The sequence below is a fragment of the Dendrobates tinctorius genome, unplaced genomic scaffold, assembly GCF_039654945.1.
Source record: "Dendrobates tinctorius isolate UK_male_01 unplaced genomic scaffold, ASM3965494v1 ptg000014l, whole genome shotgun sequence".
Taxonomy (NCBI): Eukaryota; Metazoa; Chordata; class Amphibia; order Anura; family Dendrobatidae; genus Dendrobates; species Dendrobates tinctorius.
The window spans coordinates 13,698,976-13,771,064 of NW_027361682.1; the positions used below are offsets into that span (position 1 = coordinate 13,698,976).

The 72,089-nt window shown below is 44.9% G+C and overlaps 1 protein-coding gene across 1 annotated transcript; it reads right to left on the bottom strand.

Moving 5' to 3' along the window:
* Positions 1-24,912: 24,912 nt before the first annotated feature.
* Positions 24,913-58,292, bottom strand: PMP22 (peripheral myelin protein 22). Its single transcript, XM_073559626.1, has 5 exons — positions 58,169-58,292; positions 55,390-55,489; positions 53,446-53,542; positions 32,510-32,650; positions 24,913-26,558 (listed from the first exon to the last, which is right to left on the bottom strand). Exons 2-5 carry the CDS (start codon positions 55,465-55,467, stop codon positions 26,398-26,400), a joined length of 477 nt encoding a protein of 158 aa, XP_073415727.1. The 5' UTR covers positions 55,468-55,489; positions 58,169-58,292; the 3' UTR covers positions 24,913-26,397.
* Between the last annotated feature and the right edge of the window lie 13,797 nt (positions 58,293-72,089).

The window sequence follows — 72,089 nt, forward strand, 5'->3', positions numbered from 1 at the left end:
CTCTCAGCCTCCTATATATCATACAGACCGCACTCTCAGTCTCCTATATATCGTTCAGACCGCACTCTCAGCCTCCTATATATCGTACAGACCGCACTCTCTGCCTGCTATATATCATACAGACCGCACTCTCAGCCTCCTATATATCATACAGACTGCACTCTCAGCCTCCAATATATCGTACAGATTGCACTCTCAGCCTCCTATATATCATACAGACCAGACTCTCAGCCTCCTATATATCGTACAGACTGCACTCTCAGCCTCCTATAAATCGTAGAGACCACACTCTCAGCCTCCTATATATCGTACAGACTGAACTCTCAGCCTCCTATATATCGTACAGACTGCACTCTCAGCTTACTATATATCATACAGACCACACTCTCAGCCTCCTATATATTGTCCAGACTGCACTCTCAGACTCCTATATATCGTACAGACCACACTCTCAGCCTCCTATATATCATACAGACCGCACTCTCAGCCTCCTATATATCATACGGACTGTACTCTCAGCCTCCTATATATCATACAGACCGTACTCTCAGCCTCCTATATATCGTATAGACCACACTCTCAGCCTCCTATATATCGTACAGACCACACTCTCAGCCTCCTATATATCGTACAGATGGCACTCTCAGCCTCCTATATATCATATAAACTGTACTCTCAGCCTCCTATATATCATACAGACTGTACTCTCAGCCTCCTATATATCATACAGACCACACTCTCAGCTTCCTATATATCGTACAGATGGCACTCTCAGCCTCCTATATATCATACAGACCGCACTCTCAGTCTCCTATATATCGTTCAGACCGCACTCTCTGCCTGCTATATATCATACAGACCGCACTCTCAGCCTCCTATATATCATACAGACGGCACTCTCAGCCTCCTATATATATCGTACAGACTGTACTCTCAGCCTCCTATATATCATACAAACTGTACTCTCAGCCTCCTATATATTGTACAGACTGCACTCTCAGCCTCCTATATATCGTACAGACCGCACTCTCAGCCTCCTATATATCATACAGACGGCACTCTCAGCCTCCTATATATATCGTACAGACTGTACTCTCAGCCTCCTATATATCATACAGACCACACTCTCAGCCTCCTATATATCATACAGACCACACTCTCAGCCTCCTATATATCGTACAGACCACACTCTCAGCCTCCTATATATCGTACAGACCGCACGCTCAGCCTCTTATATATCATACAGATCGCACTCTCAGCCTCCTATATATCATACAGACTGTACTCTCAGCCTCCTATATATCATACAGACCACACTCTCAGCCTCCTATATATCGTACAGACTGCACCCTCAGCCTCCTATATATCATACAGACCACACTCTCAGCCTCCTATATATCATACAGACCAGACTCTCAGCCTCCTATATATCGTACAGACCACACTCTCAGCCTCCTATATATCGTACAGACCACACTCTCAGCCTCCTATATATCGTACAGACTGCACTCTCAGCCTCCAATATATCATACAGACTGCACTCTCAGCCTCCTATATATCGTACAGACTGCACTCTCAGCCTCCAATATATCATACAGACTGCACTCTCAGCCTCCAATATATCATACAGACTGTACTCTCAGCCTCCTATATATCGTACAGACCGCACTCAGCCTCCTATATATCGTACAGACTGCACTCTCAGCCTCCTACAAATCGTACAGACCACACTCTCAGCCTCCTATATATCGTACAGACCGCACTCTCAGACTCCTATATATCGTACAGACTGCACTCTCAGACTCCTATATATCGTACAGACTGCACTCTCAGCTTCCTATATATCATACAGACCACACTCTCAGCCTCCTATATATTGTACAGACTGCACTCAGCCTCCTATATATTGTACAGACTGCACTCTCAGACTCCTATATATCGTACAGACTGCACTCTCAGCCTCCTATATATTGTACAGACTGCACTCTCAGCCTCCTATATATCGTACAGACTGCACTCTCAGACTCCTATATATCGTACAGACTGCACTCTCAGCCTCCTATATATCGTACAGACTGCACTCTCAGCTTCCTATATATCATACAGACCACACTCTCAGCCTCCTATATATTGTACAGACTGCACTCAGCCTCCTATATATTGTACAGACTGCACTCTCAGACTCCTATATATCGTACAGACTGCACTCTCAGCCTCCTATATATTGTACAGACTGCACTCTCAGCCTCCTATATATCGTACAGACCACACTCTCAGCCTCCTATATATTGTACAGACCGCACTCTCAGCCTCCTATATATCGTACAGACCGCACTCTCAGCCTCCTATATATCGTACAGATCGCACTCTCAGCCTCCTATATATCGTATAGACCGCACTCTCAGCCTCCTATATATTGTACAGACTGCACTCTCAGACTCCTATATATCGTACAGACTGCACTCTCAGCCTCCTATATATCGTACAGACCGTACTCTCAGCCTCCTATATATCGTATAGACCACACTCTCAGCCTCCTATATATTGTACAGACTGCACTCTCAGACTCCTATATATCGTACAGACTGCACTCTCAGCCTCCTATATATCATACAGACTGCACTCTCAGCCTCCTATATATCATATTGACCGCACTCTCAGCCTCCTATATATCATACAGACCGCACTCTCAGCCTCCTATATATCGTACAGACCGCACTCTCAGCCTCCTATATATCATACAGACTGCACTCTCAGCCTCCTATATATCATATTGACCGCACTCTCAGCCTCCTATATATCATACAGACCGCACTCTCAGCCTCCTATATATCGTACAGACCGCACTCTGAGTCTCCTATATATCATACAGACCGCACTCTCAGCCTCCTATATATCATACAGACTGCACTCTCACCCTCCTATATATCGTAGACTGTACTCTCAGCCTCCTATATATCGTACAGACCGCACTCTCAGCCTCCTATATATCATACAGACTGCACTCTCAGCCTCCTATATATCATGCAGACTGCACTCTCAGCTTCCTATATATCGTACACACCGCACTCTCAGCCTCCTATATATCGTACAGACCGCACTCTCAGCCTCCTATATATCATACAGACTGCACTCTCAGCCTCCTATATATCATATTGACCGCACTCTCAGCCTCCTATATATCATACAGACCGCACTCTCAGCCTCCTATATATCGTACAGACCGCACTCTGAGTCTCCTATATATCATACAGACCACACTCTCAGCCTCCTATATATCATACAGACTGCACTCTCACCCTCCTATATATCGTAGACTGTACTCTCAGCCTCCTATATATCGTACAGACCGCACTCTCAGCCTCCTATATATCATACAGACTGCACTCTCAGCCTCCTATATATCATGCAGACTGCACTCTCAGCTTCCTATATATCGTACACACCGCACTCTCAGCCTCCTATATATCGTACAGACCGCACTCTCAGCCTCCTATATATCATGCAGACTGCACTCTCAGCTTCCTATATATCGTACACACCGCACTCTCAGCCTCCTATATATCGTACACACCGCACTCTCAGCCTCCTATATATCGTACACACCACACTCTCAGCCTCCTATATATCATACAGACTGCACTCTCAACCTCCTATATATCGTACAGACCGCACTCTCAACCTCCTATATATCGTACAGACCGCACTCTCAGCCTCCTATATATCGTACAGACCGCACTCTCAGCCTCCTATATATCGTACACACCGCACTCTCAGCCTCCTATATATCGTACACACCACACTCTCAGCCTCCTATATATCATACAGACCGCACTCTCAACCTCCTATATATCGTACAGACTGCACTCTCAACCTCCTATATATCGTACAGACCGCACTCTCAGCCTCCTATATATCGTACAGACCACACTCTCAGCCTCCTATATATCGTACACACCACACTCTCAGCCTCCTATATATCATACAGACTGCACTCTCAACCTCCTATATATCGTACAGACCGCACTCTCAGCTTCCTATATATCGTACAGATGGCACTCTCAGCCTCCTATCAGTGGCGGATTATAATGAGGTCAATTTGGGCAGTTGTCCCGGGCCCAGTGGGGTTAAGGGGCCCACAGCCCAGGCCAGTAAATTGCCCCATTATAATCCGCCACCGCGCAGGGCCGGATTATAGGCAGGGCAGGTGGGGCTTCAGCCCCGGGGCTCCCACCACAAGAGCTTCTAAGGGGGCCCCCACCACATTCCTTCTGGCTGCTGCAATGGCACTCCATCTTCTCCCCACCTAAAAGTGAGTGACCGTGGGGGCGGCATTATGTGCTCTGCTACCAGCAGCATCTACAAGTAGCGTGAACGCTGATGCTGCTGGTAGCGTGCAAAGGCTTGTGATGAGATCACAGGAGGTAAGGTGTCAGGGTCCCCGATCATGTGACCCCTGTCTCCTCCCCTCCTGTGACCTCATCACAGGTCCTGTGCGCACAGCACAGAGCACTGAGAGCAGCCATGTATGTGGAGGTCGGTGCTGGAGGCTCCATTATTCTCTATGTGGAGTGCGGCTCTGCGGGTGGAGGTCGGTGCTGGAGGCTCCATTATTCTCTATGTGGAGTGCGGCTCTGCGGGTGGAGGTCGGTGCTGGAGGCTCCATTATTCTCTATGTGGAGTGCGGCTCTGCGGGTGGAGGTCGGTGCTGGAGGCTCCATTATTCTATATGTCGAGTGCAGCTCTGCGGGTGGAGGTCGGTGCTGGAGGCTCCATTATTCTCTATGTGGAGTGGGGCTCTGCAGGTGGAGGTCGGTGCTGGAGGCTCCATTATTCTCTATGTGGAGTGCGGCTCTGCGGGTGGAGGTCGGTGCTGGAGGCTCCATTATTCTATATGTGGAGTGCGGCTCTGCGGGTGGAGGTCGGTGCTGGAGGCCCCATTATTCTCTATGTGGAGTGCGGCTCTGCGGGTGGAGGTCGGTGCTGGAGGCTCCATTATTCTCTATGTGGAGTGCGGCTCTGCGGGTGGAGGTCGGTGCTGGAGGCTCCATTATTCTCTATGTGGAGTGCGGCTCTGCGGGTGGAGGTCGGTGCTGGAGGCTCCATTATTCTCTATGTGGAGTGCGGCTCTGCGGGTGGAGGTCGGATCTGGAGGCTCCATTATTCTCTATGTGGAGTGTGGCTCTGCGGGTGGAGGTCGGTGCTGGAGGCCCCATTATTCTCTATGTGGAGTGGGGCTCTGCGGGTGGAGGTCGGTGCTGGAGGCTCCATTATTCTCTATGTGGAGTGGGGCTCTGCGGGTGGAGGTCGGTGCTGGAGGCTCCATTATTCTCTATGTGGAGTGCGGCTCTGCGGGTGGAGGTCGGATCTGGAGGCTCCATTATTCTCTATGTGGAGTGTGGCTCTGCGGGTGGAGGTCGGTGCTGGAGGCCCCATTATTCTCTATGTGGAGTGCGGCTCTGCGGGTGGAGGTAGGTGCTGGAGGCTCCATTATTCTCTATGTGGAGTGTGGCTCTGCGGGTGGAGGTAGGTGCTGGAGGCTCCATTATTCTCTATGTGGAGTGCGGCTCTGCGGGTGGAGGTCGGTGCTGGAGGCTCCATTATTCTCTATGTGGAGTGCGGGTGGAGGTCGGTGCTGGAGGCTCCATTATTCTCTATGTGGAGTGCGGGTGGAGGTCGGTGCTGGAGGCTCCATTATTCTCTATGTGGAGTGCGGCTCTGCGGGTGGAGGTCGGTGCTGGAGGCTCCATTATTCTCTATGTGGAGTGCGGCTCTGCGGGTGGAGGTCGGTGCTGGAGGCCCCATTATTCTCTATGTGGAGTGTGGCTCTGCGGGTGGAGGTCGGTGCTGGAGGCTCCATTATTCTCTATGTGGAGTATGGCTCTGCGGGTGGAGGTCGGTGCTGGAGGCCCCATTATTCTCTATGTGGAGTGCGGCTCTGCGGGTGGAGGTCGGTGCTGGAGGCTCCATTATTCTCTATGTGGAGTGTGGCTCTGCGGGTGGAGGTCAGTGCTGGAGGCTCCATTATTCTCTATGTGGAGTGTGGGTGGAGGTTGGTGATGGAGGCTCCATTATTCTCTATGTGGAGTGTGGCTCTACGGGTGGAGGTCGGTGCTGGAGGCTCCATTATTCTCTATGTGGAGTGCGGGTGGAGGTTGGTGATGGAGGCTCCATTATTCTCTATGTGGAGTGCGGCTCTGCGGGTGGAGGTCGGTGCTGGAGGCTCCATTATTCTCTATGTGGAGTGAGGCTCTGCGGGTGGAGGTCGGTGCTGGAGTCTCCATTATTCTCTATGTGGAGCGTGGCTCTGCGGGTGGAGGTCGGTGCTGGAGGCTCCATTATTCTCTATGTGGAGTGGGGCTCTGCGGGTGGAGGTCGGTGCTGGAGGCTCCATTATTCTCTATGTGGAGTGTGGCTCTGCGGGTGGAGGTCGGTGCTGGAGGCCCCATTATTCTCTATGTGGAGTGCGGCTCTGCGGGTGGAGGTCGGTGCTGGAGGCCCCATTATTCTCTATGTGGAGTGCGGCTCTGCGGGTGGAGGTCGGTGCTGGAGGCTCCATTATTCTCTATGTGGAGTGGGGCTCTGCGGGTGGAGGTCAGTGCTGGAGGCTCCATTATTCTCTATGTGGAGTGCGGGTGGAGGTCAGTGCTGGAGGCTCCATTATTCTCTATGTGGAGTGCGGCTCTGCGGGTGGAGGTCAGTGCTGGAGGCTCCATTATTCTCTATGTGGAGTGCGGCTCTGCGGGTGGAGGTCGGTGCTGGAGGCTCCATTATTCTCTATGTGGAGTGCGGCTCTGCGGGTGGAGGTCGGTGCTGGAGGCCCCATTATTCTCTATGTGGAGTGCGGCTCTGCGGGTGGAGGTCGGTGCTGGAGGCCCCATTATTCTCTATGTGGAGTGCGGCTCTGCGGGTGGAGGTCGGTGCTGGAGGCCCCATTATTCTCTATGTGGAGTGCGGCTCTGCGGGTGGAGGTCGGTGCTGGAGGCTCCATTATTCTCTATGTGGAGTGCGGCTCTGCGGGTGGAGGTCGGTGCTGGAGGCTCCATTATTCTCTATGTGGAGTGCGGCTCTGCGGGTGGAGGTCGGTGCTGGAGGCTCCATTATTCTCTATGTGGAGTGCGGCTCTGCGGGTGGAGGTAGGTGCCGGAGGCTCCATTATTCTCTATGTGGAGTGTGGCTCTGCGGGTGGAGGTCGGTGCCGGAGGCTCCATTATTCTCTATGTGGAGTGCGGCTCTGCGGGTGGAGGTAGGTGCCGGAGGCCCCATTATTCTCTATGTGGAGTGCGGCTCTGCGGGTGAAGGTCGGTGCCGGAGGCTCCATTATTCTCTATGTGGAGTGCGGCTCTGCGGGTGGAGGTGGGTGCTGGAGGCTCCATTATTCTCTATGTGGAGTGCGGCTCTGCGGGTGGAGGTCGGTGCTGGAGGCTCCATTATTCTCTATGTGGAGTGCGGCTCTGCGGGTGGAGGTCGGTGCTGGAGGCTCCATTATTCTCTATGTGGAGTGCGGCTCTGCGGGTGGAGGTCGTTGCTGGAGGCTCCATTATTCTCGATGTGGAGTGCGGCTCTGCGGGTGGAGGTAGGTGCCGGAGGCTCCATTATTCTCTATGTGGAGTGTGGCTCTGCGGGTGGAGGTCGGTGCCGGAGGCTCCATTATTCTCTATGTGGAGTGCGGCTCTGCGGGTGGAGGTCGGTGCTGGAGGCTCCATTATCCTCTATGTGGAGTGCGGCTCTGCGGGTGGAGGTAGGAGCTGGAGGCTCCATTATTCTCTATGTGGAGTGCGGCTCTGCGGGGGGAGGTCAGTGCTGGAGGCTCCATTATCCTCTATGTGGAGTGCGGCTCTGCGGGTGGAGGTAGGAGCTGGAGGCTCCATTATTCTCTATGTGGAGTGCGGCTCTGCGGGGGGAGGTCAGTGCTGGAGGCTCCATTATTCTCTATGTAGAGTGTGGCTCTGCGGGTGGAGGTCGGTGCTGGATGCCCCATTATTCTCTATGTAGAGTGTGGCTCTACGATTCGTGACCCCCGTCACGTGACGAGGGGGGCCCACAGAGTCTGAACTGCCCCGGGCCCTGGCTACCCTTAATCCACCCCTGCCTCCTATATATCATACAGACCGCACTCTCAGCCTCCTATATATCGTACAGACCGCACTCTCAGCCTCCTATATATCATACAGACCGCACTCTCAGCTTCCTATATATCATACAGACCACACTCTCAGCCTCCTATATATCGTATAGACCGCACTCTCAGCCTGCTATATATCATACAGACCACACTCTCAGCCTCCTATATATCATACAGACCACACTCTCAGCCTCCTATATATCATACAGACCGCACTCTCAGCCTCCTATATATCGTACAGATCGCACTCTCAACCTCCTATATATCGTACAGACCGCACTCTCAACCTCCTATATATCGTACAGACCGCACTCTCAGCCTCCTATATATCATACAGACCGCACTCTCAGCCTCCTATATATCATACAGACCACACTCTCAGCCTCATATATATCGTACAGACCGCACTCTCAGCCTCCTATATATCGTACAGATCGCACTCTCAGCCTCCTATATATCGTACAGACTGTACTCTCAGCCTCCTATATATCGTACAGACTGTACTCTCAGCCTCCTATATATCGTACAGACTGTACTCTCAGCCTCCTATATATCGTACAGACTGTACTCTCAGCCTCCTATATATCGTACAGACTGTACTCTCAGCCTCCTATATATCGTACAGACTGTACTCTCAGCCTCCTATATATCGTACAGACTGTACTCTCAGCCTCCTATATATCGTACAGACCGCACTCTCAGCCTCCTATATATCGTACAGATCGCGCTCTCAGCCTCCTATATATCGTACAGATCGCGCTCTCAGCCTCCTATATATCATGCAGACCGCGCTCTCAGCCTCCTATATATCATACAGATGGCACTCTCAGCCTCCTATATATCGTACAGACCGCACTCTCAGCCTCCTATATATCGTACAGACCGGACTCTCAGCCTCCTATATATCGTACAGATCGCGCTCTCAGCCTCCTATATATCGTACAGATCGCGCTCTCAGCCTCCTATATATCATGCAGACCGCGCTCTCAGCCTCCTATATATCATACAGATGGCACTCTCAGCCTCCTATATATCGTACAGACCGCACTCTCAGCTGTTGTGAGTTCATTTTTCCCTTCACCATTGAGGTCTGATGAACTCCCTCCTCTGGTGAAGGAAGGTAGTGAGGCTGATTACCAAACACATGGGCAGCTAGATTATGACTGGGTGGCTGGAATTTTTAGACTGGATATAAGGCTGCTGACGCCCTTCTTCCTGGCTGGTGATTTTCCTGCTGGATTCTTGGAGACCAGTCTGATTCCTGCATCTCAAAGCTAAGTTTTTCTGCTCTGCTTTGTACACTTCAGTTTTGTTTTTGTTTTGCCTTGTTTTTTGGGAGTTCTGCCATCCCCGGCCGGGGGTGAGCTGAATTCCGTTTTTGTCTCTGATCTGTTGATCTTTTGCTCTGTCTTCAGAATATGACTGAGTGCTGATATAGTCTTTTGAAGCCTAGCGTCTTCAGGGCCTGTTTTTCCTATCAGTCGGTTGGCTCATTTTGATAGGGGTTTTGCGGATGGCAGACAGCAGCTTTCCTATCCTGTCCTATGTAGTTAGCTTGGGCCCCATCATTTGCTCAACCTATCTTTCTATCTGTGTTAGTGTTTTCATCTTGCTTCACCGTCATTATATGTTGGGGGCTGCCTATTGCTTTGGGGTCTGGTCTGGGGCAGCTTAGTTTTCCCCTTTCTGTCTTTAGGCTATGTAGTTCTCCGGCTTGATCGAGGGGTCTAGGGCACCGTAGGAACCCCCCACGGCTACTGCTAGTTGTTGTGGATAGGTTCAGGGGTCTGCAATCCGATAGCTGCCAACCTCTCTGGTTTTTCTGGACTTAGCTGGTATTTTGTTTTTTCCTCCTTCGGTGACTCATCATAACACTCAGCCTCCTATATATCATACAGATCGCACTCTCAGCCTCATATATATCGTACAGATGGCACTCTCAGCCTCCTATACATCGTACAGACCACACTCAGCCTCCTATATATCGTACAGATCGCACTCTCAGCCTCCTATATATCGTAGAGACTGTACTCTCAGCCTCCTATATATCGTAAAGACCGCACTCTCAGCCTCCTATATATCATACAGACTGTAGTCTCAGCCTCCTATATATCATACAGATGGCACTCTCAGCCTCCTATATATCGTACAGACCGCACTCTCAGCCTCCTATATATCGTACAGATCGCACTCTCAGCCTCCTATATATTGTACAGACCGCACTCTCAGCCTCCTATATATTGTACAGACCGCACTCTCAGCCTCCTATATATCATACAAACCACACTGTCAGCCTCCTATATATCATACAGACCACACTCTCAGCCTCCTATATATCATACAGACCACACTGTCAGCCTCCTATATATCGTATAGACTGCACTCTCAGCCTCCTATATATCATACAGATCGCACTCTCAGCCTCCTATATATCGTACAGACCGTACTCTCAGCCTCCTATATATCGTACAGACCGCACTCAGCCTCCTATATATCGTACAGACCGCACTCAGCCTCCTATATATCGTACAGACCGCACTCAGCCTCCTATATATCGTACAGACCGCACTCAGCCTCCTATATATCGTACAGACCGCACTCAGCCTCCTATATATCGTACAGACCGCACTCTCAGCCTCCTATATATCGTACAGATCGCACTCTCAGCCTCCTATATATCGTATAGACTGCACTCTCAGCCTCCTATATATCATACAGATCGCACTCTCAGCCTCCTATATATTGTACAGACCTCACTCTCAGCCTCCGATATATCATACAGATCACACTCTCAGCCTCCTATATATAGTACAGACCGCACTCAGCCTCCTATATATCATACAGACCCCACTCTCAGCCTCCTATATATCGTACACACCACACTCTCAGCCTCCTATATATCGTACATACTGCAATCTCAGCCTCCTATATATCGTACAGACGGCACTCTCAGCCTCCTATATATCATACAGACCACACTGTCAGCCTCCTATATATCGTACAGACTGCACTCTCAGCCTCCTATATATCGTACAGATCGCGCTCTCAGCCTCCTATATATCGTACAGATGGCACTTTCAGCCTCCTATATATCATACAGACCGCACTCTCAGCCTCCTATATATCATACAGATGGCACTCTCAGCCTCCTATATATCGTACAGACCGCACTCTCAGCTGTTGTGAGTTCATTTTTCCCTTCACCATTGAGGTCTGATGAACTCCCTCCTCTGGTGAAGGAAGGTAGTGAGGCTGATTACCAAACACATGGGCAGCTAGATTATGACTGGGTGGCTGGAATTTTTAGACTGGATATAAGGCTGCTGACGCCCTTCTTCCTGGCTGGTGATTTTCCTGCTGGATTCTTGGAGACCAGTCTGATTCCTGCATCTCAAAGCTAAGTTTTTCTGCTCTGCTTTGTACACTTCAGTTTTGTTTTTGTTTTGCCTTGTTTTTTGGGAGTTCTGCCATCCCCGGCCGGGGGTGAGCTGAATTCCGTTTTTGTCTCTGATCGGTTGATCTTTTGCTCTGTCTTCAGAATATGACTGAGTGCTGATATAGTCTTTTGAAGCCTAGCGTCTTCAGGGCCTGTTTTTCCTATCAGTCGGTTGGCTCATTTTGATAGGGGTTTTGCGGATGGCAGACAGCAGCTTTCCTATCCTTTCCTATGTAGTTAGCTTGGGCCCCATCATTTGCTCAACCTATCTTTCTATCTGTGTTAGTGTTTTCATCTTGCTTCACCGTCATTATATGTTGGGGGCTGCCTATTGCTTTGGGGTCTGGTCTGGGGCAGTTTAGTTTTTCCCTTTTCTGTCTTTAGGCTATGTAGTTCTCCGGCTTGATCGAGGGGTCTAGGGCACCGTAGGAACCCCCCACGGCTACTGCTAGTTGTTGTGGATAGGTTCAGGGGTCTGCAATCCGATAGCTGCCAACCTCTCTGGTTTTTCTGGACTTAGCTGGTATTTTGTTTTTTCCTCCTTCGGTGACTCATCATAACACTCAGCCTCCTATATATCATACAGATCGCACTCTCAGCCTCATATATATCGTACAGATGGCACTCTCAGCCTCCTATACATCGTACAGACCACACTCAGCCTCCTATATATCGTACAGATCGCACTCTCAGCCTCCTATATATCGTAGAGACTGTACTCTCAGCCTCCTATATATCGTAAAGACCGCACTCTCAGCCTCCTCTATATCATACAGACTGTACTCTCAGCCTCCTATATATCATACAGACCGCACTCTCAGCCTCCTGTATATCGTAGAGACTGTACTCTCAGCCTCCTATATATCGTACAGATCGCAATCTCAGCCTCCTGTATATCGTAGAGACTGTACTCTCAGCCTCCTATATATCATACAGACCGCACTCTCAGCCTCCTATATATCATACAGATGGCACTCTCAGCCTCCTCTATATCATACAGACCACACTCTCAGCCTCCTATATATCGTACAGACTGCACTCTCAGCCTCCTATATATCATACAGACCGCACTCTCAGCCTCCTATATATCGTACAGACCGCACTCTCAGCCTCCTATATATCGTACAGACCGCACTCTCAGCCTCCTATATATCGTACAGACCGCACTCTCAGCCTCCTATATATCGTACAGACCGCACTCTCAGCCTCCTATATATCGTACAGACCGCATTCTCAGCCTCCTATATATCGTACAGACCGCACTCTCAGCCTCCTATATATCGTACAGACCGCACTCTCAGCCTCCTATATATCGTACAGACCGCACTCTCAGCCTCCTATATATCGTACAGACCGCACTCTCAGCCTCCTATATATCGTACAGACCGCACTCTCAGCCTCCTATATATCGTACAGACCGCACTCTCAGCCTCCTATATATCGTACAGACCGCACTCTCAGCCTCCTATATATCGTACAGACCGCACTCTCAGCCTCCTATATATCGTACAGACCGCACTCTCAGCCTCCTATATATCGTACAGACCGCACTCTCAGCCTCCTATATATCGTACAGACCGCACTCTCAGCCTCCTATATATCGTACAGACCGCACTCTCAGCCTCCTATATATCGTACAGACCGCACTCTCAGCCTCCTATATATCGTACAGACCGCACTCTCAGCCTCCTATATATCGTACAGACCGCGCTCTCAGCCTCCTATATATCGTACAGACCGCGCTCTCAGCCTCCTATATATCATACAGATGGCACTCTCAGCCTCCTATATAACGTACAGACCGCACTCTCAGCCTCCTATATATCGTACAGACGGCACTCTCAGCCTCCTATATATCATACAGATGGCACTCTCAGCCTCCTATATATCGTACAGACCGCACTCTCAGCCTCCTATATATCATACAGATCGCACTCTCAGCCTCCTATATATCATACAGACCGCACTCTCAGCCTCCTATATATCGTACAGACCGCACTCTCAGCCTCCTATATATCGTACAGACCGCACTCTCAGCCTCCTATATATCATACAGATCGCACTCTCAGCCTCCTATATATCATACAGACCGCACTCTCAGCCTCCTATATATCATACAGATCGCACTCTCAGCCTCCTATATATCATACAGACTGCACTCTCAGCCTCCTATATATCGTACAGACTGCACTCTCAGCCTCCTATATATCGTACAGACCGCACTCTCAGCCTCCTATATATTGTACAGACTGTACTCTTGGCATCCTATATATCGTACAGATCACACTCTCAGCCTCCTATATATCATGCAGACTGTACTCTTGACATCCTATATCACATACAGACCGCACTCTCTGTCTCCTATAATAGATACTTTCTATAAGAGGCTGAGAATGTGGTATGTACAGTATATAGGATGCCGATATTGCAGTATGTACGGCATATTGGCCTGGTATATGACATACAGCCTGTCTGCCTCCTATTAGGCCTCCTATGAGACATACAGACTGTCAGCCTCCTATTAGGCCCCCTATAAGACATACAGACTGTCGCCCTCTTAGATACTGTACAGACCGTACTCTCTGCCTATGTACGGCATACAGGAGGATGATAGTGCTGTCTGTACGGTCGGTATACAGGCCTCATATGACATATTAGGCCATATAAGAGTGTGGTGTGTGTGTATCTTATGTTGGAGGCACTGGCAGAGATTGTGATCTGTGATGCTGCATCATGTCATGTGTATGAGCAGGGCCGGTTTTAGGCAAAGTGGGGCCCTAGGCAAAGTTTAAAATGGGGCCCCAAATGCTAACATATTGCACATCAAACAGAAGCATTTCAATTGTATTTACATGCGCTGAGTTAAGGCTGCTAAATGAGTGTGATCGACAATATTGAAGTCGTTCAACACTTGTTTCCCGGCCTCTTTCCACTGTGTGAGAAAGAATGATGGGGACAGAACAATCACTAATGGATCAATCTGTCCCCATACAGTATCATGCTATCAGCAGCACATCTACAGTTTACACCCCATAGTCCTCCATATAATATAATGTGCCCCATAGTCCTCCATATAATATAATCTGCCCCATAGTCCTCCATATAGTGAAATACACTCCCATAGTCCTCCATATAATATAATGTGCCCCATAGTCCTTCATATAGTATAATACACTCCCCATAGTCCTCCATACAGTATAATACACCGCCAGACATCCATGTAGTATAATTCACTTCCCATAGTATAAAGCACCCCATAGTTCTTCATATAGTATAATGTATTCCCCATAGTCCTTGATACAGTATAATGCAGCCCACATATAGTATAATGCAGCCACCCCATAGAGCATAATTCAGCCACCCCACAGAGTATAATGCAGCTCCGCCATACAATATAATGTAACCCCCATAGAATATAATGCAGCCCCACTCTTACAGTATAATGCAGCCACCCCTTAGAGCATAATGTAGCCACCCCACATAATATAATATAACCCCCATAGAATATAATGCAGCCCCTCCATAGAATATATGGCAGCCCCTTATATAGTATAATGTAGCCCCTCCATAGAATACAATGTAGCCCTCCTCATATAGTGTAATGCAGCCCCAATAGAATATAATGTAGCCCCCTCATAAAGTATAATAGAGCCCCCATACAATATAATCTAGCCCCCACATAGAATATAATGCAGCCCCCCATAGAATACAATGTAGCCTCCTCATATAGTATAATGTAGCCCCCTCATAGAGTATGATGCGATCACCCCCCATAGAAAAAAATAAATATAATACAGCCATAGAATATAATGTAGCCCCGAATAGAATAGAATACAGCCCACCTCCCCATAGAATATAATGTAGCCCCCCCATATATAAATCAGCATCCCCCATAGAATATAATGTATAATGTACCCCCCATGGTATATAACACAGCCACATAGTATATAGCACAGCCACAAAGTATATAACACAGCCCCATATGGTATATAGCACAGCACCATGGTATACAGCACAGCCCCACATGGTATACAGCACAGCCCCACATGGTATACAGCACAGCCCCACATGGTATACAGCACAGCCCCACATGGTATACAGCACAGCCCCACATGGTATACAGCACAGCCCCACATGGTATACAGCACAGCCCCACATGGTATACAGCACAGCCCCACATGGTATACAGCACAGCCCCACATGGTATACAGCACAGCCCCACATGGTATACAGCACAGCCCCATGGTATACAGCACTGCCCCATGGTATACAGCACTGCCCCCCATGTTACACAGCATTGCCCCCCATGGTATACAGCACTGCAAACCTCCTAGATATACTATCACACTGCGTAGATGACCACCGTGGGGCCCCAGAAACATATTTTTCCTCTCATTGTGGCCCCATCAGGTAGCTGGCACAGCTTCCAGGGAGGGTGGTGAGATATACTATTACACACTGCATAGGCAACCACTGTGGGGCCCCAGAAACCTATTTTTCCTCTCATTGTGGCCCCATCAGGTAGCCGACACTTCCAGGGAGAATGGTGAGATACTATTACACAGCATAGGCGACCACCGTGGTGTGGGGCCCCAGAAACCAATTTTTTCTCTCATTGTTGCCCCATCTGGTAGCCGGCACAGCTTCCAGGGAGGGTGGTGAGATATACTATTACACACTGCGTAGGCGACCACCGTGGGGCCCCAGAAACCTATTTTTCCTCTCATTGTGGCCCCATCAGGTAGCCAGCACAGCTTCCAGGGAGGGTGGTGAGATATAATATTACACACGGCATAGGCGACCACCGTGGGGCCCCAGAAACCTATTTTTCCTTTCATTGTGGCCCAATCAGGTATCTGGCACAGCTTCCAGGGAGGGTGGTGAGATATACTATTACACACTGCGTAGGCGACCTCCGTAGGGCCCCAGAAACCTATTTTTTCTCTCATTGTGGCCCCATCAGGTAGCCGACACAGCTTCCAGGAAGGATGGTGAGATATACTAATACACACTGTATAGGTGACCACCGTGGGGCCCCCCAGTTTGGGGGCCCCCACTGTAGTCGCCTGCGCAGTGTGCAATAGTATATGTAATCTCACCATCCTCCTTGGAAATGCCGGCTACCTGATGGGGCCCCAATGAGAGGAAAAATAGGTTTCTGGGGCCCCAAAGGAAACCTATTTTTCCTCTCATTGGGGCCCCATCAGCGAGGGTGCAGAGATAGCAGAGCAGCTCACCACCCCAGGCTATCCAGCTCTACACAGGGCTGGCCGCAGGGCAGGAGGAGTCCAACAGAGGGAGCCCGGCGGAGAGCATGCACACCACCACACAGCAGAGACTGCAGGAGTCGGGAGCCGGCAGAGCTGCCTGACTCTTAGGACTGGAGTCAGGAGTCCGGATCACGGAGTCGGACTGACAGGAAGAGGACGTGTGACACACAGACCCACTCTACTCACCAGACTGGAGGGCAGTACAGAGAAAGACTAGCAGAGTAGGAGCGGGAGCAGCAGGGAGAGCAGAGCTCGGCGGCGTCCTCTTGTCTGTGTCTCACACACTGGCTGCTACGCTATTAGCCAACCAGCAGCCAGCTACAGAGCCGGAAAGAAGAGCGCGGGGCGTGTCGCCACCCATCAAGAACAGCGACGTCATGCGGCAAGGTCCTGGGGCTGGGTGAGTCATCAGTCAGTGGAGCCGGAGCTAAAGCCAGCCAGGGAGTTGCCCGACGCTGCTCAGAGCCTCAGAGCGCTATGGTATGTGCACGCGCATCCCTGAAAATCATGGGACGCGCTTTTAAAGGGCCAACGCATTTAAAGGGGCAGCATTTTTAAAGGGCCCCAGCGAACCTCGGGCCCACCAGGCATTTACCCGGTACCCCGCCAGGCCAGACCGAGCCTGTATGTACACCTCCTTTCAGGGCTGATATACAGCATTCTATAATGCTGTATAAATGCCCTCAACCCGACCTGCAAGATAACAAAAATAACTTGTATTATACTCACCTGTGAGGCAGTCCGGCCCGAGGGGTGTCACTATCCTCACAAATGCCCCAGAATCAAGCTACTGCGCAGGCACTTCACTTCCCTGTCCTGATGAGGGCAGAGCAAAGTACTGCAGTGAGCAGGCGCAGCAAGACCAGTGATGCCCCTCACACTGGAACGCCCCGCAGGTGAGTATAATGAAAGCTCATTAAACTGCAACGATGGGCTGGACAAAATTGTTGGCGCTTTCCAAAAATAGTGGGTAAACAACTTTGATTCAAGCATGTAATGCTCGCTCAAACTCAACTGTGGCAAGTGACAGGTGTGGGCAATATGAAAATCACTTGAAACCAGATAAAAAGGGGATAATTTGACTCAATCTTTGCATTGTGTCTCTCAAGGTTACAAGTCCATTTCCAGAGATCTGGATGTTCCTTTGTTCATGGTACACAACACAATCAAGAAGTTTACAACCCATGGTACTGTAGCTAATCTCCCAGGATGTGGAGAGAAAAATTGATGAAAGGTTGCAACGCAGGATAGTCTGGATGATGGATAAGCTGCCCCAATCAAGTTCCAAAGAAATTCAAGCTGTCCTTCAGGCTCAGGGTGCATCAGTGTTAGCGCAAACTATCCATCGACATTTGAATGAAATGAAACGCAATGGAAGGAAATTAACGAGGTGCCCCCTGCTGACACAGAGAAAAAAAAAAAGCTAGACTGCAGTTTGCCAAATGTGTATGATTAAGGGACGTAAGGGAAAATCCTTCTGGGAAAGTGTCTTAAGGACAGATGAGACCAAGATAGAGCTTTTTGGTAAAGCACATCATTCTACTCTTTACCGAAAATGGAATAAGGCCTACAAAGAAAAGAACACACTATCTACAGTCAAATATTGTGGCGGTTCAAAGATGTTTTGAGGTTGTTTTGCTGCCACTGGGTGACTTGACTGTGTGTAAGACATCATGAAATCTGTAAAATTACCAAAGGATTTTGGGTCACAACCTACTGCCCACTGTCAGAACGCTGGGTTTGCGTCCTAGGCCATAGGTCTTCAAGCAGCACAATGATCCCAAACATAATTCGAGAAGCACCCAGAAATGGATGGAAACAAGGCGCTGGAGAGTTCTGAAGTGGCCAGCAATGAGTCCAGATCTAAATCCCATTGAACACCTGTAGAGAGATCTTAAAATTGCTGGTGGGAGAAGGCGCCTTCAAATATGAGCGACCTGGAACAGTTTGCAATAAAAGAGCGCTCCAAAATTCCAGTTGAGAGGTATGGGAAGCGATTGATTGCAGTTATTTATTCCAAAGGGTGTGCAACCAAATACATAAGGTGAGGGTGCCAACAATTTGTCCTGCCCATTTTTGGGGTTTAGTGTGAAATGATGTCCAATTTGCCTTTTTTCTCTATTTTTTGTGTTGTTCCAATACACGCAAAGGAAATAACCATGTATATAACAAAACATGTGTAACTGCAATAATTTAATGGGAGAAATGCTTCATTATCTGGAAACATTTCAAGGGTGCCAACACTTTTCGCTATGACTGTATTTCATATTTGCATGCTATAGCGTTACAGAGTGCAACTTTATTTGTTAGATATAAATGTAGATGGCTACACTTAATATGAACCTTCACACCTGTTCTCTGTTTGGAAGTGACACTCAGTCTTTGATATTTGTAACACTGAATAAATAATAAAAATTACCGTATATATTCGTGTATAAGCCAAGTTTTTCAGCACATTTTTTTGTGCTGAAATCGCCCCCCTCGGCTTATACACAAGTCAATTGTCCGGAAAGCCGGCAGGGGAGGGGGAGCGACGGAGCGGCGGATCACAGAGGCAGGAGCCGGCGGTTGTAATAAAGAGAAATGAATATTAATTTCTCTTATAGCAGCGCACAGTGACAGTTGCCGGCTTCCAGAAGACATCCTACTCACCCAGCAGCGTCTCGGTGGTCCCGGTGTCTTCGCAGTATCTCCATGCTTCCGGCTTCCAGCAGTTCTTCCGGCGCGATCACGTGGCGCCGCTCATTAAGGTAATGAATATGCACGCATTTCCACTGCCTTAGGCGTGGAGCACATATTCATTACCTTAATGAGCGGCGCCACGTGAATGCGCCGGAAGAGCTGCTGGAGGGCAAAACCATGGAGATGCTGTCTCGGCTTATACTCGGGTCGGCTTATACCCGAGTATATACGGTAAGTTGCTAAATAGAACAGAATATAAATGGCATACTAAGGTGAGAGATAGTAAGTAAAGTTCAGCGTGTGTCCATATCATAAACGATCAATAGTAATTGTCCTGTGGATATAGCCAACAGATTAATTTAGTCTTTGGTTTGTGTCATGGCCTGTTTCGCACTTGTCCTTGGTGCATGGCATTGCCTTTAAGCAGTTGTCTTTGGTGTATGGCATTGCCTTTAAGCAATTCTCTTAGGTGTATGGCATTGCCTTTAAGCAGTTGTCTTCATTATACTAATACCGCAACATTTTTTGTATACTTTATATCTGGTCATTGTAATACTATTTCGAGGTGCGCAGAACTGTAATTTATCTCCAGCAGCATTGCATCCTGAGTTCTATGATTGGGGAAGCTGGTGTACTCACTATGTATATTAGTAAGAGATCCGAATATTTTCACATTATACAGATAATACAGCAGGGTATATACAGTATACTGTACATTACACAGGGTATATAGCAGTGTGTGTACATGCATATACATTCAGATAGGAGAGAGACGGGTCTGCAGGGAGAGCTGGCAGCATTCACAGATACTGAGTGAGCTCTGTTGAGTGCAACCCCGCCCAACTATGTGCTAAGCCCTGCCCACCCATGCACTAAGCCCCACCCACTTGCTCCCAGGAAAATGCCCAGCAGTGGTCTAATGGATTAATGACATTTATCAGCTATTTGTGAGACCACAGATTGTTGTTTGCGTCAGACTAGAGGAAATGTGCTGGAGTCAGACACTCCTGATTCGTAAAGAGTAGTGATGAGAGAACATGCTCAAATAAGGTGTTATCTGAGCATGCCCGGGTGCTAACCGAGTGTCTTCAGAGTAGTCGAAAAATATGTTCAAGTCCCGGCAGCTGCATGTCTCGCGGCTGCAGGCTTATCATGAAAAGACTGTGTTCAGCAAAGAGCAAATGGCACTGTGTAAACCATCAGTCTGTTTGGCTTGTACTGTATAAACTCTCAGCAGGGGCAGAATGATTGCGGCTGCGGAGGGTGCGAGCGCAACAGGACCCAGGCGGGAGGAGGGCCTACCGACCCCAGTGTCTAATTCAGCAGGATATGCGTCCAAGGACATTAAACTGAAATGTATTGCGATGCAGAGATTCACTGGCTCTGTGCATTGCAGTACACGGCACTGGCCAATCAGAGGCTGGCAGCTAACATCAGTATGCCTTTCACAGGCGGCACATGGAAGTGACCTGGATGGGAGGCATTATTCCAGAAAGGGACAAGGATGGGGGACATTATTATTGGAGGGAGCCCAGGATGGGGGACATTGTTATATGAAGGGGTCAAGATGGGAACATTACAGTATACCAGGAAGGGGTTCAGGATGAGAGGCATTAATACTGGAAGGCCCGAAATGGGGGACATTAGTGTAGGAAAGCACCAGCATTGGGGACATCATTATATGGAAGGGGCAACACATATGTCTTTATAGCATCTACAATGCTACACGGGCCCATACATTTGACCAATATGATGCAGGGAGGAGGCCCAGGTCCAGATTTTGCATCGGGGCCCATCAGACTCTAGTTACACCACTGTCTCTAAGTTTTCTTTATCACTTCTTCCCTGAATCTTCTATGTTGCTGATGATAAAGATAATAGTTGTTGTTTGTACCAAGTAAAACAGATCTTTCTCCCTTAATGTGTAAATGTTAATGATTCTGCTGAAAGATTAAATTTGCAACGTTAACTTAGGGTACCATTACACATAGCGATGCATCAGCGATCCCGACAACGATATGGATCGCTGGTGCATCGCTAAGTGGTCGTTAGTGAGCTGCCACACAGGCAGATCTCAACAGCAACATCGCTGGGGTCGGGGGTCGCCAGACGCGGCGATCCTGACGTCCTCCCGCCCGCGTCCACGCGTCTCTTGTCGGCGCAACAGGAAGCCCAGCAGGAAGTGCCCGACGAGAAACGATCCAGGACCTTCTCGCGCGATCAGCGATAATCAGCGGGGGAGCCGGTCGGAGGTAAGTATCAGACATAGCGATATCGCTAGCGACATCGCTGCTGCGTCACAAAATTGGTGACTTTACAGCGATATTGCTAGCGATATCACAGTGTGTAACGGGGGCTTTAGAAGGGTTGATTTAGGGACTTTATTAGTTCAGGCAATATGGATTGGGGTGTGTATTAGGAAGTCTCTCCTGTGGTCTGTATTTGTTTAGGGAATTCAGTCTGGGTTATGTATTTATGCAAGGGATCTGGTCTGGGGTCTGTATGGGGTAAGGTGCTATGGTTTGAGGTCTGCATTGGTTAAGGCGGTATGGTCTGGGGGTCTATATTGGTTAAGGGCTGGGTGTCTGTATGAATTAAGATGGTATGCTCTGTGGTCTGCATTTGTTAAGGTGGTATGGTCTGGAAAAAGCATTGGTTAAGGTGCTATGGCCAGGGGTATGCATTGTTTAAGGTCTGGGGTCTGTATGGGTTAACCTCTTCGCGACCGCCCACAGTAGATAAACGTTGGCGCTTGCTGGGCTTTGTGCAGCGCCGACGTTTATCTACTGTCGGCGGTTTTGTGCCCCCCGGGACCCTCTCATGCCTTATAACGCGGGGATCCCGGTGCACAATGCATGCTGGGACCCCCGACGTCATCGAGACCTGATTGGTTCAGGTCCTGATGACGTCGCGTCACAGCAGCCAATGAGAGAGCTCGCTGGGAAAGCTGCTTGTTTCCCGGCGATCTCCCTCATTATAACGCAACTTCTCCTCTGAGCTCATGCTGACAGATGAGCAGAGGTGAAGCAGCGTTACAGTGTGACTAGATCGCTGCCTGGCACAGCTGATCGCTGCCTGGCACAGCTGTGTCAGGCAGCGATCTTGTCACACAGTAACGCTGCTTCTCCTCTGATCATCTGTCAGTGTGAGATCAGAGGAGAAGTGGCGTTACTATGTGCCGGGCAGCGATCTTGTCACATAGTAACGCTGCTTCTCCTCTGATCATCTGCCAGTGTGAGATCAGAGGAGAAGTGGCGTTACTATGAGTCAAAAGTACAAAAAATAAAAAACACAAAATTAAAAAAAAAAGTAAAGAAAAAAAAAGCAGGTAGGGCTAGGGCTAGGGTTAGGGCTAGGGTTAGGGCTAGAGTTAGGGGTGTGTTGGGGTTAGGGTTGGAATTCGAATTGGGTGTTTCCACTGTCTAGGTACATCAGGGGCTCTGTAAATGCAATATGACGCCCGCAGACCATTCCATCAAAGTCTGCATTCCAGAACGTCACTACTTCCCTTCCGAGCCCCACCGTGTGCCCAAACAGTGGTCCCCCCCCACATGTGGGGTACCAGCGTACTCAGGACAAATTGGACAACAACTCTTAGGGTCCAATTTCTCCTGTTACCCTTGTGAAAATAAAAATTGGGAGCTAAAAGATCATTTTTGTGGAAAAAAAATGATTTTTTTATTTTCACGGCTCTACATTATAAACTTTAGTGAAACACTTGGGGGTTCAAAGTGCTCACCACACATCTAGATAAGTTCCTTGGGGGGGTCTAGTTTCCAAAAAGGGGTCACTTGTGGAGGATTTCCACTGTTTAGGCACATCAGGGGCTCTGCAAACGCGACATGACACCCGCAGACCATTCCATCAAAGTCTGCATTCCAAAACGTCACTACTTCCCTTCCGATCCCCACCGCGTGCCCAAACAGTAGTTTTCTTCCACATATGGGGTACCAGTGTACTCAGGACAAATTGGACAACAACTTTTGGGGTCCAATTTCTCATGCTACCCTTGTGAAAATAAAAAATTGGGGGCTAAAAGATCATGTTTGTGGAACAAAAATGATTTTTTATTTTCATGGCTCTACGTTATAAACTTCTGTGAAGCACTTGGGGGTTCAAAGTGCTCACGACACATCTAGATAAGTTCTTTAAGGGGTCTAGTTTCCAAAATAGGGTCACTTGTGGGGGGTTTCCACTGTTTAGGCACATTAGGGGCTCTCCAAATGCGACATGGCGTCCTATCTCAATTCCAGCCAATTCTGCATTGAAAAAGTCAAACGGCACTCCTTCCTTTCTGAGCTCTGCCGTGTGCTCAAACAGTGGTTTAGCCCCACATACGGGGTATCGGCGTATTTGGGTGAAATTGCACAAAAAATTTTGTGGTTCATTTTCTGTTTTTACACTTGTGAAAATAAAAAAAATGGTTCTGAAGTAAAATGTTTGTGAAAAAAAGTTAAATGTTTATTTTTTCCTTCCACATTCCATTCATTCATGTGAAGCACCTGAAGGGTTAATAAACTTCTTGAATGTGGTTTTGAGTACATTGAGAGGTGCAGTTTTTAGAATGGTGTCACTTTTGGGTATTTTCTGTCATATTGAGCCCCCAAACTCACTTCAAATGTGAGGTGGTCCCTAAAAAAAATGGTGTTGTAAATTTTGTTGTAAAAATGAGAAATCGCTGGTCAACTTTTAACCCTTATAACTTCCAAAAAAAAAAAATTATGTTTCCAAAATTGTGCAGATGTAAAGTAGACATGTGGGAAATGTTATTTATTAACTATTTTGTGCGATATCACTCTCTGATTTAAGGGCATAAAAATTAAAAGTTTGAAAATTGCAAAATTTTCAAAATTTTTGCCAAATTTCGATTTTTTTAACATATAAGCGCAGTTCATATCTATGAAATTTTACCACTATCCTGAAGTATAATATGTCATGAGAAAACAATGTCAGTATCAGCAGGATCCGTTGAAGCGTTCTAGAGTTATGGCCTCATAAAGTGACACTGGTCAGAATTGAAAAAATTGGCCTGGTCACGAAGGCAAAAACAGGCTCAGGTGCGAAAGGGTTAAGATGGTGTGGTCTAGGGTCTTAATTCAAATTGAAGCGTGTTCTGGGCTCTTTCTTAGTTTCATAGGTCTGGTCTGGGATTGTTATTTAGAAGGTCTGGTGTGAGGTCTGTGTTTGTTTAAGGGGTCAAGTCTGAGGTCTTCATACATTTAACAGGTCTGGTCCAGATCTGTTTTTAGAGGATCCATATTTTTTTAAGCGTTTGTTCTAGGGTATGTAGTTTGTATTTGTTAGGGTCTGGTTGGGGGTCTGCATTTATTTTGGAGGGAGGGTATTACATGCACTAATTCTGTAAAATATAAATGACAGAAGACACAGTGAACACTTCAGAAGATGTCTAAGCAGCCATTTTTTATTAAATATTCACATAGACCTGAAATTTAGAGAACTAGACAGAGTTTCAATGATTTTATTCTAAAAATAACAAAATTGAAAAGGAAAATGAAAACAACTAGGAACGTTACTGGGTCAGCAGTTACAAAGGTTAAAGTAGTAGGAATGGTCAAAAATAAAATTATCATAGCACCACTTTTTTTTCCACGTTAAAAAGACAAGGTGTAAATCTAACCTAATTTCAGTCAGGAGTCTATTATCTAAAATTCTCTATTATTTTTTTTATTTTATTTATTTTAGAAGCAAAAATATTTGGTAAAGTTCGGTAAAATTTTTGGCTACCTTGTTTTATAGCTATATTTCTATACGTATAATACATGCACATTGGTTAAAATAAAATATACATAGACTGTCCTTTTTCCACGTCCTAAATTTCTTTGAGACAGGTACATATACATACAAACACACGCTCGGATGGTAAAGTCCCTCCCACTTTCTGGCGCTGCAAAGACTCGCAGGCTCCGCTGGCAGTGTAGGGTCGATTCAAGCTCGGCCGCAATGCAAAAATAAAAAAAAATGCCATAGAAAACAATAACGCAGTCAAGGTAAAATGTAAAAAAAAGAGAAATTTTTTTACCCCTCAAAATTTTTCATTTCATTGCGTTTTGTCTTCAAAATGCCCCCAAAAATTTGAAAAATTCAAAAATTTTGATTGTTCTTGACAGTTTCCACAGTACTTTGGTATCAGTGCAGTAGTAACATGGCATTTTGAAAATGTGACCCTGTCGCTGGCCCAGCCTCATAGCCCATTCCGCTAGGGCTTACTGACCTCTGGGCTACGGCTTTCACCCCTTCGATAAGTTCCAAGTCAGGTCCTCATCCTCTCTCTATGTACGGACCCGATGGACACCTAACAGCTCTGGGGAATAAACATCAGAAAGGCCGTTAGCGCTACGAATGCCTCTCTCGAGAGTTCTAGCGTCGGCCATTTTGAACCTGGCATGGAAGCTATGTGGGGTTTTTTACAACAAAATTGGCAAATTTATTTTATTTATTTTTTTACAAGCAAGGGGTAGTCACTAATAGGGATTAAGACTATTGGCATGGTTTTTTTTTCATAAGGCACACAAATTGAAATGTTTTTGGATTGTTGCTGTCCATTTCCCAAAAAAATTGAAATGTTTTTGTAGTAGACATTAGCAATTTTTCTTTTTTTTTTTTTTTAGCCTACAGGTCAAAATTAGCAAACAATACTATGTACATATATGTAAAACGTGTTATAAATAGGTTTTTAAACCATAGATACTATTTACATCTTCAATTAACACAGGAGCCCACCCTCACCGCACTCTCTCTTTTTCGGTGAGGGAGGGTTTCATTTTTGAAATTTTTGGTTTCAATTTAAATTTTTTGTTGTTGTTTTCAGGATCCCCATTAGACTTTATATTGAGTTTTTCCTAGTCAAGATGGTGTATAAATCATTATTCCCGTTTTCTCAAGATGACGTAGATGATGCCACTGATGATGGCAAGTGGGAAGGCTACCCATGCAAGGATGTAGGCATATCCAAAGCTGGCAATATCGCCATGCCATTCCATATGTCGAACGGTAAAGATGGATGCTCCAGCCACCACACATAGACCTAAGGGGAGACAAAGGGGACATTTTAAGAAAAAATATTACAAACATCTAACATTCTGTGGATGTCTCTTGTGCAGATCCCTCTGTCTCTTCATGTAATCCCAGACAGAATGGAAGATGTGAGATCAGCGCTCCCTGGGGCCGGATCATCACTTCCAGGACACCATGTTCATCTTTACCCTGAAAAAGAATCCTTACTTTATGTTTGGAATCATTATCCTGATGTTATTACATGATGGATAAGTATCTGCAAGTTTTTCCAGTATGGAGGACACCAAGAAATGGGCAACATTGACCGTAGACGCAGTGGTCAGCAAAGGATACTTAGTGCAGCAGATGAAAGACACATCATGATAACATCTTTATGAAAGCAGATGCCCAGTAGTGGCAACAGATCAGAACTGTCAGCAACCAGAAGATCCCAGGTACACCCCATCTACTGTTAGTAGGAGTCTGGGCAGAAGTGGTCTTCATGGAAGAAGTGCAGTTAAAAACTCATAGCTTCCACAAGGAAACAATGACAAGTGACTCAATTATGCACGAAAACAGAGAACTAGGTGCAGAAGAGTGGAGGCAGCTGGTCTGTACTGAGGAGTCACAACATTAAATATTAATTGTAATGGCAATTTTTTTCTCAGCAGGGCTGGAGAGTGGCACATTGAGCGTCTGCAGGCAGTAGAGAAGCTTGGTGGAGGATCCTGCAAGTTTGGTGCTGCATTTCAGGAAATGGGAGTTATTATTATTATAGCACCATATATTCCATGGTGCTTTGCATGTGAAAAGGGGTATACATAACGAAAAACAAGTACAATAATCTAGAACAAAACGAGCAGTGTCAGACTGAAGAACATTGGGCCCACCAGAAGATTTGATTCTGAGGGCCCACCTTTCTCCTCCACTGAAAAGCCCCATAGCAACTGCAAGGTTTGCACTATGAACTCTTCTGAAGGAGAAGCCAGGGCCCACCGGAGGATTCTCTGGTGGGCCAGTCCAACCCTGAAAACGAGTCACCGACTGGTATGGGATGAAAGAAGACCCTGCCCGCGAGGGCTCACGATCTGCAAGGGATGGGTGAGGATACAGTAAGTGAGGGTAGAGCTGGTCGTGCAGCAGTTTGGTGGAGCGAGGGTTACTTTAGGTTGTAGGCTTGTCTGAAAAGTTGGTTCTTCAGGTTTCTTTTAAAGGTTTCCATGGTAGGTGAGAGTCTTGATATGTTGAGGTAGAGCATTCCAGAGTAATGGGGATACACAGAAAAATCTTGTATGCAATTGTTAAAAGAGGAGAGTAGAGAAAGAGATCTTCTGAGGATCGGAGGTTGCGTGCAGGTAAATACCAGGAGGACTAGATCACAGGTATATGGAGGACACAGGTTGTGGATGGCATTGTATGTCATGATTACGGTTTTGAGTCTCTGGGCAATGCGGAGCCAGTGAAGGGATTGACAGAGGCCGTGGAATAGGGGAGGGATAAGTGGATTAGTCGGGCAGCAGAGTTTCGAATAGATTGGAGGGGTGCGAGAGTGTTAGAGGGGAGGCCACAGAGCAGGAGGTTGCAGTAGTCGAGGTGGGAGGACACAATGAGTGCATGCACTAGTGGTTTTGCAGATTCTTGGTTGAGGAATGTGCGGATGTGGGAGATATTTTTAAGTTGTAGTTGGCAGGAAGTGGAAAGGACTTGGATATGTGGTTTAAAGAAGAGAACAGAGTCAAGGACTACCCCGAGGCAGCAAGCTTGTGGGACTGGGGAGAGTGAGCAGCAATTGACTTTGATGGATAGGTCTGTTGGGGGGGGAGTTGAGTTGGACGGTGGAAATATGATGAATTCTGTTTTATCCATGTTAAGTTTTAGGTGAAATAGCGCACAGACATTGTGGGATTTTAGTTAGTAAGGAGGTGATATCAGGTCCAGAGAGGTAGAGGTAGAGTTCGGGATTTGGTTTAGGGTATTACTGGTGAACTAAATGCTGAGAAATACAGGCAGATACTTATCCATCATATAATACCATCAGGGAGGCGACTTATTGGCCCCAAATTTTTTCTGCAGCAGAACAATGACCCCAAACATCCAGCCAATGTCCTTAAGAGCGAGGAGACCTGGAAGTGAGGACCCGGCCCCACAGAGCCCCGATCTCACATCATCCAGTATGGGTCATATGAAGAGACAGAAGGATCTGCACAAGTGACATCCACAGAAGATCTGGGGTCAGTTCTCCAAGATGTTTGCATCAGCCTACTGCCGAGCTCCTTCATAACCTGTGTACAAATGAGTGACAAGTGCCGAGAAGAAATTATGGAGGCAAAGGACAATCATCAAATATTGACTTGATTTAAATTTCTCTTTTGCTCAGTCACTTTCTATTTTATTAATTAATAAAAAATAAATTGCTAACACTTCTATTATTTAAACTATTTTTATTTTGCTGCATTTTTTCCACATTTGAATAAAACCTTCGCAAAGGGCTGTATATTTTAACTTATTTTTCATGGAGGACCTGCCACTTAGATGAGCTCATACATGCAAAGCGCAATTTTGGTGATTTAGATGTATGAGTTCACAATATTAATATTAACACAATATTAATAGCAATAAAATGATATGAATGGAGTCGCTGTTGCATGTGTTCCTATGTAACATATTTATTGTTGGAAATGTGGTGAAGAACGCACTGCAAGTTACAAATCAAACTGACTTTGCAGGACAATAACTTTTGATCACATCCTTTATTCCCTAAAGATAGAACACACCTCAATTTAATCAGCAAGAAAATATGTACAACATATGTTATAACATTACCATTTAATAAGATGTAATACTCCCCCTTTAAGGAGCACAAGACCTATACAAAAAAAATCTACAAAATATTTCTGAGGCATTGTCTGGCCTTGCATATTCCACAACATTCATCATTTTATCTAATTATCCAAAGGACACCTACAGCTCCTACCAAGGGTGGCGAGTCTCAATGGGTGCATTGTTTATGAAAAGGCAAAAAGTGGGCATTTCATGGGCCAGGACACTGGATTCTACAGTGGCCAGACCGCCCACCCACATATAAAGAAAGGAGAAACTGTGAGCGGAGGACAAAAATATGTCATGTCGCAGCCAGACGCTGCTAAATATCACTAAGAGGGTGGCGAGGTGGCGACTAAATAATCTCAGAAATGCCACAAAAATCACAATATACTGTAATAACAGTATTAATGTTGATGTTATCATGGATGGTTGAACATAAATCTCTTTTCTTCCTTTCCGATCACAGAACGACCCTGTGAGATCCCACACCACAGCAGCTGCAGAACCTCTTTAAGATGAAAATGCCCCTTTTTAGAGGTTTAATAGCAATTGGAGAGGATGAGCTAGTTTCTACCTTTCTCCCTAATCACAATGTACCCCTGTTCTATGCCCATGTACTCATCGATGCCCAGGAGCATTGCCAGGGTCTATGCTGCTAAAGGTAAGGAGCTTGTACTGCTAAAGGGGCATAGGGGTTGCACAGCTGTGCAGAAATTAAAACGACATGTGGTTGCCACTGTTTTGGAGCACAGCGATTGGGACAGAGACACCCACTCTAGCTAGGCTTATGTTGCTTGGCACTTTAAAGAGTTTTTCGGTGAAGGGATCGACTGGCAAGAGTGTGTACATCCCACTGTATGAACCTGGACCCCCCCCATTGACAACTTTGTGCAGTCACGACTACATCATGAATCTTTGCTGTCTGTACAAGTGCAAGATATTTGCCACCAAGTGCTCTCAGTCGAGTTTGGCCAAGATGTGCACTCAGTTGAATTTGCCAAAAGGTGCGCATAGTTGAGTTTTACCAACAGATGTGGATAGTCAAGTTTTGCCATCAAGTACGCAGTGTCGAGTTTTGCCAACAAGTACACACAGTCTAGTTTTTCCAACAAGTGCGTAGTGCCGAGTTTTGCCAACAAGTACGCACAGTCGAGTTTTTCCAACAAGTACGCACAGTCGAGTTTTTCCAACAAGTGTGCATAGTCGAGTTTTGCCAGCAACCAAAAGAAAAGCCAACAATAGCTTGAGTTCCTCTAGGATACGGCTCGTCGCTGTGCCCCGTTATTACGTTACCCTCTGTGATTATTAGGAATGAGTCATAGACCAGGCATGCAGCGCCATAGAAAGTGGATAATCTGAGGGTTTAAAGGCCCAGCCCTGCTGAATGAAATGATGAATGGATTCCAGTACCCAGCATTTCTATAAATAAGCTGTAAAACATTTTGTCCATTTTGCATCATGGAAACCGGGCTTGGCATGGGAAATCCTGAGCTGAAAGCAATGGCAGGGTCTGACAATAATGAATTATTTAACCTTTCTGACTTTAAGTTATACATCTGAATATACCATACTCTCCCAAAGGAAATCTACAGGTCCGGCCAATGGTAACGAGTTTAAAATTGGCCAGGTCTCTATAGTCTACAGATTCAAATCTGCACTCAGAACTCTTCATGCATTAGAAGGAAATGTGATGTACTGAGAGCTAACAGAACGTCAGCAGAGTTCAGAATGCATAATAAGGGAGTGTGATTTACTGATAGCGCTCAGGATAGCACATCTTCTCTTAATACATTCTTTTGAAGACATAACATCTTCACTTAAAGAGAATCTGTTAACAGGTTTTTTTGCTATGTTATCTGAGAGCAGCATGACATAAGGGCATAGACTCTGATTCCAGCGATGTGTAACTTACTGAACTGCTTGGTGCAGTTTTGATAGAATTGCTGCTTTCTCTGCTGTAGTTGTAGTAGTGGTCAGAATGCCGCGCTGTATATAACCTGCCGGACACCACTGACTGGCAGCTTCCAATGTACACTGTCAGCAAGCTGCCATTCAGTGGTGGGAGGCATGGTTACACAGATTAACATGACGGGTGTGTACATGAGACTTAAGCCCCCTTTTCACATAGCAAGATCGCTAGCGAGATCGCTGAAGCGTCACCGATTTTGTTACGCAACAGCGATCTCGCCAGCAATCTCGCTACATGTGACACATAGCAGCGAACGCCCCCCCCCCCCCGCTGGATATCGCTGATCGTGCTCAAATGTCCTGGGCCATTTTTTTAGTCGTCGGCGTCCCGCTGGCCAGCGCGCATCGCTGTGTTTGACACCGACGAGCGACCTCGTTGGTGACGCAGAAGTCTGGGACGCAGGCGGGAATCGTTTGAAAAGCTGCTGTGTGACAAGGTACCAGCGACCGGCAAGGTCGTTATACGGATCGCCGGATCGTTGCTGCATCGCTGAAGAGATCTGCCTGTTTGGCAGCTTACGAGCGACCTCGTTGGTGACGCACGCAGAAGTCCGGGACGCAGGCAGGAATCGTTTGAAAAGCTGCTGTGTGACAAGGTACCAACAACCGGCGAGGTCGTTATACAGATCGCCGGATCGTTGCTGCGTCGCTGAAGAGATCTGCCTGTTTGGCAGCTTACTAGCAACCATTTAGCGATGCATCAGCGATCCTTTCCAGGTCGTATTGTTGTCAGGATCGATGGTGCATCGCTAAGTGAAAAGGGACCCTAAGTCCGACAGTGATAATCTGCTGCTGATAAAACACTGATTGTATTGAAAGTATAGCAAGCTACTGTGGAAGTGACACATCCATGGAATCTGACTCTCTGTACCTATATCATGATGCTCTCTGATTACATAGCATAAACCTACTGACAGATTCCCTTTAATACATTCAGTACTCTGTTGATGTCCTGAGAGCTAACAGAAAAACAGTGGCTTTCTGAAAGTATAATGAGATGTAATTTCCTGTTCGCTCTCAGGACATCATGTCTGCTCCTTACTCCCTGCTGAGTCAATGTTTCTGAAGAGCCGTTCCCTATCGCACTGTAATGTGAAAAATGAAAGGCAATATGCTTCCCACAATGCATTGCATCAGGTTTGTAGCCCCACATTTGACTCTCCCTCCCCCCCAAGATTTGACGCCGCTTACCTGCAAGGATCTGGAAGATGCCGGTCAGGTAGAATCGTCCACCTTTTGTAAGAGTGAAGAGCTGGCAGAAAAAGAGAAACAGGGCCAGTACGCTGAAGATTATGGAGAGAATCATCATGGCCTGGACTGACTGGAGCCATTCTGCAGAGAGGAAACATCAGATGCTTTTATATAATCTGCAAACAGGAGTGGTTGACGGCACTATATACCGAAACCTTACACTGCAATATATACAGAGTGTACAGCCCTGACACACTTTGCACTGATGAGGGGCAGTACCCTGAAACACAGTGTCTGTAAATTGAGATTTTGGTTTTGCCTTTTATCCTAAGTCATGTGACAAGGCTTGTTAGCGTCAATATTGACTTTTAGGATTGCTACCTCCTATAGGTGGCACTACAGTTCTAGTCCTCTTCCTCTCTGAAGAGACAATTTGCAGCCCTGACAGGTACACAGGATATAGATGATATAAAATAGCAGGTCCCCGATCCAACAGCCACATCAGTCGACCATGGCACAATCCTCTCCTAACTAATTAATTAGTTCTGCACTACTAGTCAGAAGGGGTTATGGAACATTATGGAGGAAAACTCACACACCAGAAGACGTCATCCACTTTAAATTTATAACTCTGCCCTTCACGTCACCAAACAGACCTACTACATCACCCTGATCTCCTCACTATCCAGCAACAACAAGAAAATTTTTTGACACCTTTCAATCCCTCCTTAGGCTGGAAACACAAGCCCCTATTACATACATTTGTGCTGAAGATTTGCCTCCCATTTTATAGAGAAAATAGAAAATATCCGTCAGGAAATCCGCTTCCAGCCACCAGGTGCTGTGACTCCCATCCCTCCCTGCATTTCCCTTGGCTCACTCTCCACATTTGAGCCCATCTCAGAAGAAGAAGTCTCCAGGCTCCTCTCTTTTTTTCATCTGACTACATGCACAACTGATCCCTTTCCCTCACATCTCCTCCAGTCTCTCGCTCCAGTCGTCACAACTCACCTAACTACCAATCTTTAATCTCTCCCTTTCCTCTGGCATTTTCCCCTCCTCCTTCAAACACGCTATCATTACTCCATTATTAAAGACACCCGCTCTCGACCCATCCTGCACAAACAACTATAGACCAGTCTTCAATCCCCTTCATCTCTAAACTCTTGGAGCGCCTGGTCTACTCCCACCTTACCCATTACCTCTCCACTAATTCCCTTCTAGACCCTTCACAGTCCAGATTCAGCCCCCTAGATTTGACAGAAACTGCATTCATCAAAGTGACCAATGACATTCTGACAGCAAAATGTAACGGTGACCTCTCTCTGCTCATTCTTCTCAACCTTTCTGCAGCTTTTGACACTGTTGACCACTATCTCCTACTCTCTAGGCTCCAGCCACTAGGCAGTAAGAACACTGCTCTCTACTGCTTCTCTTCCTATCTTTCTGACCGCTCCTTCAGTGTTTTGTTCGCTGGCTCCACTTCATCTCCTCTTCCTCTCACTGTTGGGGTACCTCAGGGCTCAGTCCTTGGCCCACTTCTCTTCTTCTACTTCTGTAGAGAATACAAAATAGGAGAACGTGGTCAAATTCTGCGCTGCTGAATCACTGTAGGCCAAGAATATCATTAAAAGTGGTCTTTATTCAACCCGTTTCAGAGTTTCAAAGAACTCCTTCCTCAGGAAATACCATTGATTTTGTATGTGGTATTTCCTGAGGAAGGAGTTCTTTGAAACTCTCAAACGCGTTGAATAAAGACCACTTTTAATAATACTCTTGGACTACAGTGATTCAGCAGCGCAAAATTTGACCACGTTATCCTATTTTTTATTCTCAACGGCCGGTCCCTCGTGGATCTGTGGATCTACGGCAGCGAATTTCCCCAATGCTTGTCCTAAGCTCCATCTGGTGAGTGCTATTACTTTCTTTTGACTATTTTATCTTGGATAAAACCCTGTTGCGCTACTGTATTTCTCTCCAACAGTATTTTATAGCAATCCACTTCTGTAGAGACATGGCCCAATTGGACAGAACATCAGCAGATTTAGCTTTCAGTACCATCTTTATGCTGATGACACACAACTATACATCCCCTGATCTTACCCCCGCTGTACTACAGAACGCCAGTGACTGTGTCCACAGTCTCCAACATCATGTCCGCTTTCTATCTAAAACTCAACCTTTCCAAAACTGAACTTCTGATCCCGCTGTCTACTAACCTCCCTAAATCTGACATTTCCCTCTCTGTGGGTAACACCATAATTACACCCCGGCAGCAGGCGCGCTATCTGGGTGTTATGTTTGACACCAATCTTTCCTTCAACTCCCATATGCAATCTCTTGCCACTTACACCTAAAGAACATCTCCAGAATTCGCCCTTTTCTCACCATGGATACAATAAAAACCCTCACTGTCGCCCTGATCCACTCCCACCTGGACTACTGTAACACTACATTAATTGGCCTCCCCCTCACTCGACTTTCCCCTCCTCAGTCAATCCTTAATGCAGCATCAAGGGTCGTCCATCTGGCTAATCAGTACTCGGACGTGTCCGCTCTTCGCCAGTTATTACACTGGCTGCCCAGTCATTATAGGATTCAATTCAAAGTACTTGTTCTCACCCACAAAGCTCTCCACAGTGCGGCACCCCCTTACATTTCTTCGCTGTGCTCTGCAAACGACTTTCAACTAACCTCTGCACTAAGCCGTACCTCCCACTCCCGACTCCAAGACTTCTCATGCGTTGCACCAATCCTCTGGAATGCTCTACCCCAAGAAATTAGGACTAGCCACAACTTGCACAGTTTTAGGTGCTCCCTCAAAAGACATTTGTTCAGAGTGGCCTATCACGTTCCCTAATTAAAGTCATTTTATGTGTGTGTGTGTGTGTGTAGCCCATTCACTATCTCTATCTATCCCCAACTCCCTCAGGATGGCTGGACCATCAATGTAAATACACACCTATACTTTGTATCTCCCCACCTCATCGTAGATTGAAAGCTCTCACGAGCAGGGTTGTTTTATTTCGGTTTTTTTATTGTATTATTGTTAACATTGTTACTTATGACTGTTGTGTTTGAAACTGTTAAACGGTAAAGCGCTGCGGAATATGTTGGCGCTATATAAATTTAAGGGGTGTAACTATAATAGGTGCATGGGTTTCAATCACACCCAGACCCGCAGAGACGAGGTGGACCCAAAAGGTCCCTTTGCCCCATATGAACCGACAATAAATATTAAAGACCTATGATAGTTGGCGGCCCTGTTGGAGATTTTGCATTGGGACCCAGAAGCTTCAATTCATGCCATTGGGCACCAGGGATGTTGGCACATAGAAAGAGGTTTGCAGGACTCTAGTCCAGTAGCTGTGAACTACTAATGTGCCTGTTGGACCAGAGTCCTGCGGGTCTTACATATAGACTATGGCATTTGATCTATCCTTGCCAATTCGACCTTGTAAGCTCCCAAAAAAGGGCCTTCAATCTGTATTGATGTTGGGGGAGGGGGATGGGTTTGATCTGGGATCTGTTTTAATATAGGAGGAAGAGGTCTATACTAGTTCATGGGGTCTTGTCAGTTTGCAATTGCTCAAGACGGTCTGGTCTTGGATCTACTGGATGCATTTTGAACACCGGGTGTGTTTTTAAACTTAAAATGAGTTTAGAACACACCAGAAGTTGGAAACAGGTCCAGTTTCCTATTTTTCCACACCCTCTACACCCTATCTATACCTAAACTGATGTCACAACAACTGACTTTGTTTTAATGGTTCTAATAAAGATGTTATAATTTTACTCCCGAAGCTGGATCCTTCTTATCTACATTCACTTCGCCTCTAGAAATGTGATCTCATGCTTCATGCCGTAGAATCCAAAGGGAAGCTACTAAGGGTGAGCTGAAAGTCCTCTTTTTTTCTATTATCCATACAACCAGCCTGACACAGAGATCTATTGCCTACAAGCCATCCCTCGTCCCTTCTTGCATTATTAATCAAATTTTTCAAAAATGTACAGTGAGCTACAGAGCTCTGCCTCGATGTATCAACCGGCCTGCCACAGTAGACGCTCAATAAAACGTAAAGCTTTTCTGTCAATGGTCCAATAAGAAAACAATGGGAATGCAGGTATTGAATAATTTACCATCCAGGATTACAGGAACCTGTACATTACACAAGCAAAATATGAGTCCTTCCTCTGGCCGATCCATGGTGAGTACTTTGTAAAATGTAATCCATTTACTGAATAAAAAGATGGGTCTTACAGCATTTACGTTACACTATTTAAAAGGGTTGTCAGAGATTAGAAGAATATTAACCAAAACAGTGTCATCCCTGTGCACAGATCAAGCAAGGTATTGCAGCACAACACTAATAACTTCAACAAAGCCGCAATTGCAGTTACAACCAATAAACATCAGTACTTCCATATAGCGTTCCAGTGCCCCTACATGATCTGGTACTTGTATATAGCACTGCACAGTCCCCTATATTAACCACCACTTCCATAGTGTTCCAGTGCCCCTACATGATCTGGTACTTGTATATAGCACTGCACAGTCCCCTATAATAACCACCACTTCCATAGTGTTCCAGTGCCCCTACATGATCTGGTACTTGTATATAGCACTGCACAGTCCCCTATAATAACCACCACTTCCATAGTGTTCCAGTGCCCCTACATGATCTGGTACTTGTATATAGCACTGCACAGTCCCCTATATTAACCACCACTTCCATAGTGTTCCAGTGCCCCTACATGATCTGGTACTTGTATATAGCACTGCACAGTCCCCTATAATAACCACCACTTCCATAGTGTTCCAGTGCCCCTACATGATCTGGTACTTGTATATAGCACTGCACAGTCCCTATATAAATCACTATTATTATTATTTATTTATATAGTACCATTAATTCCATGGTGCTGTACATGAGACAGGGTTACATCAAAATACAAATCTCACAGTAAAAAAAAACTAACAATGACAGACTGGTACAGAAGGAAGAGGACCCTGCCCTTGTGGGCATACATTCTACAGGATTATGGGGAAGGAGACAGTAGCTTGGGGGTTGCAGTAGCTCCGATGATGTTGAGGTGGCTGTGTGGTCATTACAGGTTGTAAGCTTTTTTGAAGAGATGGGTTTTCAGGTTCCGTTTGAAGGGTCTAGATGTGGTGGATAAACGGACGTGTTGGGGCACAGAATTCCAGAGGATGGGGGATATTCGGGAGAAATCTTGGAGACGATTAGGTGACGAGCGAATAAGTGTGGAGGAGTGAAGGAGGTCTTGGGAGGACCGGAGATTACGTGAGAGAAGATATTGAGAGATTAGTTCGGAAATATAAGGAGGAGAAAGGTTATGGATGGCTTTGTAGGTCAGTGTTAGTAGTTTAAACTGGATACACTGGGAAATTGGGAGCCAGTGAAGGGATTTTCAAAGAGGGGCTGCAGGAGTGTAGCGAGGAGAGAGATTAATTAGTCGGGCAGCAGAGTTAAGGATGGACGGGAGGGGTGTGAGAGTATTAGAAGGTAGGCCACAGAGGAGGATGTTGCAGTAGTCGTGGTGAGAGATGATTAGGGCATGCACAAGCATTTTGATAGAGTGAGGGTTGAGGAAAGGACGGATTCTGGAAATATTTTTGAGCTGGAGGCGACAGGAGGTGGCAAGAGCTTGGATGTGTGTATGTGTGTGGTTTGAAGGACATTACCAGGACAGGAAGTTCCAGAGCCCCTACCTAATATGGTATGTGTATATAGCACTGCACAGTCCCTATATAAATCACTACTTCCATAGTGTTCCAGTGCCCCCACATGATATGGTACTTGTATATAGCACTGTACAGTCCTTATATAAATCACTGCTTCCATATAGTGTTCCAGAGCCCCTACATGATCAGGTACTTGTATATAAGGGGCAGCATGATAGCTCAGTGGTTAGCACTGCAGTCTTACAGCGCTGGGGTCCTAGGTTCAAATCCCAGGTAGGACAACATCCACAAGAAGTTTGCTGTTCTCTTTGTGTGGGTTTCCTCTAGATTTTATTTTTTTTCACAATTGAACAGTCGCCAGATGAAGGGACTACTCTCTTATGTCATGCTGTCACTGTTATCTGTGACAGCAGACATAACCAGATGGGAGTAGTAGTCCCATCAGATGACGCCTAGGTACATACACAGACACCCGCAGACCAGGGGCGGACCTACTGCCGGTGCAGCCGGTGCATTGCACAGGCCCCAGGGGAGAGGGGGCCCCTCCAGCACCGCATGGCTAATTATTCAAATTAGCCATGTGGAGCACCAGGCGCAAGGAGGAGAGGAGCCAGCCCTGAGGTGAGATGATATCAGCGTCAGTCACGCTGTGCTGCGCTGCTGCTGTGGGGGAGGAGAGGAGGAGACAGACTGTCTCACTCACTGTGCCTGTGGCGCCGGCTGGACGGTGGCTGCAGCCGCAGGTCAGTCAGTCACTTGTGTGTGTGTGTGTGTGTGTGTATATATATGTGTCTGTATGTCTGTGTGTATGTGTGTATGTATGTCTCTGTGTGTATGTATGTCTGTGTGTGTATGTATGTCTGTGTGTGTATGTTTGTGTATTTGTGTATGTGTGTCTGAGTGTATGTCTGTGTGTGTATGTCTGTGTGTGTATGTATGTGTGTGTATGTCTGTGTGTATGTCTGTGTGTGTATGTGTGTATGTATGTGTGTATGTATGTGTGTATGTCTGTGTGTGTGTATGTCTGTGTGTATGTCTGTGTGTGTATGTATGTATGTGTGTATGTGTATGTGTGTATGTATGTGTGTGTATGTCTGTCTGTATGTGTGTGTATGTCTGTCTGTGTATTTGTGTATGTGTGTGTATGTATGTATGTCTGTGTGTGTCTGTGTGTGTATATGTCTGTGTGTATGTATGTGTGTATGTATGTGTGTGTTTCTGTGTGTGTATGTATGTCTGTGTGTGTATGTGTGTATGTCTGTGTCTGTGTGTATGTCTGTGTGTGTATGTCTGTGTATGTATGTGTGTATGTCTGTGTATGTATGTGTGTATGTCTGTGTGTGTGTATGTCTGTGTGTATGTGTGTATGTGTATGTCTGTGTATGTGTGTATGTATGTGTGTGTATGTCTGTCTGTATGTGTGTGTATGTCTGTCTGTGTATTTGTGTATGTGTGTGTATGTATGTGTGTGTATGTATGTCTGTGTGTGTCTGTGTGTGTATATGTCTGTGTGTATGTATGTGTGTATGTATGTATGTGTGTGTTTCTGTGTGTGTATGTATGTCTGTGTGTGTATGTACAGTGGGGAAAAAAAGTATTTAGTCAGTCAGCAATAGTGCAAGTTCCACCACTTAAAAAGATGAGAGGCGTCTGTAATTTACATCATAGGTAGACCTCAACTATGGGAGACAAACTGAGAAAAAAAAATCCAGAAAATCACATTGTCTGTTTTTTTTTCATTTTATTTGCATATTATGGTGGAAAATAAGTATTTGGTCAGAAACAAGCAATCAAGATTTCTGGCTCTCAAAGACCTGTAACTTCTTCTTTAAGAGTCTCCTCTTTCCTCCACTCATTACCTGTAGTAATGGCACCTGTTTAAACTTGTTATCAGTATAAAAAGACACCTGTGCACACCCTCAAACAGTCTGACTCCAAACTCCACTATGGTGAAGACCAAAGAGCTGTCAAAGGACACCAGAAATAAAATTGTAGCCCTGCACCAGGCTGGGAAGACTGAATCTGCAATAGCCAACCAGCTTGGAGTGAAGAAATCAACTGTGGGAGCAATAATTAGAAAATGGAAGACATACAAGACCACTGATAATCTCCCTCGATCTGGTGCTCCACGCAAAATCCCACCCCGTGGGGTCAGAATGATCACAAGAACGGTGAGCAAAAATCCCAGAACCACGCGGGGGGACCTAGTGAATGAACTGCAGAGAGCTGGGACCAATGTAACAAGGCCTACCATAAGTAACACACTACGCCACCATGGACTCAGATCCTGCAGTGCCAGACGTGTCCCACTGCTTAAGCCTGTACATGTCCGGTCCCGTCTGAAGTTTGCTAGAGAGCATTTGGATGATCCAGAGGAGTTTTGGGAGAATGTCCTATGGTCTGATGAAACCAAACTGGAACTGTTTGGTAGAAACACAACTTGTCGTGTTTGGAGGAAAAAGAATACTGAGTTGCATCCATCAAACACCATACCTACTGTAAAGCATGGTGGTGGAAACATCATGCTTTGGGGCTGTTTCTCTGCAGAGGGGCCAGGACGACTGATCCGGGTACATGAAAGAATGAATGGGGCCATGTATCGTGAGATTTTGAGTGCAAACCTCCTTCCATCAGCAAGGGCATTGAAGATGAAACGTGGCTGGGTCTTTCAACATGACAATTATCCAAAGCACACCGCCAGGGCAACGAAGGAGTGGCTTCGTAAGAAGCATTTCAAGGTCCTGGAGTGGCCTAGCCAGTCTCCAGATCTCAACCCTATAGAAAACCTTTGGAGGGAGTTGAAAGTCCGTGTTGCCAAGCGAAAAGCCAAAAACATCACTGCTCTAGAGGAGATCTGCATGGAGGAATGGGCCAACATACCAACAACAGTGTGTGGCAACCTTGTGAAGACTTACAGAAAACGTTTGACCTCTGTCATTGCCAACAAAGGATATATCACAAAGTATTGAGATGAAATTTTGTTTCTGACCAAATACTTATTTTCCACCATAATATGCAAATAAAATGAAAAAAAAACAGACAATGTGATTTTCTGGATTTTTTTTTCTCAGTTTGTCTCCCATAGTTGAGGTCTACCTATGATGTAAATTACAGACGCCTCTCATCTTTTTAAGTGGTGGAACTTGCACTATTGCTGACTGACTAAATACTTTTTTTCCCCACTGTATATGTGTATGTCTGTCTGTGTGTGTATATCTGTGTGTGTATGTATGTATGTCTGTGTGCATGTATGTGTGTGTGTGTGTGTGTGTGTGTGTGTCTGTGTGTGTAGGTGGAGCCTGGCCCTAGAAGAGATGCGGACATGAGGAGAAGACTGTGATGAGGAGAGAAGGCCATGATGCCCGGGGTGATGGGAGAAGGCCATGAGGGGTAATGGGAGAAGGCCATGAGGGGTGATGGAAAGAAGGCATTGATGGGATCATGGGAGTGATGGGGAGAAGGCAATGATGGGAGTGATGGGGAGAAGGCAATGATGGGAGTGATGGGGAGAAGGGAGTGATGGAGAGAAGGCAATGATGGGAGTCATGCAGCAGGCAATGATGGGGAGAAGGCAATGATTGGGGTGATGGAGCAGGCAATGATGGGGGTGATGGAGCAGGCAATGATGGAAGTGATGGGGAGAAGGCAATGATAGGAGTGATGGGGTGATGGAGCAGGCAATGATGGGAGTAGACAATAATGGGAGTGATGGGGAGAAGGCAGTGATAGGGTGATGGAGAAGGCAATGATGGGAGTGATGGGGAGAAGGCAGTGATGGGGAGAAGGCAATGATGGGAGTGATGGGGAGAAGGCAATGATGGGGTGATGGAGAGAAGGCAATGATGGGGTGATGGAGAGGGCAATGATGGGGTGGTGGGGGAAAAAGAAATGATGATGGGGTGGTGGGTTTAATGCACTGGTGGTGGTGGAAAGGGTGGTGGAGGAGGAGGAAATGATGGAGGTGGTGGAATGGGCAATGATGGGAGTGGTGGGGAGAAAACAAAGATAGTGGTGGGGAGAAGAAAATGATGGAGGTGGCGAAGAGGGCAATAATGTGGTGGGGGAGAGGACAATAATGGGATGCGAGGGGAGGAGGACAATGAGGGGTGTAGGGGATTGGGATGTTAGGAAGGGGGACTTATAATGGCCTTAGGAATAGGGGGAGGTGGAGGAAGACGTTAATACTTATTATGTCTAACACAGTCCCTTAGTATATAGTGGACTCACTAATTCTGTATAACACCACCCTTAGTTACATAGTTTCCTCTTTTATTATGTATAACACGTCCCTTATTACGTACCATCCTCTCTAGTTATATATGGTGCCGTCCATTATTATATAGCTTCCTCTGCTGTTATGTATAGTGTTGTCTCTTACATAGTGTATTCTTATTAATTTTGTTATTTACAGTGCCCTCTTTTATTACATAATCCCCTCTCTTGTTAGATATAAAATGACTGCTGATGGAGCAGCCAGTGACCAAACTACCAGTCCATCAGCTCCTCCATTAGAAAGGAAGCTTTCCCATGCTCCATCAGCCATCACTGCATTATACAGCTAACAAGACAGGACAGTATGTAATAAAAAACAGGGCTCTATATAATTCAATATGTAAAGGATGGTACTGTACATAAGAGAGGGCACTGTGTAAGGGACAGCAATATACATAATAAAGGAGACTATGTAATATATATACAGTACATGTATGTGTGTGTGGCTATATAATATCAATATATATATATTGTGAGGTAGCGCTGTCATTTAAGTAGGGGATCACTCGCTTGGCAGCCACAAAATCAGATCCGGCACAGGTTTTCCATAAACCAGTATAGTCCATGCGGTTTATTAAGCATCATAAACCATGACCAGCAAGATATAAACGGCATAGCGTCCATGACAGAGCTTCACTCTGTCAGCAATGTCCAATACGCAGGTTTTTCAGCCTCACAGTTATATCTCATGCCGTCAGGGTTCTCCCATGGCTGCTTCTCCATACTGCAGACATTCATTACCTCCAGGGAACTCTCAGGCACTTGCAGCCATTACTCACAGCGTCCACACATGCTGTCAGGCAGGAAGCCCCATCTCGGCGGGACCTTCCACACTGGACCAACCGGGTCCAAGCATTCACCACCTGTGACCTACCCTGGCCACATTATATGATTCATAGCCACGCCCACCGGGTTACATGACTCTGACCTCATCACAGGTCCGTCAAGCATTTACACACTCTTTCCAACAGTGCTTTAAACACACCCCTGAGTGGGTTTGTAGGTAACCAGGCTCGCCCATCTCTCTAGTTACCTGGAGACTTCTCCCTTACACATTGAAACAACACCTCAGCAATATCATTGCTGAACAACACATAAGTCTCCATCCCAAAGCCACCCACTTTGGGATACATAACGGCCATTCTGTATTCTGCCATTCGTCCTTTCTCTTGGGACATCCACACAGCGCCCCCTAGCGGACACAGTGTTTACTACACCACATACCTCCCCCCTCTGTTCAAACTTGTGGGGTTGAACACACAACCTTACATCAGGTTCTCGAGACCGGGCACTCATTACACCTTGCCCCACAGGTCGAGAGAACCGTCTCCATATATCATACGGCCTCATCTCTACGTTAGGCCTCCCCCGCCCCCAGCGGGCAGAATATCGGCCCTGATCTTTGGCCCTCCAGTTACAGTCTGTCTGCGCCATCAGACACTGTCTAGTCACCACATTCCTCTACCCGTTTGTTCTATTCCCCGACCAGATCCCCCGGTTGGTATGGTCATCAGTCTTAATCAGGCCTACTGTCTGGCCTGAGTCTGACTCATTCAGGGTCTCATAGGAACTACGGTCTCTCAACGTAGTGCTGCCAATCGAACTACCACTTGCTGACATTTTTCGGCCATCTGCCATGTCACTTCTTGGAGGAACCCTTCAGGTCCTTATATTTTGGGTTGAAGGCGGCCGCCACCTGGTATTCCGTACCTCTTTATTGATTCACCGACGGTCCAGCCTCAACTGCTCAATCTCTTGCAGGTATCGATACTCCAAGAGCATCCGAAAGTTTCTCAGGCTTTCCACGGAGCCAACCACCAGGATGGGAATCCTACCCTCTTCACTGGATACCTGGTCTTCATCATCTGGAGGGATCCTCACCCTCCCCACACTGGAGCTATTTACAAGGTCTTGCATTACCTTCCCGAATTTTCCAATGATTCTCCCAATCAGACCTTTGGGAACCGGAACTACCTCTTTCCGCAAACCCAACCGATCCATAGCCTCTCTTGCTAAGTCTAGGCGTCGAGCAGCTTTCATATTACTCCGCCTAACCAACTGTTTGACATGGAGACACTGCAGAAGCATGTTTTTCAGGACAGCCACCCACTTTGCTGTGTCTTCCCTGGCTGACATTATCACCAACTGCTGAGTCTCAGGCACCCAGTGCACCTTACACGCTTTGACCGCCTCTTTGAAAGCCTCATGCACACCTTCCTCAGCACAGGCCTCTTGCATGTCTTTTGGTACATCAATCACAAACTTGAAGGTCGTGGCCTTGCTCTCTTCCTGGCCAGGAGGCTCTGGCTTTACCACAGACACTTCCCTCACTACAGTTGACCCGACCGAGTGACTGTCTTCTTCAGTTCTTAGTTCCCCAAAATCACGAGATCTCATCTCTTCATGACCGTCTGCCAAGACGGGCACCAGCAGCTCCGTTCCACCACCAGTCGGACCCGGCCGCTGTTCATCACTGTCAAAGTTCTTCTCCCGCAGGAGACCACTTACAGTTTCTTTGAGCTCCAAGACTTCTTTCTCGAGCTCCTCAACCCTGTGCTCGGCCATTTGTCTCAGGACTCTATCTTGTTCGAGATGTTCTTCCATCTCTTCCATAAGCGTCTTGTTCACGTTTTGCCACGTGGACAGGTGACCTCTGAGCTCAGAGACTTCCTTCTCTAGCCCTTCTATTCTGTGCTCTCTTTCTCTCTCAGAGCCACAGTCACCCCCAGAGTCTGAGTCACCCTGGCCTGTCGAGAAATTCTTCCAGTTACCCACTAGCCGTGTTTTCCCCCCAATCTCCTCATCTCCCAGCCCACCATCCGTCATATCACGAGATGTCAGGTCCGTAAGTTGGGCAGATGCACTTCTTCTTCCGGTCAATTCTACCTCTGACCTGTCCACGTCAGGAGCAGTCACCGCCTCAATATCTGTTAGCCCAACAGTAGAAACGTCTCCAACCTCCTGCCATATGTCATCAAACACGACAAAGTCCCGGCCCCTCTCCAAGGCATAGACTAAGTCCCGTGGTATCCACCCCCTTGGCACTCACCACCCTGGGCCCCTCAAACATCACTCTGTCTACCGTATAGTTCACCGTGTCTCCATGTTTACAGCGAACCTGGACCATTCTCTCGGTCAGACAGAAAGTGAAAGGAGATCCTGTCAGAATCACCTGACACTTTGAGTTCAGCCGACCCGAGACTCCTTCTCGGTGCAGCATTACGGTACACACCTGTGGCCCATCATTATCCGGAAAGAAAATTCCACATTCAGAAAACAACATACACGAACATTGCCGTTCCTCTTTTGACACACCGGCCCCTTTCTGGACCACCCCAATTTGGGTCACCGCCCACTCCCGGGAATCCACCCCTTTTGGGTTACCACCCCAATTTGGGTCACCGCCCCCTTCTGGGACTCCACCCCCTTTTGGGCTACCACCCTGATTTGGGCCACCGCCGCCTTTCGGGATTTCCCCATGTCCATTATACCAGTCTTCTTAGACCACAGTTCACACAACACAGTTTGTCTCTTTTACGATACCACACAAGTCCTTGTTGGCACCACCACAGCTCCTGCTGTCACCAATCACCGACACCACCGGCTGCTGTTCACACACAGCAGCTGGTGTCCTCTTCGTAACCCCGCCGAGTTACAGGAAGCCGCTTGTCCCCTTCGTAACCCCGCCGAGTTACCGGAAGCCACTTGTCCACTTCGCAACCCCACTGAGTTACAGGAAGCCGCTTGTCACCTTCTTGACTCCCACTGAGCCACCGCAGGCTGAGTTGAGAAAAGAAAAAAAAACACCACACAAAAAACTCACGTGTCCTTTCTGTGTGCTATTCAGAACGTACTGTCTCTGCCTGAGACCGTCCAACACACAGGGTGCACCGGGTGCTATTCAGGGAGTCGACCCACTTCCCAGGGTTTCCCAACACACCGGCCTCACCAGGTCCAGGGGCTCGGCGGGTGCTATTCAGGACATCCATCTCCTCCTGAGACTGCCCCACACTCACGCCTCACCAGGTCCAAGGTCATACCACGTGCTCCAGGGAGACGATTCTTCTCCTAGAACCTCCCAACACTGACCCTCCAGGACCTTGCTCACTGAACCCTCCAGGTACACAGTCTTTATCACTGACCCCGGTCAGTACAACATGAACACCCGTCCGTTACCTGTGTTGGCCCCACAGGTCCTCGGATACCTCTTCTCCACAGAGGCACCCTATAGCAACCACCAGTCTCTTTCTCACTGACCCCGGTCAGTACAACACGGTTTTCACGACCGTCACCTGCTGGCCGCGCAGGTTCTCGGACCCCTCTACCGCAAAGGTATCCTATAAGTCTCTTTCTCCTGGGGAAACGACCGCACTGGGCTCACCGATCCGGACAGTGCCTTACTCACTAGGCCGCCCCACGGTTCCAGAACCACAGCCGGGCAGTGGCTTCCCCAACCGTCAGCCTTCCCGGCTCAGTGTTGCCCTTAGCAACTGACTTTGCAGTCCTCTTCCGTTGCTCCCAGCAACAAGGCTACAACAATGCCCGCATTCTGCACCAATTGTGAGGTAGCGCTGTCATTTAAGTAGGGGATCACTTGCTTGGCAGCCACAAAATCAGATCCGGAACAGGTTTTCCATAAACCAGTATAGTCCATGCGGTTTGTTAAACATCATAAACCATGACCAGCAATATATAAACAGCATAGCGTCCATGACAGAGCTTCACTCTGTTAGCAATGTCCAATACGCAGGCTTTTCAGCCTCACAGTTATATCTCACCCCGTCAGGGTTCTCTCATGGCTGCTTCTCCATACTGCAGACATTCATTCCGTCCAGGGAACTCTCAGGCACTTGCAGCCATTACTCACAGTGTCCACACGTGCTGTCAGGCAGGAAGCCCCATCTCAGCGGGACCTTCCACACTGGACCACCGGGTCCAAGCATTCACCACCTGTGACCTACCCTGGCCACATTATATGGTTCATAGCCACGCCCACCGGATCACATGACTCTGACCTCATCACAGGTCCTTCAAGCATTTACACACTCTTTCCAACAGTGCTTTAAACACACCCCTGGGTGGATTTGTAGGTAACCAGGCTCGCCCATCTCTCTAGTTACCTGGAGACTTCTCCCTTACACATTGAAACAACACCTCAGCAATATCATTGCTGAACAACACATAAGTCTCCATCCCAAAGCCACCCACTTTGGGATACATAACGGCCATTCCGTATTCTGCCATTCATCCTTTCTCTTGGGACACCCACACGGCGCCCCCTAGCGGACACAGTGGTTACTACACCACAATATATATATATATACATATATGTATATACACATGTAGCTTTGGCGCCATAAAAGGAGTGGGGCCCAGACACATTTCTTGCACAGGGGCCCCAAGCTGTCAGTGTCCGCCCCTGTCGCAGACAGACACACACACACAGGCGGAGACAACCGCAGACAGATGCACACACAGACACACACATATTCTCCGCTCACACATATTCTACGCCCACACAAATATTCTCCGCCCACACAAATATTCTCCGCCCACATAGTCTTCCTCCTTCTGACATCATTTCCTTTCTGCAGCAATTCCGCAAACCTTTTTACACCTGCAGTTTGGCTGCCGGTTTGACTGACTCAATGTAAGTCAATGGGTGCAGAAACGCTGCAGATCCGCAAAAAGAATTGACATGCTGCGGAAAATAAAACGCTGCAAATCAGGACAGAATTTTCCGCAGCATGTGCACACCAATTCTGGATTTCCACTGGTTAACATTGCTTGAGCAATCTTTTACGGATTTGGTACAATTCTGCGCAGAAAAACGCTGCGGATCCGCAACAAATCCACAACGTGTGCACTCAGCCTAAAAGTTCCCCTTTGTAAACATTATATTTTATTTCTATATCACATACTAGATCCCCCTCGTTAAATGGTATTTCTATATAACATTCCAGATACCCCTACAGTATATGGTACTTCTATATAACATTCCAGATCCCCTACAGTATATGGTACTTCTATATAACATTCCAGATCCCTACAGTATATGGTACTTCTATATAACATTCCAGATCATTCTACATTATATGGTACTTCTATATAACATTCCAGATCCCCTACACTCCTACAGTATATGGTACTTCTATATAACATTCCATATCCCCCTACATTATATGGTACTTCTATATAACATTCCATATCCCCCTACATTATATGGTACTTCTATATAACATTCCAGATCCCTACAGTATATGGTACTTCTATATAACATTCCAGATCATTCTACATTATATGGTACTTCTATATAACATTCCAGATCCCCTACAGTATATGGTACATCTATATAACATTCCAAATCCCCCATACATTATATGATACTTCTATATAACATTCCAGATCCCCTACAGTATATGGTACTTCTATATAACATTCCAGATCCCTACAGTATATGGTACTTCTATATAACATTCCAGATCCCCTACACTCCTACAGTATATGGTACTTCTATATAACATTCCATATCCCCCTACATTATATGGTACTTCTATATAACATTCCAGATCATTCTACATTATATGGTACTTCTATATAACATTCCAGATCCCCTACAGTATATGGTATTTCTATATAACATTCCAAATCCCCCTACATTATATGGTACTTCTATATAACATTCCAGATCCCTTACTGTATATGGTACTTCTATATAACATTCCAGATAATTCTACATTATATGGTACTTCTATATAACATTCCAGATCCCCCTACATAATTTGATACTTCAATATAACATTCCATATCCCCTACATTATATGGTACTTCTATATAGCATTCCAGATCCCCTTTCATTATATGGTGCTTCTATATAACATTCCAGATCACTCTACATTATATGGTACTTCTATATAACATTCCAGATCCCCTACAGCAGGGTTCCCCAACTCCAGTCCTCAAGGCCCACCAACAGGTCATGTTTTCAGGATTTCCTTAGTATTGCTTCACCTGTGCAATACAAAGGAAATCCTGAAAACATGATCTGTTGGTGGGCCTTGAGGACTGGAGTTGGGGAACCCTGCCCTACAGTATATGGTACTTCTACGTAACATTCCAGATCATTCTACAGTATATGGCACTTCTATATAACTTTCCAGATCCCCCTACATTATATGGTACTTCTACATAACGCTCCAGATACCCTATACATTATATGGTACTTATATATAACATTCCAGATCCCCTACAGTATATGGTATTTCTATATAATATTCCAGATCACTTCTACATTATATTGTACTTCTATATAATGTTCCATTTCCCCCTACATTATATGGTACTTACATATAACATTCCATATCCCCCTACAGTATATGGTACTTCTATGTAACATTCGATATCCCTCTACACAGTATATGGTACTTCTATATAGCATTCCAGATCCCCTTTCATTATATGGTACTTCTATATAACATTCCAGATCCCCTACAGTATATGGTACTTCTATTTAACATTCCAGATCCCCTTTCATTATATGGTACTTCTATTTAACATTCCAGATCACTCTACATTATATGGTACTTCTATATAATGTTACAGATACCCTACAGTATATGGTACTTCTATTTAACATTCCAGATCACTCTACATTATATGGTACTTCTATATAATGTTACAGATACCCTACAGTATATGGTACTTCTATTTAACATTCCAGATCACTCTACATTATATGGTACTTCTATATAATGTTACAGATACCCTACAGTATATGGTACTTCTATATAACATTCCAGACCCCCCAACCTACTGTCTCCTACCCCATTTTCTGGTAGACCGTCAACCAGCAAGGTCAGGGTCCTCCCTCTGTACCAGTCTGTCATTATTATTTTATTCACTGTTACTGATATTTGTATTTTGTATGCAACCTTTCCTCATGTACACCACTATGGAATCAATAGAATTCCAAACATAAATAATTCTAATATCCTCCTACATTATATGGTACTTCTATATAGCATTCCAGTTCTTTCTACATTATATGGTACTTTTTTTATTGCATACCATATCCCCTACATTATATGGCACACCTTTATAACATTTATATTGTACTTGTAGAGGAATCAGGAATGTTATATACAATTACCATATAATGTAGGAGGGCCTGGAAATCTATATAGAAGTACTACATATTGTAGGGGGATCCACAATGCTACATAGAAGTATCATATAATGTAAAGGGATTTGGAATGCTTTATAGAAGTACTGTATAATGAAGAGGAATCCAGAATGTTATAGATATTACTGTATATGGTACTTCTATATAACATTCCATATCTCTCTGCATTATCTGGCACCTCATATATAACATTCCAGATCCCCCTTTATTACGTGATACTTTCTGTAGATATCCTTATATACAATGGTTCTGCTATATACGGTAACATTCCAGATCCCCCCTACAATAAATGGTAATTTCTATATAGCATTCCAATCCCGCCTACAGTAAATAGTACCCTCGTATAGCATTCCATAACTCCATGATTTCTCCACACAGTACTCCGTGGCTCCCTACAAGATTTGGTTTCTTCATATAGCATTCCAAAACACCCTACCATTGATGGTTTCGATGGTTTCTCATAGAATGTTAGTGTTGGAAGGGACCTCCTGGGTCATTGTGTCCAATCCCCTGCTCAATGCAGGATTCACTAAACCTCCTCAGACAGATGTCTGACCAGCCTCTGTTTGAAGACTTCCATTGAAGGATAATTCACTACCTCTCGTGGCAGACTGTTCCACTCATTGATTGCCCGCAATGACAAAACGTTTTTTTCTAACATCTAATCGGCTCCAGTTTAATTCCATTGCTTCTCAAGTTTCCATGTGCAAATGAAAATAATGATGATCCCTCTACACTGTGACATCCCCTCTGATATTGTAGACAGCTATTAATACTCCTCGTAGCCTTCTTTTCTGCAAGATAAACATTTCCAGCTCCTTTAACTGTTCCTTCCTGGAAACTCTTCTCTGAACTTGCTCCAGTTTATCAATGTCTTTTTTTAAAATGTGGTGCCAGATGAGGTCTATCCAAGAAGGAGTAGAGGGGGATAATTACTTCACGTGAGCTAGACTCTATGCTTCTCCTACTACATTCTATAACTGTGTTTCCTTTTTTTCCTTCTGGATCACTCTGTTGACTCCTGTGTAGTCCATGATCTATTAGTACAACCAAGTCTTTTTCACACACGTGCTGTTGCTTAGTTCTATTCCTCCCATTCTGGAGATGTAATTTTTGTTTTTCTTGCCCAGATGTAGAATCTTGCATTTCTCCCTGTTAAATACCATTCTATTAGTCGCTGCCCATTGTTCTAGCTTATCTACATCCCTCTGAATCCTTTCTCTGTCTTCTCTAGTGTTAAGCCCCCGTCACACATAGCGATCTCGCTAGCGAGATCGCTGCTGAGTCACATGTTTTGTGACGCAACAGCGATCTCACCGGATCGTTGATGGAAAGCCCTGGACATTTCTTTGATCGCTGGTCTCCTGCTGGCCAGCACACATCGCTGTGTGTGACAGGCGGGAGACCAGCGATCAGCGCGCTGGTAACTAAGGTAAACGCAGGGTTTCTAAACACCGGGCGGTGCTTAGAAACCCGTTGTGTACCTTAGTTACCAGCGCGCTGATGCAGGGAGCTGGTAACCAAGGTACACATCGGGTTTCTAAGTGACGCACGCCCCTTAGCAACCCGATGTGTACCTTAGTTACCAGCTCCCTGCATCAGCGCGCTGGTTACTAAAGTATACAGCGACGCTGTGCGCTGGGCGTCGCTGGTGCTGCTCGCTGGTGAAGCTGTGTGTTTGACAGCTCACCAGCAATCATGTAGCGACTCACCAGCGATCCTGACAAGTTGATATCATTGTCGGGATCGCTGGTGAGTCGCTATGTGTGACGGGGCCCTTAGCTATCCCTCCTAGTTTTGCATTGTCTCCAAATTTGATTAGTTTACCTTCAGTTCCCTTATCTAGATCACTCATAGAAATGTTGAATACCGCTGGGGCCAGGACAGAGCCTTGTTGTACCCCACTTGAAACACTCTTCCAATTAGATGTGCAACCATTTATTACCACTCTTTGAGTATGATCACTGAGCCAGTTATGAATCTACCTAACCCTAACATCTTTCCTAGATTCGACTATCCTGTTGTGGTTCTTTCTTAATATAATCCTCTAAATAATGGATTGATTTTGTCAGTGTAGAATGTGCTTCTTAAAAACCCCCTGGATAGTAAACTGTTTCTCCCAAGAATCTTCTATCTTACAGTCTCTACCGGAAATTAATTTTGAATCTAATTGTGAAGAACAATGGACTTTATTGTCTCCATGTCTGCACATCTATTATAATCCATACCTGACACGCCGCCAAATAACCCACGAGTACATTTCCATCAAGTTGTGGGATGCAATAAACTTTAGGAAAATAGATAGATGTTGCACCTCCACCGCATAACTATTGGGAGGTCCTATCAATAGTTGCATTATGTGCATGACTAGGATACAACACCAAGGGGTGTTATGAGCAAGCACATTTCCATAACCCAACCATAATAATAATTTAATAATAATTTTATTTCTATAGCGCCAACATATGCAGCAGTACTTTACATTTTAGAATATAAACCATGAATATAGCTACAAATATGTTGTGGGGTTTTCAGCCAATATGAAATTCAAGAAAGCCTGAACAATACCATTTCTAATTTGATGCAGGTAACAGGCAGCCTATTTTTGGGTCAAAAATGACCCCCCCCAAGTGATTTATGATTGGGTGGTCTGGCGCCCCTGCTTTTCAGTCATTACTGCATTGTTATTGTTAATAATATCATTTTTTGGAATTTTTGTAAGTTACTCAGTTTAAATCCACTCCACCTGTAAAGCAATGTCATCAGTCTACTCACCATTGTTGGAGGAGGAAACACAGTTCCAGGTACTGCTGGCTCCTTCGCTGCAGTTCTGCCACAAATCCGAAGAGTAACCATTCGTTATAAGCCAACTCTGGTGAAGAAAGAAAAAAATCCAAAGTATTAGAATAAAAATGCAAATATATGGGTCTTTTATAATAGCCATAACGACTCTGCTCTAATTTGGAGGACCTACCATGGAATATAGCTATTTGAGTTGCTGACGAAAACATCATGACCCCCCGATTCTTGCACATGCTACCTACAAAATTTATCACTAAGCACGAGCGTGTCAATGAAAGTAGGGAATCACTAAGCGTAGGAGTGTCACCAAGCGTGGGCGTGAAATTTGGCGCAGTCTTTTTTATTTCCTATACTTTCTTACACTAAGCAACAGAAACATTTCAGACAATTGGTCCCTCGTGGGCGTGGACTTCAGAGTATGTAGCATCTTTAAAAACTGTTTCTAGTATGTGGAAGCATATTTAAATATATTAAATAAAGACATGGGACATTCTGTGTAATAAAAAAGGGACAGCTTCCATATAACAATACTACATTTGTCAAACATAATAGATGATTGCTCCCTGTCTCTTAGGTTGCTCCGCCCCCGCTTAAGAGTAAAAATGTGTTCAATTACTACACATTCTTCTAATTAATAACCTTGAAGCCAAAAGATATAGAAATCGGAAGGCAAACCTGGATCTATTACAGACAATTCATATTGCAAAACAAAACATAATTACGGTAATAATTTTGTAAAAAAAAATCTAAAAAATATTTTATAGCTCCCATTCTAGAAACAACTCATGAATAAGTAACCAATCTTTTTTTCCCATTTCCCAATCCCCCAATCCATCATTACAGAAAGTAAAGAAGCAGAAATTGGCAGAACAATACAGGTAAAAGAGCTCGGGGCTGTTTATAAACCAAGCGCACACTGCCTGCCAGACAGCGTACGCTAATGTGTATGTTTTTGGAGTACGTAATCCCTAAAATACCAAAGACTCCAGTAAGGAAACACTGTTGTCAGCGCTGTCTCAATGGCCGTTAACCCCTCAAGCTCTGAGCTTTCAAAAACATAGTATGAACTGTGTCGCCGCTTTAACAAAGTTTATACTAAAGCGCTCCATTAAAGCAGCCTAGACTATATATGTATATTTTGGGGGGGGGGTATTTCATGCTTATAACTTTATTTTAGACCATCTGAAATATGCTTCTGAATAAGAATATACTGTCATTTTTCAAAATTTTTCAATTTTCTCCTCCAATTTTTTCTAAATTTTTGCTCCGTTATGTTGAGTTTGGTTTTGTAATTGGATCCAAAACTGAATCACATTCACAAGCTTTATAAATGGAGGGAGGTTTTCACTGCCTCCAGCTGCATATCTCCCCCCACCAAATGCATTTTGAGGGGGTCTCAAATTTCACAATTTGAATCCTCGAAAAAAAAAAATCGTACTTTTTTTTTCCTTTTCCCTCCAAGATTGAATTGCAAAAATTGACTCCACGGAAATGCCTTGAAAAGCACATCTGGAAAACAGATTGCGCCTTGCTTAACCGAAGCAACCTATATATTATTTACACCCAATTATCCCACTATGCTGATGCAGAGCAAGGCCATAAATAATATATTTATGGTATTGTTCGCTGTGTAACCGCACGCAGGGGGATACACACATGTACAAAAGTATAACTATGCGTATATATATATATATATATATATTCTATTTTTTTAATTGATGTTTGGTTATATATATATATATATATGTATATATATAAAAATCCAAAAAATGTCAATTAAAAAAAATAGAATTGAGGTCGAACAACATCTCCAAAGAAGAGAAAAATTTGGCAAATATAATCCAGTAGATGTAATTATCAGAATGCGCGGTACGTATATGGGCACATATGCTTCTGGGAAAAACGCAAGGTACTTACGCTGACGATTGTAGACACGAACAACAGAACCAAGACAGCGACATGGAGGATAATGATCCCGAGCAACAAGAGAAGCATTTTCGGTCAAGTATTCAGATTCCTAAAGGAAGAGAAAAAGTTTGGATTAGACCCCGAGTGAGTCTGTTCCCTACAGCAATAACTTTCAGAGTGAACTGGTAGACTGAGAGTCTGGGTGTGTCAATCTGTGTCTATACACCCACTGGCCAGGAGAGGGAGCCAAAGCATCACTCCCCACTGTTATAATTGGAAGATAACTTGCAATCTCAAGCATCTAAAAGCGGAGCACAAATCAACATCACAAACACCAATCAACATGACCTTTATCTTATAATTCCTTTTCAAAAAATCAAGAGTGAAATTCCTCTAAAAAAAAGCAAAACAGTCACAAAAGTCAAATTTTCATATGCCGACCACTATTCCTGTATGCGCGACAACTATTTGGATACTAAACAATTAACTTTTTTTTTTTTTCCTTGCACACACCCAGAATTCCAAATTCTCCACATCTGTTTCCAAGATCTTCCATGAAGCAGGAGAATTTTTTCTTATTTTTTTTTTTCTTTTTTAAATGGCTGACATATGGGTTTAATAATAAGAATAGGAGAATTAGGTTTCATCCAACTTGAGCCGAGTCTGGGGTTCCTGAAAAGATACAGACTTTTTCCTGCTGCCGGGAACCTTAGGAGGGGATTTTGGAAATTTGATCATTTCGAGGACTAGTTTGTATCGTGAAAAACTTGGAACTGAAATATTTTATGTTTTTACTATGATTCTGATAAATCACAATGTAAATATGTTTTTAGAGCTTTTTTTAGTGGTAAATGGGACCTTACGTTCATAGAAGTGTTAACAAAAAAGTAAATAAATTTAAAAAAGTTATAAAAATTGCAAAAGAGATTAAAGAGCGAATGTCATTTGTTTTGGTTTATTCAAAATATATATATATATATATATATATATATATATAAAGAGCCAAACAAACCACACATTCACTAAATACGGTTTAAACATTCATTTTCATAAACCTGCAGAAAGAAACAATGACCTGTAGGTGGCACCACAGTACCCCAAAGCACACTACCAACACATTTGTATACATGCACTGCTTTTTCGATGATGACTTCGCCCCACTCACACAAATGATACACCATTTGAAAGGTAAACTTGCTCCCTTCAGCAAGAAAACAGCCGAACAAACCAAACATTCAAGATTTTATCACTAAATACAGTTTAAACATTCATTTTCATAAAGCAGAAAGACACAATGACCTGCAGGTGGCACCTCAACCGGAAGACATTTTTTGGCCTTTACTTATCAAACCAATTTATTGTATTACCAGTCTACATATATAAATACCTGTTTGTGTTCATCATCTCAAGAAATACATTTACATTTGACCAGCTTGCTTCTTCTGAAATTGCCTGCGCCCCCGGCGACCAATGTGCAAAAAGTTTGCACGAGCCAACTAGTATATATATATATATTATTCTTTTTTTATATATATATTATATATATTTTTTTTCTGTATATATACAAAACAGTGGTAATTCTGTAACATGCTAGAATGACAGGACTGTTGGAGAAGTGAGAGTTGGGTGTGAGTCCTGCTCTCTGCAATGTAGGCTGAGCCAAGGCAACACCCATGGAGGCATCAGGATTTCCAGCAATGGGATCCTGACATAAAAGATGCATGTAGTAGTAACCACAGCACCGATTCATAGATACAGTCCACAACTCTCTTGTAGTAAAATGACATATTGCATACACCTATATGTACTGATGTATCAGAGCTCAACTGCTCACTATGCATAACCTCATAGGACTCTTTCTGCAACAGAAAGAGTTCAATAACACATACAGCTCTATACATTGCAATATTTGACAATATCGGTTCAATACTAAAAAAAAAAAAACCTGATTATTATACTGCTGAAGGGATGCAGCAAAGATGAGTTTGTCATTTGCTGTAACTTAATTTGTGGCATAGTGCACCATAGAAAGAGTTAAATCACACATACTGCTATTTGATAATATTGGTTCAATATTAAAAAAAAAAAGAAAAAAAACCCCTCATAAATCTACAGAAGTAGTGATGTAGCGGAGCTGAGTTTGCAATTTCTAGTAACTCACTTTGTGGTAGGGTCCAGAATAGAAACAGTTGAAGAAAACATACAGCTCTGCTACTGTACATTGTAATTTTTGACAATATTAAAAAAAAAACAACTCATTATACTGAAGCAGGGATGTAGCAGAGCTGAGACTGTCATTTGCAGTAACTTCATTTGTGATATGGTGCCCAATAGTAAGAGTTCAGCTCTGCTACAATGCAATATGTAGAAACAACTCTTATATATCCCGAAGTAGTGATGTAGTAGTGCTGAGTTTGACATTTGTAGTAACTCACTTTGTGTTATAGTGCACCACAGAAAGAGTTAAATAACACATTAAGCACGTCTGCATTATATTTGCCAATATGGGTTCAATAAAAAAAATATATTGAAGAAGAGATGTAGCAGAGCTGAGTTTGTCATTTGTAGCAATTCATTTTGTGGCATAGTGCACACTAGAAACATTGAAGAATACATTCAGCTCTGCTGCATTGTCAATGTCAGCTGAATGCATAAAAGCAACAACTCAGTCACAGTCCTTAAAGGAGGAAAAGATGTAGCAGAGCTGGCTGTGTTATTCCCCTGATTCCTGGAGATGACACAGGGACCAGAAGCCTGCCACATCTGTATCAGGAGATCCAGTACTTACTGTCAGCAGCTGCAGGCAGTGGTGTCAGGGTCCGGTGTCCACACTGAGTTATCTGAGGTTAGCAGGGGAGCTGGGGAGGATATAAGTTTCCCTTTAACAGGATGGCCGCCCCATGACGCTGCTGTGCGGGGTGTGCCCCTGCATCACTCCAGAGGGCCCACTGCCTGGGCTATAAATAATCCTGCCTGTCATCAAAGGGGGTTACTCATTCTGTCCGGAGTTATGTCACCCTGGAATGTGACATTTGTCACAAGTGCCCTTGTTTCAGCTGCACCAGGGTCTGGAGTGCTGGGGAACTACAACTCTCACCAAGTCTCATAACAACTAATTCCACATCTGGGAGTGAAGTTATCACCTTACCCGAGACTGAGCTTGTGGTTGGACATTGCAAGATATGCTGAAGCTTTTCATACATAGATTGCAGTGAAGCACTCAGTCTACCTTTGTTTGTGGGTAGCCCAGACTACAAGTTTCAGCATCACAATAGCCCCTATACAATACTGGGACAGATACTGTCCTACTTCTATCCATAATAACTATGGAAAATCTATTGTGCCAAAGAAAAAGGAATAACTACTGTAATACTGCTCCCCATTTACAAGAGTATAACTACTAATACACTGCTCTGCTTGTACAAGAATTATTCCTACTATAATACTGCCCTAAGAATGTAACTACTATAATACTACTCCTATGTACAAGAATATAACTACTATAATACTGCCTCCTATATACAAGAATATAACTACTATAATACTGCCCTCTATGTACAAGAATATACCTACTATAATGCTGCCCCTATGTACAAGAATATAACTACTATAACACTGCCCCTATGTACAAGAATGTAACTGCTATAATACTGCTATGTACAACAATATAACTACTATAATACTGTCCCCTATGTACAAGACTATAACTACAATAATACTGTCCCTATGTACAAGAATATACAGTAACAACTATAATACCGCTCCCTAAGTACAAGAATATAGCTACTATAATACTGCCCCTATGTACAAGAATGTAACTGCTATAATACTGCTCCTATGTACAACAATATAACTACTATAATACTGTCCCCTATGTACAAGACTATAACTACAATAATACTGTCCCTATGTACAAGAATATACAGTAACAACTATAATACCGCTCCCTAAGTACAAGAATATAACTACTATAATACTGCCCCTATGTACAAGAATGTAACTGCTATAATACTGCTCCTATGTACAACAATATAACTACTATAATACTGTCCCCTATGTACAAGACTATAACTACAATAATACTGTCCCTATGTACAAGAATATACAGTAACAACTATAATACCGCTCCCTAAGTACAAGAATATAGCTACTATAATATTGCTCCCATATACAATAATATAACTTCTATAATACTGCTCCCCATGTACAAGATATAACTAGTAATACACTGCTCTGCTTGTACAAGAATATACCTACGATAATACTGCCCTAATAATGTAACTACTACAATACTGCCCCTATATACAAGAATATAACTGCTATAATACTGCTCCCTATGTACAAGAATATAACTACTATAATACTGCCCCTATGTACAAGAATATAACTACTATAAGGCTGTGTGCACACGCTGCGGATTTTGCTGCGGTTCCGCAGCGGTTTTGGCCGCTGCGGACCCGCAGCAGTTTTTGCTGCGGTGTACAGTACAATGATTCCCTATGGGAATCAAAAACCGCAGTGCAGACGGTGCGGAATTTTCCGCGCGGATTATCTGCGGTTTTCAATCCGCAGAAAGAATTGACATGTCAATTCTTTCTGCGGACTCTCCTGCGGTTTGCCATCTCCTCCATTGAGGAGATGAAAAACCGCAGGGCAAAACCGCAGAGCAATCCGCAGGTAAAACCGCAGGTCTTTTGACCTGCGGTTTCACCTGCGGATTGTACAAAATCCGCGCGGATGAATCCGCACCTTTTCCGCAGCGTGTGCACACAGCCTTATACTGCCCCTATGTACAAGAATATAACTACTATAATACTGCTCTTATATACAAGAATATAACTGCTATAATACTGCTCCTATGTACAGGAATATAACTACTATAATACTGCTCCTATATACAAGAATATAGAGTAACTGCTATAATACTGCTCCTATGTACAACAATATAACTACTATAATACTATCCCCTATGTACAAGACTATAACTACAATAATACTGTCCCTATGTACAAGAATATACAGTAACAACTATAATACCGCTCCCTATGTACAAGAATATAGCTACTATAATATTGCTCCCATATACAATAATATAACTACTATAATACTGCTCCCCATGTACAGTACAAGAGTATAACTAGTAATACACTGCTTTGATTGTACAAGAATATACCTACTATAATACTGCCCTAAGAATATAACTACTATAATACTGCTCCTATGTACAAGAATATAACTACTATAATACTACTCCTATGTACAAGAATATAACTACTATAATACTGCCCCTATGTACAAGAATATAACTACTATAAGGGTACGTGCACATGCTGCGGATTGTGGTGCGGATTCATCCACGCGGATTTTGTAAAATCCGCTGGTGAGATTGCTCTGCGGTTTTGCCCTGCGGTTTTTCATCATCTCAATGGAGGAGATGGCAAACCGCAGCAGAATCCACAGAAAGAATTGACATGTCAATTCTTTCTGCGGATTGAAAACCGCAGATAATCCGCACGGAAAATTCCGCACCGTCTGCACTGCGGTTTTTGATTCCCATAGGGAATCATGGTACTGTACACCGCAGCAAAAACTGCTGCGGGTCCGCAGCGGCCAAATTCGCTGCGGAACCGCAGCAAAATCTGCAGCGTGTGCACACACCCTAATACTTCCCTCATATTCAAAAGTAAAACTACTATAGTATTGCTCCTATGTGCAAGAATTTTACTATCATACTGCCCCCTATGTACAAGAATATAACTACTATAATACTGTCCCCTATGTACAAGACTATAACTACAATAATACTGTCCCAATGTACAAGAATATAACTACTATAATACTGTCCCCTATGTACAAGACTATAACTACAATAATACTGTCCCAATGTACATGAATATAGCTACTATAATATAGCTCCCATATGTGGGAAGAAGGGCCCCTGCCTCGTGTCCGGTCCGGAACCAAGGGGACCGTCACCTAGGTTCCGGGGGAAACTGTTCCCGGGGGACACAGTTCAGGGACGGACCGTTGAGATGGACAGATGGGCTGGGGGAAGAGCCAGTATAAAAGGGGCGGGGAACGCTAGACACCGTGAGTCAGCAGACAGGGACAGAAGCAGCAGGAGACCGTGGACGCGACTGAGAACCAGAGCAACTTATCACAGCCAGGAGAGATGTTCCTCGGGGACATTAGAGGGACGGCGCCGAGACGACCGTCCGAGAGCCGCTGCCCCGCTTCTGCCCACGGCCGCTGCCGCCTCACCTCAGCTCACGGCCGCTACCACCTCGCCCCAGCCCGCTGCTGTGGCCTGCCCGCGATCGCTCGTGTCCGTTGCCGCCTCGCTCCGGCCCGCGGCTGCAGCTTGTCCCCTGCCACCCGTGGCCGCCCTACTCCTACCCGTGTCCGTGGCAAGTCCAGTCACTTCGGTGCTTAAAAGACTTGGCAATGGTTGCAGCAGATAGTGTACCATCCACGCTTGCACGCCGCTGTAGAAGAAGTTTGCCGAACCTGCCGCCCGTGCGAGCTCGCCAAACCTCCCGCGCAACGAGCCCCGGTGCAGACAATTGTAACATCAGCTCCCCTTGAGCTCCTCACGCTGGACTATCTGACCCCCTGAAGGTTACGAACAGGACCAGTTCATATGGCGACAAGGACTGCCGTCTCGAGAGGCTAACCCGAGTGTACTAAAACCCTCGCCCGAGGACTGGCGAGCATACAGGACGGGGGAGTGTGGGAAGAAGGGCCCCCGCCGCGTGTCCGGGCCGGAACCAAGGGAACTGTCACCTTCGTCCGGGGGAACTGTTCCCGGGGGACAGAGTTCAGGGACGGACCGTTGAGATGGACAGATGGGCTGGGGGAGGAGCCAGTATAAAAGGGGCAGGGAACGCTAGTCATTGTGAGTCAGCAAACTGGGACAGCAGCAGGAGACCGTGGGAGCAACTGAGAACCAGAGCGACTTATCAGAGCCAGGAGAAACGTTCCTCGGGGACATCAGAGGGACGGCGTCGAGACGACCATCCGAAAGCCGCTGCCCCGCTTCTGCCCGCAGCCGCTGCTGCCTCACATCAGCTCACGGCCGCTGCCACCTGGCCCCTGCCCGCGGCTGCGGCCTGCCCGCGGTCGCTCGCGGCTGTTGCCGCCTCGCTCCGGCCCGCGGCTGCAGCTTGTCCCCTGCCACCCACGGCCTTTCTCCTACCCGTGGTCGCAGCAAGTCCAGTGCCACCGGCGGCCACCACTGTCCCGGTCCGCGATAAGGGCAGGGCCGTTGCTCGCCACGGATTCCCCGTCGCAGCTGGTAGCTGTGCAGGTGGCCTGCCCCTCGCCACCTCACATCGCTGCCGCGTGCCCCAGTCCGGGGGCTGCGGCCCATCCGTCCAAGGACTCCTCCGGGGCCTGTGGTGCTCCAGTGTCATCGGAGCACCGGAGCGCTCGAAGACTTCGTCAACGCTTCAGCAACTGGGCCCAGCGACTGCTGCGCCGAAAGACCACCATCCCGAATGGCGAGGGACATCTGGATGGCTAAGTTGACTATATAATTAAGGACCCGTAGTCAGCCATACCGCGGCCCTATAGTGACCGGCTCTTGCCGGACGCAGTCGTGTTCTACCCCATTTGTGTTTGCTTGTATAGAGCCCCTGCGAGGGCAATTCTTGTTACCCCTTTGGTTGGTTAGGCTACAACTGAGGACAGTTACCTCTAGGCCTATAAACGTTAATACCAAAAGCACTAAACCGTCTCGCGCCTCGTCACTGCGTCCTGCGTACCTGCGAATACCACACATATACAAGAATATAACGACTATGAAACTGCTCCAATGTACAAGAATAAAACTACTATAATACTGCCCCTATGTACAAGAATATAACTACTATTATACTGCTCCCTATATACAAGAATATAACTACTATAATACTGCCCCTATGTACAAGAATATAACTACTATAATACTGCCCCTATGTACAAGAATATAACTACTATAATACTGCTCCTATGTACAAGAAAATTTCTACTATAGCACTGCCCCTATGTACAACAATATAACTACTATAATACTGCTCCTATGTACAAGCATATAACTACTATAATACTGCTCCTATGTACAAGAATATAACTACTATAATACTGCCCCCTATGTACAAGAATATAACTACTATAATACTGCCCCTTATGGTCAAGAAAATAATTACTATAATAGTGTACACTATGTACAAGAATATAACTACTGTAAAACTGCCTTCTATATACTGGAATTTAACTACTATAATACTGCTCACTATGTGCAAGAATATATTATAACATTGCTCCCTGTGTACAAGAATATGGCTATTATAATACTAGTCCCTATGTACAAGAATATAACTACTATAATACTGCCCCTATATACAAGAATATAACTACTATAATACTGCTCCCTATGTACAAGAATATTACTACTATAATACTGCCCCTTATGTTCAAGAATATAATTATAATAGTGTACTCTATGTACAAGAATATAACTACTGTAGAACTGCTCCTATATACAGGAATATACAGGTGCTTCTCACAAAATTAGGATATCATCAAAAAGTTAATTTATTTCAGTTCTTCAATACAAAAAGTGAAACTCATATATTATATTGTCAGTACAAACAGAGTGATCTATTTCAAGTGTTTATTTCTGTTAATGTTGATGATTATGGCTTACAGCCAATGAAAACCCAAAAGTCATTATCTCAGTAAATTAGAATACTTTATAACACCAGCTTGAAAAATGATTTTAAAATCTGAAATATTGGCCTATTGAAATGTATGCTCAGTAAATGCACTCAATACTTGGTCGAGGCTCATTTTGTATCAATTACTGCATCAATGCAGCGTGGCATGGAGGTGATCAGCCTGTGACACTGCTGAGGTGTTATGGAAGCCCAGGTTGCTTTGAGAGCAGCCTTCAGTTCATCTGCATTGTTGGGTCTGGTGTCTCTCATCTTCCTCTTGACAATATCCTATAGATTCTCTATGCGGTTAAGGTCAGGCGAGTTTACTGGCCAACCAAGCACAGTGATACTGTTTTGTGTAAACCAGGTGTTGGTACTTTAGGCAGTGTGGACAGGTGCCAAGTCCTGCTGGAGAATGAAATTTCCATCTCCAAAAAGCTTGGCAGAGGGAAGAATGAAGTGCTCTAAAATGTCCTGGTAGACGGTTGCGCTGACTTTGGTCTTGATAAAACACAGTGGACCTACACCAGCAGATGACATGGCTCCCCAAACCATCACTGATTGTGGAAACTTCACACTAGACCTTCAGCAGCTTGGATTGTGGCCTCTCCACTCTTCCTCCAGACTCTGGGACCTTGATTTCCAAATTAAATGCAAAATTTACTTTCCTTGTGGAGTGTGTCAGTGACTGCCTTCTGGACATCTGTCAAGTCAGCAGTCTTCCCCATGATTGTGGAGCCTACTGAAAAGGACTAAGGGACCTTTTTAAACGCTTAGGAAGCCTTTGCAGGTGTTTTTTTGTTAATTATTCTAATTTTCTGAGACAATGACTTTTGGGTTTTCATTGGCTGTGAGCCATAATCATTAACATTAACAGAAATAAACACGTGAAATAGATCACTCTGCAATGACTCTATATATGAGTCTCACTTTTTGTGTTGAAGAGCTGAGATAAATTAACTTTTTTGATGATATTCCAATTTTGTGAGAAGCACCTGTAACTACTGTAATACTGCCCTTATGTACAAGAATATAACTACTGTAATACTGCCCCTTATGTACAAGAATATAACTACTATAATACTGATCCTATGTACAAGAATATAACTACTATAATACTGCTCCTATGTACAAGAATATAACTACTATAATACTACTGCTCCCTATGTACAAGAATATAACTACTATAATACTGCCCCTATGTACAAGAATATAACTACTATAATACTACTGCTCCCTATGTACAAGAATATAACTACTATAATACTGCCCCTATGTACAAGAATATAACTACTATAATACTGCTCCTATGTACAAGAATATAACTACTATAATACTGCTCCCTATGTACAAGAATATAACTACTATAATACTGCCCCTATGTACAAGAATATAACTACTATAATACTGCCCTTATGTGCAAGAATATAACTACTATAATACTGCCCTTATGTGCAAGAATATACCGTAACTACTATAATACCGCTTCTTTCATGTGTTTGTGAATATTGCTTTGCTTCTATTCTGGGAAAGGTTTCCTTTGTGTGTATATTTATTTGTGGGATCTTCTTTGGTCCCTTAAACTTTCTCTTACCCCCTCCCCCAATAACAGACCATATAGGAAAACCTTGGCTCCTATATTAACCCCACTTCCTCTCTTGATCTGTAGTCCCTGCGTCTGGCCTCGCTGTACCCCGCTGCAGGCCCCTCTGTCACTAGTGCAGAATAATATCATTGTGATGGATTAGTGACAGGGGCACGGTGAGGGGCTCCAGCTTTTCTAGTGGCTGCAGAGGGTCGTGTACTACAATTGGGAGTCATACCTTAAATGAGGAGCAGCCAGGGGGGATTGATGCTGTGCCAGTCCTTCCTAATGTTCTAATAGTTTGTAACATTGTTTCACTGGAGATAAAATCAGTCTGGAGTGTAGGCTGTTTATCTAATAGAGGGGGTCTCTACATCAGATACAATTGTAACAAACTTTTATGTGTTAGTCACCATCTTGAACAGAAAAGCCCTAAAAGGTTATTCCCAAAAAATCAAGTTCTCCCCTATCAATTGAACTTGCTGATCACTGAGGCTCCGAACACTGGGACCCCCAGCTATCCCAAGATCGGGGCTCTGGAACCACGAGAATGGGACCTTGTGGTCCCATCTTGAATGGACGAGAGGTGCACATACTTGCCCTCCACTCTATTCATTATCTACAGGACTGCTAGAATTTGGCTGTCCCATAGACAACACAATGAATGGAGTGGAGGGCTAGTATGTGCATTTGTGCTCCATTCGGGATGGAACTACAAGGCCCAATAATTTGGGCTCCAAAGCCACAATTTTGTAATCGCAGTCAGAACCTCTGCGATTAGAACGTTTTAAATTTGGGGACTAACCCTTAGAGGCAGACCAAGGCCCTGTGGAGCCTGTGAATATTGGGGTCCCGGGGCCAGCTCTTCACCCTACTTCCTAATGGGCAGCACGGTGGCTCAGTGGATAGCACTGCAGTCTTGGGTTCAAATCCCACCAAGGACAACATCTGCAACAAGTTTGTATCTTCTCCCTGTGTTTGTGTGGGTTTCCTCTGGGTTCTCCGGTTTCCTCCCACATTCCAAAGACATACAGATAGGGAATTTAGATTGTGAGCCCCATCAGGGACAGTGATGATAATGTGTGCAAACTGTAAAGCGCTGCGGAATATGTTAGCGCTAAATAAAGATTATTTATTATTATTAATGGGGGAGTGTCAGCATCCATCATTGTCCCTGTGCATCTGACGCTTCAGTGCAGTGGGCACGATAATGTAATTTCATTGCGACTGCTGTTCTGAGCAGTGCAGACTACATGCTGCAGAGACTGGAGCATCGGTGAGAGGTGAGTATCTTTATATATTAGTATATGAGTGTATTTAGGGACCATCATAGTATTTGGAGGACTATTCATAGGGCCATCATACTATTTTGAGTGTTATATGGGGGCCATCATTGTTCTGCCCTCTGAATATAGGGCAAATGTGTTTGTATTACGTGCTGGTTTAGTTAGCACCATCTAGTGGTGGCTGAATTTATAGCTGTGTCTTAAATAGCTTTACAGCCTGTCTCTTTAACAGAGTGATGCATTGTGGGATTGAAGCAATGTATTCTGGGATGAGGTAGATGCCATTTTCTTCTGTGTATATCATAGGACGCATGTTGTTTACTTGTCCTCCTGTAACTCCCCTACTTGAGTTCGTTATCCGGGTAAAGCATATCTGGTAAGATTAATATCTTTCTTGCAATGCAGTTTTGTTCAGAGATGTTATTAACTGTATGGCAGCCAGTGCACAGCAGATGTAATTAGACACCCGTGTATTTCTTTGTAAAGTTTGCATCAAACCGTATACTTCCTGTAATTGTGATAGCTGTGTGATCATCTGCGCAATACTTACCCATATCGTTTGTATTCTTTATAGTTTTACCGCATGTTCTATACTCTTCACTATTAAACAAGTTAGACTACAGAGAACAGTCTGCTTATTTTGGAAGATAGAAGGTGGTTTATGCTGTATGCTACTGTAGATTGCACACCATGTCAATGTGTATGAAAGCAGAACAATCATACTACCTGGGGGTCAGCATACTATTTGGAGGGCTATTTGGGGGTGCATCATACCATTTGCAGGGTTATTTGTGGGGCCATCATACTGTTTGGAGGACTATTTGCGAGGCCATCACACTATTTGGAGGGCTACTTGTGGTGCCATTTTTACTATAGAATCATAGAATCATAGAATCGTAGAGTTGGAAGGGACCTCCTGGGCCATCTGGTCCAACCCCCTGCTCAAAGCAGGATTCGCTAAATCATCCCAGTCAGATGTCTGTCCAGCCTCTGTTTGAAGACTTCCATTGAAGGAGAACTCACCACTTCTCGTGGCAGCCTGTTCCACTCATTGATCACTCTAACTGTCAAAAAGTTTTTTCTAATATCTAATCTGTGTCTCTTCCCATTCAGTTTCATCCCATTGCTTCTAGTCTTTCCTTGTGCAAATGAGAATAAAGTTGATCCTTCTACAATGTGACATCCCTTTAGATATTTGTAGACAGCTATTAAGTCTCCTCTCAGTCTTCTCTTTTGCAAACTAAACATTCCCAAATCCTGCAACCTTTCCTCATAAGACAGGGTTTGCAGACCGGTCACCATTCTGGTCGCTCTTTTCTGAACTTGCTCCAGTTTGTTGATGTCTTTTTTAAAATGTGGTGCCCAAAACTGGACACAATATTCCAGATGAGGTCTGACCAAAGAGGAGTAGAGGGAAATAATGACTTCACGTGATCTAGACTGTATGCTTCTGTTAATACATCCTAGAATTGCATTTGCCTTTTTTGCTGCTGCATCACACTGTTGACTCATATTCAGTCTGTGATCTATTAGTATACCCAAGTCTTTTTCACATGTGCTGTCACTTAGCCCTATTCCTCCCATTCTATATATGCTTTTTTCATTTTTATTGCCCAGATGTAGTACTTTGCATTTCTCCCTGTTAAAAACCATTCTGTTAGTTGCTGCCCACTTCTCCAGTTTATTTAAATCTTTTTGAATCCTCTCTCTCTCTTCTCTAGTATTAGCTATCCCTCCTAGCTTTGTGTCATCAGCAAATTTAATCAGTTTACCCTCAATTCCTTCATCTAAATCGTTGATAAAGATGTTGAACAATACAGGGCCCAGGACAGAGCCCTGTGGTACCCCACTTGAGACATTCTTCCAACTGGATGTGCAGCCATTTACGACCACTCTTTGGGTCCGATCACTAAGCCAGTTATGAATCCACCTAACAGTTGCCTTGTCCATTCCATACTTAGTCATTTTTTCAATAAGGATTGTATGAGAGACTTTGTCAAATGCTTTGCTGAAGTCAAGATATACTATATCTACAGCATTTCCTTGATCCACCCAATCAGTGATACCGTCATAGAAGGAAATTAAGTTAGTCTGACATGACTTATTAGTTACAAACCCATGCTGACTCTGTTTAATCACTTCATTCTTATCCAGGTATTGACATACATGTTGTTTAATAATTTGTTCAAAGATCTTTCCTGATATAGAAGTCAGACTCACCGGCCTATAGTTGCCTGGGTCCACCTTCTTCCCCTTTTTGAAGATAGGAACAACATTTGCTCTTCTCCAGTCTTCTGGCACTTCTCCTGTTCTCCAAGAATTTTCAAAGATTATGGAGAGGGGTTCAAAAATTTCTTCTGCTATCTCCTTCAGTACTCTGGGGTGTAATTCATCTGGACCTGGAGACTTGAATTCATTTAGGTTAGCTAAGTGTTTCTACTTGGAAGGCTATGTGAGGACCTCATACTATTTGGAGGGCTATGCGGGGGCCATCATACTAGCCACAGGGCTATGTTGAAGGTCATCATTCTATATGGAGGACTATGTGGGAGCCATTATACTATTTGCAGGGCTATGTGGAGGCCATCATACTATTTGGACTGCTAAGTGGGGACCATCATTTACTATTTAAAGGGGGAAATCATACTATTTGGGGCTAGTCTGCATACTATTTTGAGTGCTATTTGGAGTCCACCATACTAATTGGACTGCTAAGTGGGGACCATCATGTTACTTACTTGGTGGGCCATCATAGTATTTGCAGGGCTATTTGTGGGGCCATCATACTATTTGGAGTGCTATGTGGGGGGCCCTCGAGCTGTTTTGAGGGGTCATCATTTTATTTACAGGGCTATTTAGTGGGCCATCATACTATTTGGAGAACTATGTGGGGGCCATTATACTATTTGGAGAACCATGTGGATGCCACTATAATGTATGGAGGACCATTATTCTGTATGTAAGGCCATCATATTGTATGGAGGACTCAGTGGGGATCATAATATTGTGTAGAGGGCTGTGTCAGGGCCGTCACACTGTGTGTGGGAAACTATGTGAGTCATCATACTCTGCTGTGGCCAATGTAGGAGTATCAAACTTTGCAGGGGGTACTGTAGGGTCATCACACTGTGCGTGTGGAGGGTACTATGACTGTGGAAGAATTAATTGTAGAAGTATCTTGCTGTGTTTGAGGGGCACATTTGTTGTCCTCATGCTTTTTGAGGGCCATGAAAGGGGCATCTTAGTGTATGAGGATTCAGAAGGGGCAAAATTATTTTAAGGGCTGCAAAGTTGTGGGGTATGCACTTCTGTGACACTGTTGGGGGCCAATTAGGACTTCTGATATGGGACCCCATGATTTGTAAGTACGCCCCTGCTTAAAGGACTCTACAGTGAAATGGATTGCTATGGATAACTACTAATATCATTTGCCTTATTTTTTCCTGTAATAGCACCCCGCTTGTCTAAAGGAAGTGGCTGGTATTACGTTATTAAAGTGAATGAGGCAGAATGGTCTCTTTTGGCAATCTCAAAAAATCCTTTTAAACCCCTCAGTATCTGCAAGTAGTTACAATATGCATAAAATATAAAAATCTGCACAGTGTGCACTGATATCTATGACATTTTGTAGGAAAAAATTAGCATGTAAATAGCATATTTTCATGAAAAAAATCTACTAATGTGGAGGGGTTCAGTTTGAGCCCCCTCCATACATGGCAGAACCTCACTAATGCACAGATTGTAAGCCATATGACAATTATCGGAGAGGTCAGTTTTAAGCTCAAAACCCCTTTGTTGGAAGTCATACTCAATGGCAGTACCACGGTGGCCAAGGACAGGGTCCAGCTTCTGAGCCAATTGGTGTGCCCCCTAATCTACCTACCCCAGGTGACTAATGAGTTTGACCATCCTTCTAGCACAATAGGTCCCCAGTAATCATTAATCGCTGTTATGTTTTATCTTCAAGGTGAGGAAGGGGAGAGGTGGGATGTGGAGCTGCTGAAAACATCCATTAGTAATGGTCATAGCTGTCACATGGAATCGGCTTGGCACATTGGTTATACACCAGGCTGGGAACGCGTCTCATGTGACTCCGACCCAGGATTCCTACCCAGCATAGCTGCAAATTTGTGGTTTTCCACTTGTTAGTGGTTTGTTATTTCAAAGCGAAGGCAGCGAGATAACTGCATGTTACTAACACAACACTCTTAGTGGAAAGGGGGGAAAATAGCTTTTAAAGAGCTGACGACTATTCCATTTTTTTTTCTATCAGCTGGGTATAATTGGGAATTTGGGTAAAGAGTTCAGATATTTTGCTCAAATTCTTCTTCATGTTATCGTCTGACATGCCAGAGGAATTCCGAACATAGATGAATGTGTACCGCCCCCCAGATTTAACTATGGGCCCCTAAGAAATAGGGGACAGTACAGTTTTGGTAGCTTATTTTATTAAAGGTTCCCTCCAGCTTTTTTGTATTTTTAGATATATGCACGGGGCCCTCAAAACAAACTCAGGGGCCCGACAAGCAAAGTCTGATTCAATGTATCCAAACCTATGATAAACCCCATAATACGGCTTAGAATGGAATGTTGACTTCGGAGGGCACAACTAGACCCAAAAATTATTGTCAGATGCCCTTAGGGGCATCAAAGTTGTAATCCTAGCAAATTTGGTGTCACTGGAATGCCGTGACAGAGAGAGGCCAGAAGATAGCGGAGTCTGGTTCCAGAAACTCCTACATTGATTAGACCTGCTTCACCATCCTATTTTACAGTTTACAGTGCAGGATTTCCTTGCTCGATCATTGCAAGGGTTAATCAGTTCAGATCTCCTGGAGCTTTCCATTTTAAATTCTCTCAGCTGTTCTGTGTTGGCCACTCTCTGGTATAAATGCTCACCAGTGGCACTTGGGAGTTGACAGTGATAGTTACAAATTCCTGGTTTGGTGGTGAAGGAGAGTTCTGAATTAGTAGCAGCCAGTTGGTGTTTTTATCTGTGTGAATTGGTATTGTGTGTTTATCCTAATCCTCTCCCATTTGGTTTACCCCTCCTATTGTTCTCTTTGTTTCCACTCAGTTGCTTGGCGAGTGCATTTGCATGATTGTAGTTTTCTTTTATCCCTGTCTCTTTACCTTCTCTGT

Excerpts from the sequence above, each read along its gene's own strand:
- PMP22 (XM_073559626.1), bottom strand. The coding sequence starts at position 55,467 with ATGCTTCTCTTGTTGCTCGGGATCATTATCCTCCATGTCGCTGTCTTG. Across the intron at positions 53,543-55,389 it reads TCGTGTCTACAATCGTCAGC|AGTTGGCTTATAACGAATGG; the intron begins GTAAGTACCTTG and ends TTTCTTCACCAG. Across the intron at positions 32,651-53,445 it reads TGTTTCCTCCTCCAACAATG|AATGGCTCCAGTCAGTCCAG; the intron begins GTGAGTAGACTG and ends TCCTCTCTGCAG.